At 42.1% G+C, this 61,242-nt stretch overlaps 2 protein-coding genes and 1 long non-coding RNA gene across 6 annotated transcripts; 1 reads left to right on the top strand and 2 right to left on the bottom strand.

Annotated features, from left to right (window-relative positions):
- Positions 1–17,918: 17,918 nt before the first annotated feature.
- cabp4 (calcium binding protein 4) lies at positions 17,919–47,522 on the top strand. Of its 3 annotated transcripts, XM_086295722.1 has the most exons (9): positions 17,919–17,983; positions 22,816–22,872; positions 23,254–23,355; positions 23,711–23,840; positions 32,519–32,549; positions 35,337–35,480; positions 42,125–42,234; positions 44,591–44,738; positions 46,960–47,522. In XM_086295722.1, exons 2-9 carry the CDS (start codon positions 22,817–22,819, stop codon positions 46,986–46,988), a joined length of 750 nt encoding a protein of 249 aa, XP_086151848.1. In that variant the 5' UTR covers positions 17,919–17,983; position 22,816; the 3' UTR covers positions 46,989–47,522. The 3 variants fall into 3 exon arrangements, with proteins under 3 accessions (XP_086151848.1, XP_086151849.1, XP_086151847.1); XM_086295723.1 differs by lacking the exon at positions 23,254–23,355; XM_086295721.1 differs by lacking the exon at positions 46,960–47,522 and having other exon boundaries at positions 44,591–46,953.
- On the bottom strand, positions 27,279–30,083 carry LOC147327836 (uncharacterized). 2 transcript variants are annotated; one of them, XR_015129889.1, is made up of 3 exons: positions 30,041–30,083; positions 27,561–27,746; positions 27,279–27,382 (listed from the first exon to the last, which is right to left on the bottom strand). It is a non-coding gene; the product is annotated as an uncharacterized LOC147327836 (long non-coding RNA). The 2 variants fall into 2 exon arrangements; XR_015129890.1 differs by lacking the exon at positions 30,041–30,083 and adding an exon at positions 29,883–29,961.
- Positions 47,523–48,825: 1,303 nt separating the features above from the next.
- lonrf1 (LON peptidase N-terminal domain and ring finger 1) lies at positions 48,826–59,805 on the bottom strand. Its single transcript, XM_086295720.1, has 12 exons — positions 58,803–59,805; positions 56,532–56,650; positions 55,482–55,604; positions 53,222–53,416; positions 52,884–53,097; positions 52,688–52,790; positions 52,447–52,561; positions 52,223–52,344; positions 51,963–52,121; positions 51,554–51,716; positions 51,291–51,443; positions 48,826–49,503 (listed from the first exon to the last, which is right to left on the bottom strand). Exons 1-12 carry the CDS (start codon positions 59,410–59,412, stop codon positions 49,345–49,347), a joined length of 2,235 nt encoding a protein of 744 aa, XP_086151846.1. The 5' UTR covers positions 59,413–59,805; the 3' UTR covers positions 48,826–49,344.
- Between the last annotated feature and the right edge of the window lie 1,437 nt (positions 59,806–61,242).

Below are 61,242 nucleotides of genomic sequence, written 5' to 3'. Positions count from 1 at the left end.
CTGAAAAATTGCTTTCAGGTGGGAGTGCAGCATTTTGACCCTTGTCTAATAATAACAGTGTGTTTATTCTGGCAACCAAGATGACAAGAGTTGTCTGATAGCAGCTCAGCTATTCTCAGAATTACAGAATTACACCTGTCCTATAATTACTAATATATGTAGTAAATGCTGGTCTGAGCTGCACTCAGTGGGTTGGCGTAAACATTAACAATGTCATTTTGCATTGTTAAAAAGTAACAAATGATCAACATCAAGCATATTCAGTTATGTTAATGGTCGGAGGAGAAGAGGGGTAAATGCATGTGGGTGTGTCAGCTCATCCGTTTATAGGCAGATTTAGTCTGGGCATGTCATCACTATCAGGATTACCACATCAATATTGCGTTAACAAACCATTACACTGTTTATTCATTAATTTGCAAGAAGAACATGTTGGCTAAATGAGTTGAAATGAGATAAATGATTACTCAGTGTACCGGTGCCAAAATGAACTATTTTTAAATAGGTGCTTTCGACATGCGCCACATGCTTCGAGGGGCTTGAAATTGATTCTCCTACAGTAAACATCTGCCTGAGTTCTGGCTACACGGACACAAAGTCTTCATGGTGTTGGTTTCCACACAGCTACTCAGCCGTCTGGTGAAAATGAAGAAGCATAGGTGAGCAATTTCACTCCACCCACAGCGTCAGTTATTAGAGTGCTCATAGCTGACCTCCAAAACTCTCAGACGCTCTTCATGTGTCTGTGCACTGTAGTCCACCAGGAGGGCTCTTGCAGCATGTTCAGGTCATGGATGAACAATGAACCACAGATTTGTGAGGCACTTTTGCTGAGTTAGTTTAGCAAAACAATTGCAAAAAAAAGTTTTCAATTATCTGAGTGGTGTCTGGAACACCAGGGGGGTTTGTTCTTTTTATTTTTTATTTTTTAAGCTGGACGGTATATAGAGGAACAAGGTTATTGGAGAGCTATATTGGTTGGCTTTTGTAGGTAGTGTATTTAGGCTATTTAGTTGTGTGGCTGGGGGAGGCATTATGTCTGATGTGGTGGTTAGTAATACCAAAGCACCACAGGGGCCAGTCCTGTTTCCATTCCTGTTTACTTTGTACACCTCAGATATCGAGTATATCAGTGATTCATGTCACCTGCAGAGGTACACTGATGACATCGCAGTGGTTGGGTGTGTTAGGGGTGGGCACCAGTTGGAGCACAGGGAGCCGGTGAAGAATTTTGTCAGGCAGAAATCACCTGCTCCTGAATGTCAGACATTCAGAGATGGCGGTTGATTCCCGGAGGGGAAAAAACTACAGGTGAGGAGGTCAGGAGGTTAAATCAGTGTTCATTTGAATGACATACTGAACTGGTGGAGCAACCGTGATGATGTGTACAAGAAGGGGATGAGCAACACACCCTACTTTCCGAGGAAGCTCAGGTCCTTCAGTGTGTGCAGAAAGATGCTTGAGATCTTCCACCTGACTGTGGAGGCGATTTTACTGTTGTCTGCTGGGGGGCAGCATCAGTGGGAGAGAGCCGTGCAGGATCAACAAACTAATTCACAAGCCAGGAGTCATCACTGGACACATTCTGGAGGTGTTTGAGTAAGTGAGGACAAGAGGTCACTGAAAAACTGCTCTCCATCATGGATACCTGTCACATCAGCTCCATTCATCACCACACAAGCAGCGGAGCTCATTCTTCCTCAACATTATTCAGTTATTGATGGCATAAAGAATACTTCAGGAAATCATCCATACTGTTATCAACACTGTGTATTAAAGCTTCTTGCTGTTCTATATCTATCTCTCTATACAAAAGGGCTCTAAAGAACCATTTAAATGAAATGTAGGTTACTATATAAGAAAACCTTTATTGAATCATGTCTAAATAACTGAATAATTTTAGGATTTGTGGGGTTTTCTTAAAATCCTGTTCTACACCATTGCAGATGAAGTTTTTTTTCATTTTGTTTGCTCTCCTCAAAGCACTGAAATCATCCATCCAAAACATTAAACAGCCAAAACACAGCCCAGAAACAATGCCTCTGCTACTCTGGATTAATCACAGGCATTGTTTTTCACAGTAACATTTTCCTATGAAAGAAAATGTCCGTGATTTTTACACACTGTATGAGCAAAATGAAGGGAATATAAATGTTTGTGAAACATGAGTACCCTGTATCCAGAATCACTCGATTTGAATGTTATGGCTGTTAAATCTCTGATATCAGCTTTATTTACTTGCATTTCTGTGGCTAGTAGACATCATCAGTGATAAACAGGAAACAACCCAGAATAGGTGTGTGAAGCCTCTGGCTACTTTAATAAGTGCATGCAACATCTCAGGTGAACGTTTCAACCTCACTACTAATTATTTTGATTCCTAAACCAAGCAGCAAGGTAAAATGAAATTTAATAGCTACTAAAAACTGAACCAAGGCAAAAAATTAGTATGACTCAAACACTCTGGATAATAATTGATGGTCTTTAAAAGTGAAATCTCTACCTCACCATTAAGTGAGGTAGACTGTAGAATAGAAGGGCCTCCTTCTTGTGGAAGTTATTTTGGAATAACGTGTGACATTTTTAACTTCTAAAATTAGTTTGAAGATCATTTTATTATACATATATAGGCGGTGGAAGGAATACTTCGAGGACCTCCTTAATCCCACTGACACGTCTTCCGAGGAGGAAGCAGAGTCTGGGGATGAGGGGAATGACCCGCCAGTTTCCGGAGGCGAGGTCACTGAGGCAGTTAAACAACTCCTTGGTGGCAGAGCCCCTGGTGTGGATGAGGTCCGCCCTGAGTTCCTGAAGACTCTGGACGTTGTAGGGCTGTCCTGGTAGACACGCCTCTACAATGTTGCGTGGAAATCAGGGGCAGTACCCCTGGACTGGCAGACCGGGGTGGTGGTCCCCATCTTTAAGAAGGGGGACCGGAGGGTGTGTTCCAACTACAGGGGAATCACACTCCTCAGCCTCCCTGGGAAAGTCTATGCCAGGGTGCTGGAAAGGAGAGTTTGTCCGTTAGTCGAACCTCGGATACAGGAGGAACAATGCGGTTTTCGTCCTGGTCGCGGAACACTGGACCAGCTCTTTATCCTCTCGAGGATACTTGAGGGTGCATGGGAGTTTGCCCAACCAGTCTACATGTGTTTTGTGGACTTGGAGAAGGCATTCGACCGTGTCCCTCGGGGTGTCCTGTGGGAGGTGTTGCGGGAATATGGGGTGTCTGGCCCATTGCTACGGGCCATTCGATCCCTATACAACCGTTGCAAGAGCTTGGTTTGCATTGCCGGCAATAAGTTGGACTCGTTCCCGGTGGGTGATGGGCTCCGCCAGGGCTGCCCTTTGTCTCCGGTTGTGTTCATAATTTTTATGGACAGGATTTCTAGGCGCAGCCAAGTGGCGGAGGGCTTTCACTTTGGTGGCCTCAAAATCTCATCTCTGCTTTTCGCGGATGATGTGGTTCTGTTGGCTTCATCGGGTGAGGGCCTCCAGCACTGGAACGGTTCGCAGCCGAGTGTGAAGCAGCGGGAATGAGGATCAGCACCTCCAAATCTGAGGCCATGGTTCTCAGCCGGAAAAGGGTGGAGTGCCCACTCCGGGTCGGGGATGAGTTCCTGCCCCAAGTGGAGGAGTTCAAGTATCTCGGGTCTTGTTTGCGAGTGATGGGAGAAGGGAGCCGGAGATCGACAGACGGATTGGTGCGGCGGCTGCAGTGATGCGGACGCTGCACCGGTCCGTCGTGGTGAAGAGGGAGCTGAGTGTAAAAGTGAAGCTCTCAATGTACCGGTCGATCTACGTCCCTACCCTCACCTATGGCCACGAGCTGTGGGTAGTGACCGAAAGAACGAGATCGTGGATACAAGCGGCGGAAATGAGCTTCCTCCGAAGGGTGGCTGGCCTCTCCCTTAGAGATAGGGTGAGAAGTTCGGCCATCCAGGAGGGGCTCAGAGTAGAGCAGCTGCTGCTCCACATTGAAAGGAGCCAGCTGAGGTGGTTCGGGTATCTGACAAGGATGCCCCCTGGGCGCCTCCTGGGTGAGGTGTTCCAGGCATGTCCCACCGGGAGGAGACCCCGGGGCAGACCCAGGACACGCTGGAGAGATTATATCTCTCGGCTGGCCTGGGAACGCCTTGGTGTTCCCCCGGATAAGCTGGAGGAGGTGGCTGGGGAGAGGGAGGTCTGGGCCTCTTTGCTTAGGCTGCTGCCCCCGCGACCCGGTCCCGGATAAAATGGATGAAGATGGATGGATGGATATATATATATATATATATATATATATATATATATATATATATATATATATATATATATATATATGAAATGCAGTTAGTCAAGATTTCCTGTATCTTGCTTTTTATTTCCTTCACCAACATGCTCTCGGCCCTCCGTTCACATACAACTCAGTTCTAAAGAGTTTGTTTCTCCACCCGAAGACATTTTAAATCCTGGCCGGCACAGCAGCTCCAAAAAGTCTGGAGGCCACAGATTACAGCTTAAGTCTGTAATAACTGAATTATTTCCATGGTTAAGAAAAATACCATCACAACATCTATCTAGAAAGATGTAAACCACTAGTGTTTATTGATGATTGCTGATTGTGTGACTGCTGTGTGAAAATGTAGTGTACAGGACTCTCTACTCAGCCAAATGCTGCAAAACTGACTGATCAGTGCTTCACGGTGCAAATGGATATAATGACCCAAAGCATCTTGCAAAATAGCCCAAGAGTTTCTCAAAGCAAAAAAAGGGATATTATTACATTTTCAATGGCCAAGTCAGTCACCTGATCATAATCCAAAAGAGCATGCTGTTTAGTTATTAAATACAAAACTGAATAAAAGAAATCCCCGTAAACAAGCAGCAACTGAAGCGAGCTGCCGTAAAGGCCTGACAGAGTATAGCAAGAGAGCAAACACAACATTTGGTGCCGTCCATAGCTTCTAGACTTCAGAGACTCATTTCTTGTAAGCATTAAAAAATAATACTTATATCTAAAATTATGTTAGCTTGTCTGATAACCTTTGAGCCTCTGAAAATGTTGTGGCTGATGGCTGTAATTCAGAAAAAAGTTAATGCAAAATCTTTTTGTTCAAATCCTTTAATTAAAGATGAAACTCCATGCTTCAATTACAGTTTGTAAACTCCTCTGTGGTGGTGTGTTATTGTACAAATAGTTATCGTCCTAATTGGCTACACTGAAACTGTAGGTTTGGCAAAATAGTTTATATAATGACATAAAAGCTCAAAATTTTGAGTTACTTCCATTAAACGAGTTTTTGCCCAATCAATGGCTCAAATTTGGAGTCTACACCTAAAAAATGTATTCAATGCTAGCAGTGAAAACATCATAACTACAGCTCACCAATGAGGGGAGTGAGGTGGTAAATTCAACAGGCACATGCTCGGTTTACGCTGTTCTTCATTCAGGGTGTCATGGATTTGTCTGGTTTAACATGTCCAGGCAAGCTGTGAGGAAGAAATCCAATCAATTGTGCTTGAAGAATGAAGTCTGCTCAGTGGTGTTGAGGTATTGATCTTTCTTAGGGGTAAACATTGCATTGTCCATGAGCTGACAAAAGTGAAGCATGGCGAGCAACATCCAAAGAAAACGAGTGAAGTGAGTTCCAAAAAAAAAAAAAAAAAACGTAAACCCTGACAAAGAATGATGAAAGGAGCTGCATAAACTGAAAATATTAGTCAGTGATATCACCGACTAAAAACCTAAATAAACAGTAAAAAAAATTAGAGAGAAGTAAAGAGGGAAACAATGCTGGAAAACAGAATCTCTGAACAAAGCCGTTCAGCTGCCACACACGCCTCAGCCTCCGTGTCAGCGTGATTAAAGCATCCACATCGCTCATGAGTATAATATGAATAATAAACATCTAGAATAAGTGAGAAAGAGATTGGTGGGAAGGAGGGAGAGGCTGTGAGCAATTTGTGGAGAAGCATTTATCCAGTCCTTCTGCATGGCAAGATAATCTCCTCCCATTACTACAGCACAAAGCAGTGCAGGTTTTCCATTAAGTGTATAACCACAGCCTCCCAAGCCTCTCACCCAGCCATTAGCTCTGAGATTAAGTAACTCTATTTACATACTTCAGCACTAGCATATGGTGAATTTTTTAACATTTGACCACAGCACAGGCTAAGAAACAGCATAAATCTTCTGATAGAGATCAAAAGAACTGCTTACCGTTTCCTACACTTGCCCTTGCAAATGTGTGCAGACAGACTGCCAGACTATATTAAGTTCCCGAGTAACTTTGCTACTTTTTGCAAAAAGCAAAGCCACATTAATGGCATGGCTGCTAAAGTCAAACTAAAATAAAAATTCACCCGTGACACAGCTGTGTTTTAGCGTTTTCTAGCATTTCCTACTTTCAGCTCCAAAAGCCAAAACCATATCGCTCACAGGACTAGAAAAAAAAGAAATTTTGTTTCTTCATTTCATCATAATAAAATGAGTTCAGTTGCTTTGTCTCACTGGGCCTTTAATAGGTAATTGTTGACCTGAAATATAAAAATGCTGTTTCAGTCGTGTTTGTTTGTCACAGGCTGGGTCTCCGACCCAGCACTTTGAGCTTTCTTTGTATTGTTCTCATTTTTTGAGATGTTGTTAGTTTTGTGGTATTTCCTATTTGCCTTTAGTTTAGGCAGTTATTGTTCCTGGGTTTTCTGTTTGAGTTCTTGCATTATTCATCACGTATTTGGTATGTTAAGTTTGTATTGTCATGTCTAGTTTTGGTGTTTCCTGTTTTATTCTGACAGTGTCATGTGTTCTTTGGTCATTGTATTTAGTTTCACTCCTCCTGGTCCTGTCATTAGATTCATGTCAGTCAGCTGTTTCCTCATGTGTCGCCACTTCCCCTGATCACCTCATGTCTGTATTTAAGCCTTTTGTTTTCTTCATGCCATTGTCAGTTCGTCTGTTTATTCTCACCAGAGTCATAGTCATAGCCTGTTTATTTTTCCACCTCGGTCATAGTTATAGTTTTTGGTCTTAGTACCTTTAGTGTTTTGTTTCTTAGTGTTTTGTCAGTTCAGTGTTTTGTTTCTTAGTGTTTTGCCTGTTTGCTTTGGTCTCTTGGTTCATTTCCTGCCGTCATCGCAATAAAGGTTCACTTTTCTGTTAATCATTACTATTCCTCGTCATCATCTGCTTTTGGGTCCTGTTTCCGCACACATCGGCGCACCCCGCCGTGACAGAACGAACTGACCAGTCATGGACCCAGCGGATTCTGCTCTCACCGAGTGTCTGGAGGAGACTGCTCGGATCCAAGCGATCCTCGACCGCTTCTTTACAGCGCCCGATTTGAAGAGCAAGCTAGTAATGATCAACGCTGCTGAAGCTATTATGGAGAGGGATCCCCGCCTTCTCCAGCTCCCGGACTCACCTGCCATCGTTGATGCCTTTACGAGGATAAAGGAGATGCTGCAGGCCCAGGGACTGTCGAGTCAGGAAATGGCTTCCAGCACCCACCAGTCACAACAACCCCACAATCAGTCATCTCCATTGCTGCCTCCGGAACCTGAGTGTGTTCGTGTCGGTTCGCTGAGATTCGCCGCAGCGTCACCACCTCTCAGCTCACCAGTTTCCACGCCCTCATCACAGTCTCGCCATACTCCTGTCACAGTTCATCGCGAGGAAGCGCCGCACACCATAGACTTGGACGACGACGAGCGCCAGTCTATATTCTGCGCTCTCTTGGAGGAGGAGCTCCGGTGGAAGCCGTGGCTCATTCCGGAGCACGAGCACTCTTTCCGGGGAACTCGACTGGCTCTCGGGGGACCTCGGAGTTACCAGGGACTTCCACCCATCGCTCCGCCGTCTTCCACTCCTAAGAAAAAGCGGCGTGCGCGCCACCGACGCTCCGTATCACAAACGCAAGTGAGTGATTACATTTTGGCTCCTCATGTTTTCTCTCAGGAAGTTGTTGAAATTGACACTACTTTTCCGGTTAATGAGCCCGGCTATACAGAGACTGTTTGCCCTGGAAAAGCTAGCCATCAGGCTCAGCTAAGCTGCTGTGGTACTGCTATCCAGGCCGGTCTGGAGCCAGAGACGGAGGTACAGCTGGTGCGGCCAATTTCAGTGTCAGCCGGAGGGCCCGGGGAGCCCGTCCGGCCTCATGTTTCGTCTGCTGGAGGTTCAGAAGAATCCAGCCAGCTTCATGCTTCATTTGCTGGAGGTTCAGGAGAACCCAGCCAGCTTCATGTCTCGTCTGCTGGAGGTTCGGGAGAACCCAGCCAGCTTCATGTCTCGTCTGCTGGAGGTTCGGGAGAACCCAGCCAGCTTAATGTCTCGTCTACTGGAGGTTCGGGAGAACCCAGCCAGCTTAATGTCTCGTCTGCTGGAGGTTCGGGAGAACCCAGCCAGCTTCATGTCTCGTCTGCTGGAGGTTCGGGAGAACCCAGCCAGCTTCATGTTTCGTCTGCTGAAGGTTCAGGAGAACCACATCAGCCTCGCCATGTCCAGCCTCACGCCACGTCTGCTGGCGGGCCCGAGGAGCCCGTCCAGCCTCACGCCACGTCTGCTGGCGGGCCCGAGGAGCCCGTCCAGCCTCACGCCACGTCTGCTGGCGGGCCCGAGGAGCCCGTCCAGCCTCACGCCACGTCTGCTGGCGGGCCCGAGGAGCCCGTTCAGCCTCATGCTTCGTCAGCTGGAGGGCCTGAGGAGCCCGTCTGGCCACCTTCTGCTTCACCACCTGTGGCTGCCTCACTGTCACCTGGTTCTGCCTCTGCTACGCCAGGACCAGCTCCAGCCTGTGCTTCGTCAGCCGCAGCTCCAGCCTGTGCTTCGTCAGCCGCAGCCTCAGAGTCTTCGTCCTCGCCTGGTCCGTCCTCGTCTTCAGCCTCAGAGTCTTCGTCCTCGCCTGGTCCGTCCTCGTCTTCAGCCTCAGTCTTCGTCCTCGCCTGGTCCGTCCTCGTCTTCAGCCTCAGAGTCTTCGTCCTCGCCTGGTCCGTCCTCGTCTTCAGCCTCAGAGTCTTCAGCCTCGCCTGGTCCATCCTCGTCAGAGTCTTCAGCCTCGCCTGGTCCGTCCTCGTCAGAGTCTTCAGCCTCGCCTGGTCCGTCCTCGTCTTCAGCCTCAGAGTCTTCAGCCTCGCCTGGTCCGTCCTCGTCTTCAGCCTCAGAGTCTTCAGCCTCGCCTGGTCCGTCCTCGTCAGAGTCTTCAGCCTCGCCTGGTCCGTCCTCGTCAGAGTCTTCAGCCTCGCCTGGTCCGTCCTCGTCAGAGTCTTCAGCCTCGCCTGGTCCGTCCTCGTCTTCAGCCTCAGAGTCTTCAGCCTCGCCTGGTCCGTCCTCGTCTTCAGCCTCAGAGTCTTCAGCCTCGCCTGGTCCGTCCTCGTCAGAGTCTTCAGCCTCGCCTGGTCCGTCCTCGTCAGAGTCTTCAGCCTCGCCTGGTCCGGCCTCTGCCTGTGCTTCAGCCTCGCCTGGTCCGGCCTCTGCCTGTGCTTCTGCTACGCCTGGTCCGGCCTCTGCCTGTGCTTCTGCTACGCCTGGTCCGGCCTCTGCCTGTGCTTCTGCTACGCCTGGTCCGGCCTCAGCCTCTGCTTTAGCGTCACCTGGTCCTGTGCCCTCCAAGCCTCGGCCGGTACGCCTGACACTTGGGCGCCGCCGCCGCCTTCCGCACGGCCGGCCACCTGAACTGTTTCTACGCCGTTGCCGTCCGCACGGTCGGCCGCCTGAACTGTTTCTACGCCGTTGCCGTCCGCACGGTCGGCCGCCTGAACTGTTTCTACGCCGTTGCCGTCCGCACGGTCGGCCCCCTGAACTGTTTCTACGCCGTTGCCGTCCGCACGGTCGGCCCCCTGAACGGTTTCCATGTTGCCACCATTGCCGTCCGCACGGACGGCCCCCGGAACTGTTCGACCATGGACTTCTGTGCCGTCGGCCTCCGGGCCGGCCCCTGATCACATGAACTATGATTTTCTGGACCGTCACCCTCCGGGTCGGCCCCCTGAGGAGTCATGAACTGTTCCCTGCGCTCCTGTGATTTTGATGGACGTTTTGTTTTTGGTTTTTTTTGGCCTTGTTTCTGGCCCTCCGTCCTGGACCCCCACCGCCCGCCCTTGGTGGGTTGTTTTTGGCCTTGTTTCTGGCCCTCCGTCCTGGACCCCCACCGCCCGCCCTTGGTGGGTTGTTTTTGGTTTTGTTTTTCGAGGTTTTAGGGCGTCTGGAATCCGCCCTTGAGGGGGGGGGGCTCTGTCACAGGCTGGGTCTCCGACCCAGCACTTTGAGCTTTCTTTGTATTGTTCTCATTTTTTGAGATGTTGTTAGTTTTGTGGTATTTCCTATTTGCCTTTAGTTTAGGCAGTTATTGTTCCTGGGTTTTCTGTTTGAGTTCTTGCATTATTCATCACGTATTTGGTATGTTAAGTTTGTATTGTCATGTCTAGTTTTGGTGTTTCCTGTTTTATTCTGACAGTGTCATGTGTTCTTTGGTCATTGTATTTAGTTTCACTCCTCCTGGTCCTGTCATTAGATTCATGTCAGTCAGCTGTTTCCTCATGTGTCGCCACTTCCCCTGATCACCTCATGTCTGTATTTAAGCCTTTTGTTTTCTTCATGCCATTGTCAGTTCGTCTGTTTATTCTCACCAGAGTCATAGTCATAGCCTGTTTATTTTTCCACCTCGGTCATAGTTATAGTTTTTGGTCTTAGTACCTTTAGTGTTTTGTTTCTTAGTGTTTTGTCAGTTCAGTGTTTTGTTTCTTAGTGTTTTGCCTGTTTGCTTTGGTCTCTTGGTTCATTTCCTGCCGTCATCGCAATAAAGGTTCACTTTTCTGTTAATCATTACTATTCCTCGTCATCATCTGCTTTTGGGTCCTGTTTCCGCACACATCGGCGCACCCCGCCGTGACATTGTTTGTTTGAGGGACGTGTCTGCTAATATAACACAAGAATTTCCTTCACCTAAACACACAGTAGGCTATGTTATTTTTCAGGACAAACAAAGTGTTTGTATTTGTGTGTGTGCGAGTGTGTAACCAGTTTTGAAATATGCTTTTAACATGAAAGTCATGGGAGGTTGACTTGCGTTTGGAGCCAGCCTCAAGTGGCCATTGGAGAAACTGCACCTTTCTGCCACTGGGAATAGAAAAGACTGGGAAAAGGAGTAAGGGGACATCAACAGTATCTTATATCAAGCAAAACACTTTATTTTCTTTCTTCGTGTATGCGTTAGCCAAAGACAGTTTTTCCTTCTTTGAAGTGTGGAACAGTGAGGCGCTGTATCAACATCTTATTAAGCAGCCGCCAGAGGATGTTTCCTGATGAGCACATGATGTGCATGATGCAAATTTTCCTCCTGTGAGAAACAGTTTGAGTGGCATTTGAATTCTGCTCAAGAATTGTTAAGAGGCACTCATCGCATTTCAAATCAACGTCAATAACGGGGAACTGAATGAATATAACAGACAGGTTGGCGGCTGCATTTTTTAACAGGTGGCTAGCTGCGGATGTTCCCCCAGGGTGGCAGTTGGTGTCACAGGTGGTGCTCGCGCTCCGCATCACTCCGCTTCGAGGTGGGGGTGGAGTGATCGGTCGCATTGGAAGAGAGCGCTGCTCTGTCAAGGTACATTATTCTTCTCACCACATGCTAAATCCTGCATGCGGAGCTTCTAGTCTCGCACGAGAAGCCGCTCCCCCGTCCTTGTTTTTCAGTCGCTCTCAGCCCTCCCTCCCTTCACTGATATGATCTACTACCAGGCTCAACCTCAACTTCTACGCCTTTCTCCTTCTCCATTTCTCCCTCTGAGGGTTTTTTCTTCTTTTTTGACACAGACAGATTCCATTAACTCTCTCTCTGATTTGTCCTTAACTTTGACAAGCAGGGTCACACACACCCCAAAAAAGAAGAAAAAAAAAAACAGGTGTGGAATTTTTTTCCCGTCTACATTCACGCACAATGTCACCAAGCAAGTTTTCATTTTTCTAATGTTTTGTGACAGGCACAGCCAGCAACGCAAAAGAAAGAATGACCTCTGTCAAATTAAATGACAGACTGACAGAAGGATATTCCCTCAGGCTAAATGTGTTATTTCATTTTTTCCCCCCTTTGTTTATTTTATATGTGTCCCCTTGCTCTTTTGTAGTTTACGTGCACAATGCCCCCCTGTGGCATTTAGCTTCGCTGTTGTTTCACTTTCGATTGACTGTTTTCATATAGCAACTTCCTGTGCAGTGTGGAGCCAGAAACATGCCGCTGGATCTGAGTCAGGTTGCTCAGGAGCTTTGAGGTTTCCTTATTTCTTGTTTTGTCTCTCATGAGATTGAATTACTCTCCTGCTGACGCTGATCTCCAGCCTGCTGTTTCAACTCTGAAGCAAAGCTCAGCACAAACACAGCCACATTATTTGCCACTGACCCAATTAGATCCTGAATAGATACCATGATACACTCTTTCGCTGTCCTTGCCAGCTCCCTGATTTCTTAGTTTTATTCCACTGCTTTTGATGAATGACTTTGCTTTTTAGAAAAAATGACAACTCAGTGATTAATTGCACGTGGTCTTTCTCTCTTACACTGCCCCCCTCCTTTTTCTATTTCAATTTATGTTTCTGGCCCTAAAAAAAAAAGAAATCTATCTTTACCTGGGTTTGCCCCATCAGCATATTCCCATAAATAAAGCAGGGGGAGAGGTTGCGGTGGTTGCAGGGAGCGGTGGAGGGAAGTGTGGCCAAGAGGCAGAGCGGTGGGCATGTGCGAAATAGAGGGTTGAATAGACAGAGAGGGAAGGGGGAGAGACGAGCCAACTGCTTCAGATCAGGAGTGTGAAGGTGACTGCAGTGAAGAAGTCAGAAATGCGTTTTAAAGAGCAGGAAGCAGGGAGAAAAGAAAAGAGGAGGGAATAAACACGAGCTTAAAAAGAGAATGAAACATTTCCACAGCAAAAACAGGAAATCCATGAGCACTTCCAGAACTCCAGGTCCTTTCATAATGGTCTTTTCTATCAAACAACAAACAGAGCGTGACTGCAACCATGAGCATCGGGGCAGCAGATGAAGGGGGAGAATGGGAGCGTATTGAGATCGCAGCGATTGCAGCGAGGTGTGCAGCCAGCGTCCCGTGGCAGGATGTCATGCTATGTTTAATGAGGCAACCGTGCAGGCAATTAGTCCCTGATAGGACATTATCAGTCAACAATAAGTGAATACTTCATTAAACACAAAACCCTCCAATAGCCTCTCTTCTTTAGCGTCTCGCTTTTGCTCATTTGTTAACACACTCAGCTCAGATAACAACAATTTACAGCTGAATTCTTTCTTAATATTATTCTTAGTAATTTGCATCAGAAACGACTAAATTTGGGAATAAAGAGTTAGAGAGGCAAGGTTGAGATGGTTTGGACGTTTGCAGATAGTGGACGTATTGGAGCTGCCGGGCAGGAGGAAAAGAAGACATCAGAGAAGATTTATGGATGCGGTGTAGTCGCTGTGAAAATCCCTAAAGCAAGTGGCAGAAAGAGGAAGAAAATACGATCTCAATAATGTGCCAAGTAAAAAAATAAATAATGGGGGTATTGTTCGGTGAGAAAATATTCAATGTGTTTTTCTTGCAACATCAGCTCCGATCCATACAGCAGTTCGCTCATCTGCATCATTTTGTACCTCGTGGCTGTTAGTTGCAGTGGGAATTGCACCTTCTGATGTATTCTGAGTATCCTTCACTCGCTTCAAAGCTGAGAGAAGTTCTGAGATGGTTGTGTTTGTAGTTTGGAGTTATGGCTGAGCGATGTAGCAGTTTCCCATCATCAGTGGCAGCCTCAAACAACCCGAATCAAATTTATAATATGCAAAGAAGATGACCAAGTTTTGTTTTTTTTAAAGTAATGCTATTCACTGGCTTCTTGATTTGACTTTTTGATCACTATTTTTTTTTCAAAGATCCTACAGTAATAGTGAGAAAACCCCAACAATCAAACGCCCTCCTATAAGCAAACACTTAGTGACAGTGGGAAGGAAAAACTCCCCTTTAACGGGAAGAAAGATAGGCAGAACCCGACTCAGGGAGGGCCGGCCATCTGATGCGACCGGTTGGGGATGAGGGGAGAGCTAGAGATAATAAGTAATGATTAAAAGCAGAGTGTTGAGTGTTGAACAAGGTGAGTGAGGAAGAAATACTCAGAGCATCATGGGAAGCCTACAGCAGCCTAGGACTACTGCAGCATAACTAAGGGAGCGTTTAACTGTCACCGAATCGAACTATAAGCTGTGGACAGTGTCTTAAATCTGAAGCACAATTTTCCTTTTTTGTTACAGTTAATCAACTTAACCTGTTTTAAGGAAGATGGTGAATTTGATTTTTCTACTGATTATGTCAACTGCTATGTCAAAAGCTGGTCGAGTCCTCCAGATCCCTCTAAAAATAACAGCAAAATTAAAACATTTGCAGTGCAGTTGATGAGAGACATTTCTAAAATTTCTTGCACTAAAAGTCGATAACGTGAAAAATGGCCGCATCGGTGTTTCACGCTGCACTAACGGCACCTTTGCCTCCATCCTAACCAAGCTAACAGAAAAAAAAGCCGATTCTACTTAAGTCAACAATTCAAAGGTCCACACTCCATTGGGAGCTGAGTGGACCATGAAATGCACATTATTGTGTTCACTTGTCTGTTTCTGTGAAGGTAAGGGGTAAAATAAGTTTCTACTTCTCCACAAAAAAAAAGCAAAACGCTAAATAAGGGCTTTGGTTGGATGCACTAAGCATATTTGAGCGTGGCGAGGGTTGCACAGGGAATAGGTTCTTCAATAGTTTCCCACTGCTGCGCTGCCTCAACGCACAAAGAACAGGGGAATGAAGGGGGAGAGAGAGGAATGGAGAGAAAGCATAAAAATTAGATTATGCTTTCTCTCCAGCTTTTGTTTTCCTTTGAGCACAACAAAAAGCCTTTTCTCCATTTGCAGGGAACACAAAGCTGCGGGATTAATGAAAAGTTGTTCTACCGGTGGGTTTCGGTAAAATTACAACAAATTTTTCACTGAAGAGGCGAGGCATGGCTGTTTTGCATTTCTGCGCATTTTGAAGTGAGGTGACATTTATGTGAGTCACGGGTCGTGCAGCAGCTTTGTCCTGTGAAGTGAGACAAAGTTCACCAACTGACCGCTCCAGAGCAAAGCTAAATGCCAGGAGAGGAAGAACAGAGTTCATCTGGAAAGTTTACACATCTGATGCCAGAGGCTTGAAATTGTGTCATTTATGTTCCTTTTCTCTTTTTTCCCTCTTTGTGACAGTTAATATCATACACAGAAAGTTAAAGATGGTTCAGGTGAAATTTAAGGTGTACTTTCAGCAAAAACAACCAGTGTGTCTGAGCTACTTTGGCAGTCAATAAACTGCGTAGGGTTTAATAGGAGAGAGCCCCGGGGACCCGAAAGCCCATTAAATTCTGTGCCCGACTAACTAACAGCGCGAAAATCTGTGAAATCAGTTAGTTAGGAAATGAAAGGATGAAAAACAGGACTGTACGTGCCATCCACACACACACACACACACACACACACACACACACACACACACACACACACACACACACACACACACACAGCATATACTCTATACACTGAGCTGCCAATGCAGAGATATCTTCACAGCACTTCAAAAAGTGAATCCATTGTGATTATAGTGGCAGCTTTTAGCATCCCATGCATCGGCGCCTGAGCTCATTACTTAGGGAAATACTTACTTAAATTGATATCTACATTTTCTTCAACTGTCAGTTAATTAACCTCTCAAATCACACATTTTGCCCCCAGTTCTTTCTCTAGCTGCTTAACAGCCTTATTCTTCACATTTACTGCTATATATACACACATACACTATATATATATATATATATATATATATTCTTGATTTAATTCATTAAAAGTAAACAGCAGCAGCAGTATTATGACACTCTGCGTCAAGAGAGTTTCAAAATTTCCACAGATTTTACATGTGCAGCAGCTTGACGAGGTAAACTCTTATGTGCAAAGTTTGAGTTTCACTTGGGTTTTTAGCTCAACCTCTCACCTTTGCTTTGAGGTTATACTCATAACAAATCACGTTAAACATACAAATTTATCCACACACTCGTTTATCTGACTCTGTCTGTGATTAGAGATTTTTCTGGCTGCTTTGCCCTGTCCATCTGCACTGTTTGTGCACTCTCTGTGTTCAGGGTTTGTTTGGCATTTTCTTCTGAGGCTTATTTGTTATTTGCATTATTTGCCCCCAAAGGCAGGCTCAAAACTCAACACATCAAACTAACCTGACAATCCTTTGTAGCAAATAACTGCCTGATATCACAGACATCACTGTGTTTCCTCCCTTCAGATCCTCTTTAAGGCCTTTAATGTTGCTGCCTTCAGTTGTTTCTGGTTTTTACGGCATTCAGTTTTGTATTTAATGACTGAAAAGCATGCTCTGTTGGGCTGAGATCAGGTGAATGGCTTGGTCATCAACCATACCATTTCTTAGCCTTGAGAAACCTCTGGGTTATTATCCCTTGCACTGTGAAGCACGGTCTGATTATCCTGCTACTTCTATCATCAGCAGTCACATAATCAATAAACACTAGTGGCCCAGTTCCACTGATAGCTATACATGCTCATGTTGTAACATGGCCTCCATCAAGTTTAGCACATAACTCTTCCCATCATTTTGGCACAAGTTCATCTTGGTTTCATCTCAACAGGCTGTTTTATCAATTTCTTTTCTAATCTTGGAGCAGCATGTTGATGATGGTTAACACAGCTCACAGCAAGAAGGACCTTGTTTTAAATCCACCATCTGGCCTTTGTGTGGGGGGTTTGCACACAGAACGGTACTCTGGCTTCATCCCACATGCAGTTTGTGGGTTAACCAGTGACTCGAAATTGTCTGTCTCTTTGTGTTGGCTTTGCAACAGGTTGTTGCAGAGTGTATCTGGACAGGTCAACAGTGTACCTACTTACTTCCCTGTAAGACTGAACTAGATAAGCAGCAGGAAATGGATGGATGGATGGAAGTCTAATCTGAACTGACAGGTTTTGACAGTGGGAGGTTGTGTATATTTTCTACCAACTGACCCTTTTTTGACCAATGGCGCAGCAGTGGATCAATTTTTACAAGTTCTCATTAAATGAACCTAACTTTGTTACTGTTTGTGTTAGAGACAAAAATCTAATGATTTTGGAAAGAAGAGGAGACTAGCATTAACACCTCAACCAATTAGAGAGAGAAAATTCAAATTGTTCCTGAAAGATCAGAATTATTTTGTAATTTTACAGCCAAAACGACAAAACAATTCTGCATGTTGCGTGTATTAATAGCCAAATGATGAAAAGTGTTATTGCTGAAAGTCTGCACTTCAATCAAATATTAATTGTTAAATTTGAAAGGAGCTGTAGTGGTGTACAGAACTTAAAACTACATAAACTGTGTCTTTGTCCAGTAAATTATGAACGATTTAGATGTCAAGAATTATTTGATCTATTGTCTTCAAACACTAGCCAGAGCTCTCTGAACGTATCCCTTTTGTTTCATCTGTCAGTCTGTTGATGCCTGTTGTGCAATTCGTGACTTACACCTGCCGATAGAAGCACCGCTTTTCCGTTTCAGTGTGTTGTTATTCAGGCTCAGATTGTTTGTTTCTCCTGGACAGTGATATGGACCCTGTGCATGGATGTGATGCCATGAAATATATATAGAGAGGGACAGAACAGAACAGAATGGTTGATCTTTGCATCTTGAATCTAAAGTTTTTCTCACCAAACTGCACGGAAATGAAATATAAACTGATCAAAACACAGAAAATGGCAAATCTGCAGGAACACAATGTCACTGCCCTTTTTGTTCTTGAGAACAGAGGCGACCGGTTAGATCTATCTACCTAATCCAGACATATTTAGCCAGATAATCACCTTTCATTATATAATCCTCAGGTTAGCTAAGACTGTACACATGCCCTTCATCCACATCTGCTATCCAAGACAAACAAGAAGAACAGTCAGGGTAAGTAGAAGGAAGAAATAATATCATATTCTTTTCTTCTAGCTTCTTTTGCTGTTTTTATATATAATAATAATTTATAGTTAAGTGTTCAATAATTCAGAACGACGACCACTAGCTGTAGTTCATTTGTAGGGAGCAGGCATTGCATGGAGAACGTCTGAGGCAGCCTGCTCACACTGGCTAATGAAACTGACAAACATTTCCTCTCTGCTTTGTAATATTTGATTATATGGATCCTGAGCTTTGCTGTACAAGCCAGCAGATGGCCAGACCTCTGTTTTCATTTGTTTTGGTTCACCATTTGTGCCCCTGTTGCTTGCTACAATGCAATTGCATCAGCTGACTTATTCAGAGCAGCTCGCTGTGTGATTATCAGGCTGGCCTCCAGAAAAACAGGCAGCGAGAGCTTGTAATTAGACTCGAATTATATACAAAGCAATGGGGAGAAATTCCCCAAATGACAGGGAAAACATGAAAACGTATCTCTTTCTCACCCTCTGTTATCCTGTCTGCACAGAGACCAAAGGCGACAGTCTCATTTTAGAGCCGTGACATGAAATCAGTGCTGGATAGGGGAGGAGGGATGTGAGGATGAGAAAGTGGTGGTGAAGTGTTAAGATGGGTGAAGATAAGATGGAGTGCCAGGCCTGATTGCATTTCTATCGGTTGTTTATGGATCAGACACGGACTGGTTTGGCTCCTCTGGGACCGACTTTCTTCCGACTGGACAGCAGGCGAACGGAAAGATAATGCGAAAAATAAAAGAAAACAAGGAGAGTACACAGGAAGGTGAAGCCACGCCTGAACTCACAATCAATGTGTGTTTTTTGTGACTCTGATACTTTCTGTTATGCATGCCAGAAAGGTTCATTTTTGTTTCAATTTTCTTTTTAGTTAAGAAATACCTTGAAAACCACTCAAACAATTTCCCTAACTGTAGGCATAAATTTGGTTTTAATTTAATGTTCTTTAATAGTATTTTATGGGGAAATTTTAAGTTCTTGTATAAAGCGCCCTGTGGCACACTAGCATCCTTGCTTGTACTTTGCTTCCTGCCCGATGTCACAACCTTAACCTCAGCATGACCCAGGATAGCTGGCTAAGAAATCCTCGTCCAAACAGTTCAGTCTTCAGTCTGGGTGTAAAGACTTCAATTTTTACAAAGGATATAAAAGAAGTGAGTGTAGCAGAGTTTCTTTAACTCTTCATCTTTGCTTCAAGCTGTTAGTTTAAGGCTACGTTAGCCACTAGCAGTACCCTAAGAGAAAACTTTATCTTTGATTCTGCTGCTCTGCTTTTGATCCTTTAAGAAAAATAATACAATGTTTAAGCGGTGTGGTGGTCTGCTTTTCCCAAATCAAAGGCTTTGGGAACTTTTAACTTCTCATAGTCTTTGTAGCCTAGATTGTGTCAGATGTTAACAAGAATTCAACACGCTTCAAATATTTCCCCCAAATAAGAATATCTGCTACACTCATAAAAGAGAGAAATAGCCAATACGACACCACTATATTTCTGAAGTCTGGAGTTGAGCATAAAGGCCACTGCAGTTTTTCAGACGCAGAAGTAGCCATAAGTGCTAAATTGCTAGCTAAGGTGTCTAGACTTTATTTACTATAATCCACGGACAGGGATATTTAGTGCTAACATATTGATATAAATTAATAATAGATAATGGATGGTGAAAATGGTTTACTCACCCAAGACTAAAGAACAAATGTCTTGAATGGCTGTATGGCAACAGTAGAGGCAGTACCTAGCAGACAGGCAGCAGCACCCATGAACACTTACTAAGTGAGGTCTGCAGCTCTTTAGACGTTGTTCTGGGTTCTTTTGTGATCTCTTGGATGAATCATCAGTGGCTTTAGAAAGGGCTTTGGAACCTTTCCAGGCTGATAGATGTCACTGACGTTGTTTTGCCTGTGTTCTTGAGTTTCTTTAAATCGTGGCATGATGTGTTGCTTTTTGAGATATTTCAGCCGGCATCACTCTGTCAGTCAGGTTCTGTTTAACTGATTTTTTGATTCAGCAGAGTTGGCAATAATCAGGCCTGAGTGTCACTAGTAAAACTAAACTCAGCTTTCTAAAAAAAAAAAAAGTGGTTAATGCCAGCTAGTTAATGTTGTAACAATGGCAATTGGATAGCTTTTCTCCCCGAATAAGTGAAATCATCATTTAAAAACTGCATTTTATATCTAATCGGTTATCTTTCTCAAATGTCAGAACTTGTTTGATGATCTGAATCATCTTGGGCTACGTTCACACTGCAGGTGTTAATGCTCAATTCCTATTTTTTGATCAAATCCAATTTTTTTGACTGCTTGTTCACACTACAAATAAAATGCGACAGCAAACGCACTCTAGTGTGAACGCTGAAAGCGGCCCGCATGCGCAAAAGAAGACGTCACACACAACGCGCTCTGTTTAGACCCAGAGCAAACAGTATTGTTTGACTGATGGCCCTTAATATAAAGACTTCAAACTTTACGTTTCCCAATTTTTGCTTTAAGTTATTTTGTTATTTACATAATAATGTAGATAACCTAATAATTATCCTTATTGCTGTTTTAGAGGAGTGGTGCTTCAAAGGATAGTTGCAGATTTCTGTCAGAATCTGTACAAATAACATGCTCACGTTTCTCCAACGTTGTCTTCCCAACAGTTTCACTGACATCTACGCTGGATAGCCAGGAAGCGTTCGCGATGTCTTCTCGGGCGCTTCTCCGCCGCTGATAATTGCCGTCTGTCTTGTGTCAGTGACGTAAAAGACGGATTTAATGTGACATGACCGTTCAAACAGCAGTCGCTTTCTAAAACATCGGATATGTATCGGATTCAGTACCACATACGAAAGTGACCCAGATCGGATTTGAAAATATCGGATTTGTGCCGTTCACACTGTCATAGCATGATAGGATATGGGTCGCATAGGGTCAAAAAAATCGGATTTGATACACTTTTGCCTGCAGCGTGAACATAGCCTAAGTGGCATTAATAAGCAAAAAAACTAAGAAATCAGGAAGGGGGCAAATACTTTGTCCTAGCACTGTGTGTAGGTTTCACAGGAGCGCCTAGAGTTCTCTGAAAACCTTCCTTTTCAGTATGTATGCACTCAATGTGGGTCACGTTTGCATGACATATACAATGTGTCTCAGCGTCCTTCACTCCAGTGGCTCTTGTGGAGTATATTTAGAATCCCTATTTAGTGTTTAACTCCCAACACCCCAGGCTGGCCCATTCGTCGTCTTCCACATCATTGCAGAACTCAAGTGCAGCTTGCTTTCCATCGTCAGCTGTGTTTGTTGTGTTGGTTTCGTCTAGTCCACCTGGCCCTCCATTTCATTACTTCAATTAGAATGATTAGGATCTAAAATTGCTTGTGTCGGCTCAGTGATTGACAGCAATTGGCCACTTAGGGAGGAGTGTTGCAGACACAAAGCGCTGCTCAACGGCTTGTGTAGTGAAACGGGTACAGGGTGTGGGCATGCGAGTGTGGCTGTGTTTGTTTACTCTGATGGGAGTTGTGCTCACTGAAGACGAGAGCAATTCTTTAGGCAAACAATGCGAGGCCATTACTATAGAAAGTCCAGATATCCTGCTTTCCCCACAAGTGCAGCGTGAATGTTTGGGAAAGCGGCAGAGACGCTGTGTATATGTGTGTGCTTGCATTATTGCAAGGTTTTGCAAACACTGCAAACTTTTTTCAGTATGCATGTAAATAAATAAATAAATAAATCAGTGTATAGATAAAATAACTTCTGACCACTTCAATTCCAAAACTGTAATTGTGGGTGGACATTAAAAATTCCCCTCTCCATTCGTACAGTTTAATATGCTTCAAGCGTGTTGCAATCAGGACGTATCGTAAGCACACTGATTGTGCGAAAGCATGACAGACAGGCAATCACTAGCTGGGAATGTGGCTTGTTTTTTGCCGAGGTGCATTAAACGGTCCAACATAATTTAGACGACTGGCTGGTCTTCGTGTCTCTTCTCATTACAGCCCTCGTGGTCCGGGGCCGCCTTAAGTAGTGACTGTTGGAGCAGATCTTGAGGGTCTGTCTTTGCAGCAGCTTCGTGGCGTGCGTGCTGGTGGTGTGAGGCGTTGGGTTTACAGCGCATCAGTGTCAAGTACGGCCGTTCATCATCAGGCGCTGATACTCAGAACTGCCGAGGCTCGTGACAGAACATTAATCTGTCTCTCAAATTGAAAGCCATAAGTTTCTCCTCCTCCTCCCTCATGAGTTCTGCACATGCGACTGTCATACACTCCCTTTCCTTTCATTTTTCTGTTCGCCATCTTCTTCTGTTGCTGTACTGACATTTCCATCCACACTGTCCTGTGGTCCATGTTTTTTGTTCTGCTGTTTGGGTATATACGCTGTGATTGCATTCAAACTCAAACTGGTCCCTACCTATTTCAGCTGAGCCCCCACCCCTGCAAGTTTTGCTATTACTAACGTTTAAAACTGGGTTTGAGTGACTCCTCTTCCCTCTGGCTCAATAGTTGAATTAAATAGATTTCTATAAATGTGATTAATGCTGTGATGCGGTGTGTAATATCTAGCCCTGTGCTCATTTTTGTTACTGGAACTTTAGCAGCTAAGACAGCCCTTTTAGCTTGTCTCTACCTTGCATTTGAAAAAGCCAGTTCATGAAGACTTTAATGTTTAATATCAGGTTTTGTTTGGTTGTTTGTTGCTTTGTGTGAGCCCAACAAGCCTTTTCTTCATTATTTTTGAAAGCTCTTTTGGAGCCTTTGCCTTTACATTATGATATTTGTGTCTTTTCCCTCTCTTCCCTTTTGACATTTTCTTTTATCTTCTGGCCAGGATGTCCGTGAAAGGTGCAAAGGGAGGACCAGAAAGTAGACCATCCTCTGCCGCCAGGTCAGTGAAGAAAAAAGTCAAAATTAACAATTCAAGCTCAGTGTGAACCCTAAACCTCTCATTTGGAGCATTTCAGTGGTGCATTTCCGTTGTGTTTGTCTGTTATGTAACAGTACATAAGCAAATTCAGTAGGAAAAGTAATTCTTGAGAGATTGTCTAGCTGATTTTAAACGGTCTTAATAGCTTTTCAAGACATTTTTGGGGGGGGGGGGCGCTTTTAGAAATCCAAAGAGCTGTCATCAGTATCCTCCCATCGTAGCCAGCTTTTTTAATGGGAGAAAGAACTGGCTGTTAGACTCTATCAAAGTCAGTATTTATGTTTCTTTTTCTTTAAATAAATAATGGGACTCTAAGTTGATTAAGGCCTCTCTCTTTCCTAGCACATCTCCACGAGTGGGGAGGGCTGCAGCAGCTGGAAGATCACCCGTTGCAGGCAGATTTAAAAACAAGGCCCTTCAGCTCAGCCTCTCCAAGAAATTCTGGTTATTATCGTTCTCTGTTTCTAATCAACATTGATTAGGACAAGGGGAGTGGGACGTGTAGAGTTGTGCACCCAATTATGTGATACATCACCTGAAAAATAAACTTGTAGAGTTTCCAGGTTTCCAAGTTGCCCTCCTGGGAAACACTGCCTTTCTTCCTTTTTTTCTGGTGATTGATGTTACCACTGATGTCACCTGACTAGGCCCAAGCAGCTGATGCTGCACGAACAAGGGATGGAAAATATTACCTCAAAGGCACTTAAGTGTATTTGGTAAACTGCTGGAGGGGAAATTATAGACTTGGCTTTTATGATGATAGCTCTCAACAATTGGCGTGCAAATGCACTCTTCACAGCTCAAAGTCCCCCACACCCCAGGGGAAGGGCCCTGAGGAGCAGGATAGTCGGCGTGGTAAAAGGAGCCTCAGCAACAGCTCAACAGTGGCCGCTGCCTACGTCGCCTACCTTAATAAACTTTTTGGACAGGTCAGTTCATGCATATACACATTAATTTAAACAGAACCTGACACTCAATAGTGATAAATAACAAGGTTTCATTCTGGAGTATGTTTACATTCAGGGGTAACAGCACATTTATAAAGGGCAAATATAAAAAAAACTGAGCAGGTGGTGTGGATTATTAAAAAAATAATGTACACAGTCCATATCAGCATCTCCTGATGATGCTTTTATAGTAAAAATGCCTCTTAATTTAACAGTAACTGCACCTGAATACTGTATGTTTGTGTTTGAAGGGGAATCTTGTGGTGCAGACAGGAATCAAAGAGCAGGCACAGAGATGGAGACACAAAAGATCAAAATGGTTAGGACCCCATCACTCAGTGCTTGGCGAGTGATTACTGGAAGTTGCTGCCAGTCGCTTGTGAAATTAGTTGCAAAAGAGGGTGCTGCACCAAAGACCTTATGATTGTTTTGATCACCAACTTTTCAAGTAGAGAAACTTGAAAATGTGTGACTCAAACTGGAACTGTTCTCCTTCACTGTAGTGAAGTTGTGTCCGGCCACTGAAATCATGGTCAGACACAACATGTTTCAAGAGATGCAACTTTTACTTTGAAAGTGAGTCGTTTGAGTTGCGTGGCACTCTTCACATTTTCACAACTATGTAGGGAACAGTTGGTGAGTGTCTGCATGTTGGTGTCTTCCATGCAAATTACAGGTGGCTCAGCAACTAAACCAATCTCAAAGAGCTTGTAGGTCCAGCATGGTAAACCTCACTGTAACTGGTGTTGCCCTTGGGATCACTCACCAGTCTCTAGATGTAGTGGTCTGTTGTTCAGCAATACATTTCTCACTGGCTATTAGCAACCGGTGTTAGGGTGTTTTATCCAGTTTTTCTGTGCTGTGGATTTTACACAGTACGAAGTGAAGAGCACCAGAACCCAGCTGCATGACTATCAAGTTAGCCTTTATCTCTACATGGGACAGACAGGACAGGTGGACAGATCATAAGTTGTTCAAGTCATGGTTGAATCAAAGCCTAACTTTATTTATGAATTTACTTTATATATACTGAATTATTTACACTTCATTGATTAAAAATAGATACATTTTCTGAAAAGCTGTGAAGTGGTTGTAAGTAATCCAGAAAAGTTGGAACACCTGCAGGAATTAGTAGCAACAGCTTTCAAGGCTTGATCAACCTGCACTGACGCAGAACAGCTTTAAATTGTTAAGCCATTTTGTCCTCACTTAAAAAAAAGACCTTTTTGTATAATTCTGAAATGTACATTATTTTTTCAGTTTTTGGTAACTTTACCTTTATATCAATTCAAGCTATTCATTGGACTTGAACAACTTGAACTGCAATAAATAATTGGAAAAACTAGGGTGTTCTAAAAGTTTTAACTGGTAGTATCTGTTGAAAACATGCAGTCATACTGTATGTGCATGTGTATCTCATTTATTCCATGTTTGCTGTCATCATACTTGTCTTTATCTTACTTTAGCAAGGCTAAATCTATTTTGGCATACGCTTAAATGACCTCTGACTGAATTTGTCATTTGTGGTGCTGATCAAACGCTGTAATTGATTAATGTTATATTCTGCAACCTGAAATACATCGAAAGCAAAACTGAGTTTGATTTTAGACACAAATGATGATAATCAGCCCGTAAGAGTTAATATTTTCTTCCACAATCTCCTCCTTTGTCACAGTAACTGCTCAACGTGTACAAGGTGCACCTGCTCCTTTCACTTCAATTGATATGTCCTTGCCTCATCTCCATCAGCCCAGCAGGTCTCAACTTCACAGTCTGAAAACCCCTGGAAACATCCAAAATCTTAAATAGTGGTTGTTTCCTAGCCCTCTAAAAGAGAAAAAATAGCCTTACTAGCATTTATTTATTTTAATAACAATTATGCAATACAAGCATGTGCAGCAAAAATGCAAATGTGTCTCCTTTATGCTACACAAAACACAAACACAGAACCGTGATAAAGTGGAGGTTTGCACAGTGAGTCACAGCTGAATAAAAAAACATTACATTTAAAGTTATGCAGCCGAGCAGGAAAATTGCCCTATTTATTTAGCTGATTGTGAGCACTAACAATCAGCTGTATGTATAAACACTGCTTGTGGCTGTTTGCAGTGATCCATAGCGATCCAAAAGCAAATGCTCTGTTTGTAAACCGGTAATTGTTAATGTGGAATAGGTCACATAACCATGGAAATCAGTATCATTACCAACTGTTATTAATTCAAATATGAAATTGAGACTGTGGCCTGTAATCCATGTCCTTTATGCCTTGGAAAAGAAAAAGGGGGGGGAAGCACTCCAATAATTTCACAAATGATTTAATGCCTGGACTCTGTGTCATCTTCCAGTAATGCTCTGCTTGGCTCGGGTTAAGAATTGGCTCTTTTCACGGCTGATACCATGATCCCAGGTCCCTGCAGGATGTTACAGAATATTTCAAAAAATTACAAATGGACATGAGCCAAGAAACGATGCACAAGCATCCTGATTTTTGTTGGAAATATTAGCTGATTTACACATGAAGCACTTAAAATCATAACATACAATGATTTAATTTGACATATGCCATGTTCAACGCTCCTGAACAAATAGTAAAGTTCTTCTCATGTATTATATGAGGAAAAAGGCAGGATTTATTTTATATAACTGAATCACTAAAACCTGATAAGCAGAGAGTCTATTATAATGTTGTTTTTACACAAGATTAGGACTAATCAGATGTAACAATACTCAGCTATAGTCATTTTGGAGACACATGGTGGAATTAAAGACCACAATATACAGCCAATTCAACCCTTTGAAGATTCGATTTGAGTACAATTCTCAGTCATTTCAGGTATGTACAGAGTAATGATGGGAAGAGTCGGTTCATAATGGTCATGAATATAACAGTGGACATTACTAATCAGTCTTCCTAATGAGCCAATATCCATGAAGCATGAATAGATGACATTAGTGATTTGCCCAGGAGAGGATATCTAATTGTTCTGAGAAAAGTAAACGTTCCCTCGGCAGGATTATAGGCTGCATTAAATTTGTCGTGCAGCTGGTAGATTAGATGGGGAATGCTGGTGTTGCACATGTTTTCAAGTGTGAGAACAAAGTTGTCCTTTTCATTAAAAACTGTAACAGAGATGATCCTCCCACAACTGAAACCATAGTCACAGTGAAAATTTGCCACGTCTTGATTTGTTGTATTTTTTGCATATTTGTCACACTTACATGTTTCAGATCATCAAAAACTTTTAATATTAGACAAAGATAAACCAACTAAATACAAAATGCAGTTTTTGTATGATGACACATTATATAATACAAGAAACTCAAAAGTCATTGAGATCTGTCAGTGAAGGAAAGGGTTACAAAGTTATTTCTAGTGTATCCCGGTGAGAGCAACAAAAGGAGAAAATTTAAAACAGCTTACCGAAATTACTCCAGGAACACATCCACGACTCATCCAAGAAGTCACAGAAGAACCCAGAACAACATCTGAAGAACTGCAGACCACACGTCCAAGAAGAAGACCACTGTTGACCAAAAACAACACAGAGACTCACCTCTGCCCTAAAACAGCTTTATGATCTCCAAGACTTCTCGGAAAATATTTTGTGGACCCACAAAACACAAGTAGAACTTTTTCAAAGGTTTTCATCCCATTACACGTGCATAAAACTAAAACAGCATTTGATAAGAAGAACATCACACCAACAGTCAATCATGGTGGCAGTAGTGTGATGGTCTGGGGCCGCGTTGCTGCTTCAGGACCTGGACGTCTTGTTGTAACTGATGGAACCATGAATTCTGCCCTCTACCAGAAAGTCCTGAAGGAGACCCATCAGTTCCTGCTCTGAAGATTATGCAACAGGACAATGATCGAAAGCAAGTCCACATCTGAGAAAACAAAAGTAGCCTAGTCAAAGTCTGGACTTAGATCATATTGAGATGCTTTAGCATGACCTGAAACAAGCTGTACAATACTGCAGTGTGACTGAAAGAAAACAATTCTGTAAAGAAAAGTGACCCAAACAGTGATGTTAAAGACTCATGGTCGCATTTCATAAATGTCTGATTGCAGTTCTTGATGCCAAGGGTGGCAAAGCCAGTTATTATGTGTTGGAGGCAAATACATATTCACACGGGATAGTTGCCTTTTTCTAGTAGATGAAATCATCATTTAAAAACTTGTATTTACTCTGGTTATCTTTGTCTAATATTACAATTTCTTGGGTGATCTGAAACATTTAATTGTGACAAATTATGTGACAAATGTGTTTCAGTAAGTGCCCCAAAATTGCACCATGGACGGCTGGTTTCTGGGTTTAAAGGTTGGAGTAAATTGCTCTCCGCTGGAGCCTAAACCAAAAAAACAAAGTCATAGGTTTTCCTCTGTGTTATTTTCCCCCCATCTCCCCAACTGTGTGTCATCACCTCTCCCATAAAAAGCAAATCTCACTTTTCTACACTGCTAGAAAGCTAGTTTTCTTTTTTTTTAAGTTGGAAGAATAAAAAACAAAACAAAACCTTGTTTGCAGCTCAGTCCCGACTGTCTGCTGTTTTACAGACTTCCATTTTATAGTCATGGTCAATGGAAAAACTGCTTTTTGTGCCACAGGAGACTCATTTGTGGCAATGCTGAGAGTGGCCACTGAGAAAAATGTTGTGCTAGAGCCGAGCACCAGTTTTTCTCTTTCGCAGTCATAATATTCACTGACTCTGCAGAGGAAAGAGGGCAGAAAGTAAATGCTACAAAATGTACTTTTACTTTACTTATTTTTTGTGAAGCTGGCCTCTGTCACAAGTAATCATATTAAGTTAAAAGGTCATTTAACTGCAAACCACATTGTTTCTCTAACTGCTAGATTAATCTTTAAACACACACATGAGAAGGATTTCCTGAAATTTCCTGAAATGAAACCCACCCCAAGAGGAGCTGTGCGCCTATGAACATTTACAGATGTTGCATAACTTGATCTCCTAATAACTAACGACTGTTTCAGAGTTGCAGCCCATTTATTGGAAAAGGAAGAACATCTCACCATGACCTTGGGCTACCGCGGACAATTTTACACTCCTCTCCGACTCACTACGTCACCTGCCATGACTGATCTAGCTTGTTTTACCGTGGCGGTCTAATGTTTGAATTTACAAGTGATGCTTGGACACTGAGGTAGAGAGACCATATCCTGCAGCCTTCCTAATCTCAACACAAGTAGCAAGATTCCCTGTCAGCCTTCATCAGATCTAATCGAACAAGCGGCTGGCAGAGAGAAGAAGAAAGACAACTGATACATGTGCACATCAGACAGAAGCACAGTTGAATGCAAAGCAAATCGCACTGTACTCTGTACTGTACACTGTAATGTCACTGCTTTGTGGGTTTTTGAGAGCCTTTTCACTTCAATGCTGATGCATGCTAATGTGAAACTTCTTCTCACATGTGTACACGCGTCATACTTACAAAGCAGTGTGCTGCTCAGTGGGCCACATGAAGGCAGACAAAATGAAATGAACCATTAATGGGCTTGTTCTGACGGATGAATTCAGAGCCTGAGTTGCATGCGAACTAATCATTTCTGGATGAAAAAAAATCTAATTAATATGTTGACCTTGCTATGTGAACATGCCTTTTTGTGGTTGCAGGATCCTGTGCATGGTAAACAGTGGTGCAGCTCTGCTGGCGCTATTGAGTTTTTGTTTTTTATGCAATGACTATTTTACAACTTAAAAGCCTTGTATAAATTACTAGTGCCTTAATGTTTTAAGTAGCGCCCACATTTAGTAATATAACTGGTGCAATTGCATCTTGACGTTGCATTTATGTTACAAATCTTGCTGGCAGTTTTACACAGTGAATAATCATTTGAACGCCCGCCATGCGGCGCAGCTTCCAAATAAATGACAGGCGCCTTTTCCTGATGCTATTGTGCACTTGAACGGGATGACCTTGTGTGATTTATGAATTAGACAGGCTGAGTGCCAACATGCATTAGGAAGAAAAATATTGCACTTCTCTTTGCATTTCATTACCCGTGCTGCTCAGATTTCCCTTTTTATCTCTCACTTTTCGAGCATTTAAAAAAATGAACAACTCGAGGTTGAAGAACGGTTTGCCTTCATAAAAGTAGCAGTAGAGTAATGAAAACAGACACTTGGTTAAAAGCAAGGGTGAAACAGTAATAGCTCACAAGCAAGGGTGGCATGGGTTCTGGGGTGAAGTATTTTTTATACTTGTAGGTAGGGCTGTTCGATATAACGATATATATCGGATGACGATATGGTTTCATTTTACGCTATCGTTTGTTTCGTGGTGTCGCAAAATAAACTGTTTACGGCAATATTTTTTTCATCGTTTTGATGGTCACTGTAGTGGCTATATTAATTTCTTAAAGTTCTCTCTTTCTCTTATATTTTATATAACCACACTACACCTGTTTTTATGTGTTGTGGTTAGCAACAATAACGGTAACAGCATCGCGTGTCCGCTTGTTTATGTTCCACATAAACCTTTCACAATAAAGCTCAATATCCTGTTGAGACTTTTCAAAATAAACTGAATCACGTGAAAGAGCAGATTATTTACGGATGAGAATTAAAAAAGAGCCGCCAGGTGCTAAAAAATAAACCTTAGTTTATTTTTAGAACAGGCTTTTCCCCGCAGCACGCTGTGTAAAGAAAACTGCAGCCGTTACAACTTATGTCTAAAAATGTATAGTTTCATGCATCTGTTAAAACACTCGACTCCAGCTACATGACGCGCAGCTGGAAACACTTCCCGCAAGTCGAGATTCACAGAATTTACAGAAAATGTTACATTTTTGTGATTTATATCGTTATCGGATGATAGAATTCTTGTATCGGGATATGAGATTTGGTCATATCGCACAGCCCTACTTGTAGAATATGGAACTAATTAGAAGCAACTGAAATTCAACAGTGTCTCTCTTCTGTATGATACGCAGTATTTTTTCTCTACCCCTTAAAAGCTGATGAGGAGTAATGCTTGAAGCTCTTTTTTTCTGAACTGAGCGGTTTCTGTTATAATTCAGGCCTGCTTATAGAACAAAATGACTGAGTGTGCAGCAGAAATTAGTGAGGGTGGTCTGTCCCTATGTAGCTATGCCTGGAAAGTCTTGAAAAGATAGTGTGTTGTACAGCTCACTCCATGCCCTTTCATTTAATGATGGTTTCTTGAATTTTTTTATGTCTACTTTGACCTTGAGTACTAACAAGGAAAGCAAGGATGCTAAGACATCCAGCCCCTTATGCTCCCCAAGCCCCAGTATATTATTGTTTGAAGTGAAGTTTGAAGATGATCCATAAAAAATTGTGGGAGGCAAGAAATATTCAAGTGAATAGATATTTCATCATTTTTGTACTGAGCTTTACCAATCCCAAGTCCAAGTATTGAAACACAAGCCCACAGCAAATCAGCCAACATTTGTTCTGTACGTAATCAAAGTTTGTTGTTTCTTTGAACTTAGAGATATCCTTGGGCTTCTGGTGTCTTTTTGCTAAGCAGCATTTCCATATGTCAGTCTCCATTGCTCTGTAAGATGACTGAGTTAGCATGTTTCTTGCTTTTTCCCCCCGTGGACAATGCTTTTGCAGTAGAGTTGCACACTGTTTGCAAGCCCTCGAGTCAAAACACTGTGCTGCAACCATCTCGCTAAGGACACATCATCTCAGTGCATCTACAGGATGATTAATGACATTTCAGTGTGATCTTTTAATATCTAAGCTCTTTTTTATGCAAATTCAAATCAGCACATGTTTGCAAATGTGCTAATTAGAACACTCTCTCAAGGGCATGTGATATGTGACTATTAAGTTGTTGTTGTTTTTTCAAGGGCTTACATATTGTAGTGTGTGATGGATCCTTGCAAAACTGCCAAACCACAAAGCCCATCCTTTTAAGTCTGCATTTCTTGCCTACGGATATGTATTCCAAGTGATTTCCAAGTTATAATGTCTTTTCATTAAAACTGCCTGTTTGTAGCCAAACATATAACATCATATTACTATTTTAAGCCATCAGCACACCTAAATTTCACTGTCATCTATTATTCTAGGTGGTGACTAGGTGGAGATTTTGTTCCTAGCTTCTAGCTTTGCCTCACTCTGAAAATATGGAAATGTTAGAGGGAAAAAAGGGAGAAAAAGAGATCACCCTGAGCAATTGTCAAAACAAGGCAGAGAATACTGAATGTTTCACACGCGGCTATATGCAAATTATATATCTTGTGTCAAGTGTGTGTGTGTGCACATGTGTATTTTTGCTTAACCGTACCTGTGTTTCTTTGTGACAGTGCAAAGTTTCTGCAGCTCACTGTTATGTTATGGCTGTGCATGGGTGTATATTCACACAATGCTGGGTCTCCCTCAAGACGCCGTGTTTGTGTATGCACGCGCGCGTACACTAGCGTGTCATTTTGCAAATTAGCAAGACATGTCGCTGGGTTAAATCCCATTAGAGTTTACTGTTGGCATGCAGCAACAGTGCTGACATGATATGCATGTTATTCTAATTTAGTAGTCAAAAACAGATGATCACTGGGATGATTCTCAGGAGAATTCACAGTTTTAAAGCCAGCCTGATTTCACATCCCCCATTCTGATACTGTTGTAATCATTTCTACTGTTGTTTTCTTTCCTCTGCTGTGCAGGAGAGGCAGCTGATGCCACTGGAGATAGATGGTAAGATGTTGTTGAAGGTGTAATTGCAACGCAAGCACATGATGAAGTAAAAGATAAATTACTAGTCAATACACACACCACTCAATATTTAACTCTAGGCAAGATGGCAATACTTCTACGAGAGGCACCACCTTACTATACAAAATTCCGTGAATCTTCAAAGCGTTCACATCCCACGGTGTCAAATATTCCCTTTCTAACTGTAGATAATTTATCGGAATTTCAGGAGTGGGACTACATCTCTACCCATGCCCCTTCCGGTTCTCTATCTATATGTGACACCCAAAAATCCCCCAAATATTTTTCTATTAAGGATTTAGACTTAACCTAGCCCACTATTATTCAACGCGTGCATATCTAAACGTCAAAAATTTCTGGCACAAGGATGCCAGTGTCACTGTTTTCTATCTCTTTTCCCAACCATGGCTCAAGTGGTTGGGAAGTGTATCTGTAACCGGAAGGTCGCTGGTTCGATCCCCGGGCTCTCTGTCCTGGTCGTTGTGTCCTTGGGCAAGACACTTCACCTACCGCCTACTGGTGTTGGCCAGAGGGGCCGATGGCGCGATATGGCAGCCTCGCTTCTGTCAGTCTGCCCCAGGGCAGCTGTGGCTACAACTGTAGCTTGCCTCCACCAGTGTGTGAATGAATAGTGGCATTGTAAAGTGCCTTGAAAAGCGCTATATAAATCCAATCCATTATTATTTTTTGCAAAGTGCAGAAGCAAAATTTTGGCCCCCGGGATGTCAGGTTCTTTCTTCTCTATCCCGCCTTCCCAAAATGCAGCAGGAAGCTTTTCCCCCACTGGGATGCCAGTTTTCTTCTCAAATACTGGTCATTTGCAAGCGCAGCAGTAAACATTCCTTACACCAGGATGTCAGTTTCTCGGTTACTGTTTCCTTCTTTGCAGACCTTTCTGGGACCAGGTGCTGTTTTCTCTGCCATCTGTCCATCATTCGCAAAATGCAGAAACAATGAACATTACTGGCACCGGGTTGCCAGTTTCTTGCTCCACTATCTCTCCTTTCCAAAAAACAGTGCAAATAGTGCTGAGATAGCATTCTTTTTACAGCACCGGGATGCCATTTCTACTTCTACATTGTTTCCTCCTTTGCAAAATGGAGCTGCAAACCTCTTGGCACTGGGATGTCAGTTTGTTTCTACACTACCCCTTTTCTGCAAAGTTCAACACCTAACCTTCATAGCATGAGGGTGCCAGGGCAGCTTCCATTAACACGTGACCAGGTTTTACACCTCAAGCCCCTTCTTTACAACCAAATGATGTTCATTCCTCCCTGGACACAGCAATTTTTCCTCCCAATCTACTGGTTCCAAGCATTCCTACCAGTTGTATTTTTGCAACAGCGTTTGACCTTTGTAATGCACAGTCATTTTTGCTTCCGGGGGATGCCTTCTTTGGGGATCTGCCCAGCGTGGGAAGCACCACCAGTCCCCTCTGAGGCCTTCCCCAAACCGCAGCCTCAATTTACATTCAAGCCATCTGCCATTAAATACTAGACATGCTGTCAAACCTAAAATGAGAATGTTATCCCAGCTAGTAAAAAGATACAGTGTCCATGTTATGGTGCTGGGGCTGCTTCAGCTTCAGGCACCGAGTCGACCTCTAAAAAATGCACATTTTCGAGATTGAACTGGTGTTGAAGTGTATCACAATTTTGTCAGGTTTAGCAAAAGATTGTGGTTTGGGTTTAAATATTATTTTTCACAAGATTCATGCTGAAAAATGATGGTTTCTCTGTGCTATAAATCTGATGTCATGTGCTTCCTTTTTAAACATCCATATGTGACAACCTGGGAGTGAGAGATGTGTTTCAATATTGCTTAAATTCTGTGTCACCACGCTGACACCAAAGGGGAAGACTATTATTTAACATGTATTCCAAGTTTGGGCTACACCTCAGAATACATTTATTTATTTATGTTCTAGAATTTTTTACTTCAGATGTGCTGCCCTTTGTTCAGTGATCCTGGTGGAAACAGGCAACAAATGATCAGTTCTTTGTACCAAAGTCATACACATTTAACCTACATTAACTCATTCACTGCAATTGACGTCTATAGCCGTCAATTGCAGTGAATGAGTCAATGGGTTTAACTCATTCACTGCCAATGGCTGGCAGTGAATGAGTTAAGAGCTAGTTTCCCAGACAGTGATCTAGTCAGCAGGCTCTACATTAAACAGTGCGAAACTAGACCTACCTGCATGTTGGAAAAATTAAGCCAGTGTACAAGTGCCTTAAACCTGCATTCTATCTGAAGGCCAGCAGATGCCGATAGCAAGTGGCAAAAAATCCTATAGAAGCCTACAGGAAAATGACTCTCTGTCCTCACCTCTGTAAACACTTTACAGAATAGTTTCAGTCAATAGACTCAGTCACTCATTCTGGGTCGTACTGTCTATTTTGGCTGGAGGATTCTGTGCTATGAAAGCACACACTCCACAGACTCTCTTTCCTTGATGGAAGATCTGTCTGTGGGATTGAGGAGATCCTCAAAATATCTTTTTCACCATTAGTTCATCAGTGTTACATTCCCACCATATTGCCAGAATCTCCTTGAAAGTGCAATAACTTTTGTACAAAATGCAACATTTGTCTCCAGAATCATAGACACGTACCTTTAAACACACACCTATCACACACTAAAGCTCAGACTTCTGCTTGTATCTGCACACTGTGTGTGTGGGTGTGTGCGTGCACGCTTGACTCTTGGGAAAACCCAACTTTACGGTTTGCTGCAGTCGATGGAATTTGTTTATGTGTCTGTCAGAGCTTCAGGAGGCCTTTAAGGAATTTGACTATGATGCGGATGGCTTCATCCATTACAAAGACATCGCAGACTGCATGAGGACCATGGGCTACATGCCTACAGAGATGGAGCTCATTGAGATCATCCAGCAAATCAAGATGAAATGTAAGTATTTATCTGGCAGTGTGCATCTATAAGGACCCATTTCTCCCTAAGAGGCTAAAGCACGCGTGTATAATTGATGGATCTTTCAGTAGAGTGCAGGTGTGAATGTGTGAGTCGTGTGTCTGCACAAACCCACGTGCTTGTGTTCTTTCCTGTGAGTCCTTGAGGACCTCATGTTTGCCTTTGGAGTTGGGGACATTCAAGACGTTTTAGCAAGCTGATTAATGGTCCTCATGCTGCAGGTGCTGGGGGTGTACGAGTGTTAGTCTACATGTAGAAGTGTGTGTTTACACTTAATCTTTCTCCCGCTGCCCTTAATGTTGTTTGCCTCTGCTTTCTTTTCTGAACGATCGAGAAGCAGATATGTGTGTGGTAAGTGTTGAAAGTTTAAGGTGAATCATCTTTGCAGCTAGAATTTTGCCATAGCCTGGAGTGAAGCGAACTGTATCACCTACCCGATGTCAAAACAACTTTGTTCAGAAAATCTAAAGGGTTCTATTAAGACTATACGCAAAATTCAGTGGACGGCCAGGATTTTTCACATAGATCATGCTACTATCTGCAATTATTAGGATTATCATAATATTTACTATTGTATGCTTTGAAGCCCAATATCAGCACACCTGCACATCATGAGAACTCTTATTTTCATGTTTGTGTATGGCATTATTTGAGCAGATTATATTTCTCCATAAATAAGAAGCATCATAATTATTCTCCTATGAATAGAACATCATATTTATATGCAATAACACAACATAATATGTATAACAATTCAATTAAATGCATTCACTTTGATGATGTGTGTTTTTCTTGAATTTTAATTGGCTCCCACTGAATGCATGTGAAAGGCAAGAAAAAAGATGCAGTGAGGAAGGAAACGTTAATCCTCTAAACCATGATCTGAGGTAACATTCATTTCTGATGACAGCAATATAGCTCCACCAGCTGAGTTAGTTTTTAGAGCTGTGGGGTGACTCCTGGTAGAGTATGCTTCATGTTTTATGCACTGTACAATAATGCCAAGCAGCAAACTGATAAAATGCACAAGAACCACTTACTCTGAACAATAACAACCCACATGAAAGTATCCGTCTTATCTTACCTTCACCTTTGCCTGCACAAGTGACCAAACAAACAGTTCAATCTTTACTAGGAAAAGTGAAGTGCTAATGTCAGATCAGCTACAGATCATTAAAGGACACACATTTACCAGCAAATGTCATTTCGGTCCATTAAAATACCACCATGCTCCTTGCTCTTTCTTTCTTTTTCCCCTGTTGATGTTCACAACCGAAGCTCAGCCTTCCAGCAGCCAAAACAATGAGAAAAAAATGCATTACATATTTCCACAGAGACACAGTTTTCTTGCTCTTATTGTAAAAAAAACCCCCATATTATGTAAGTGTTTTTGTTGCAAAATTGGATGACTCAATGTCATTACGGCAGAAAACTTTGATATTTCCTTTCATTATTTGTATGTAGCTGCTTTTCAAAATAGTCTTGCCTCTGGAATTATTTTAAAATACTAGTGTGACTCAGTGCAGAGCAACCAGAAAAATATGAATGAAAGAATGAATGAATGAATGAAAAGATGCACCATATGGACAAAAGTATTAGGCCACACCTCCTAATCTTTGAATTCAGGTGTTTCCAGTCCACGTAGTCTGTCTTTACAAACATTTGTGAAAGAATGGGTTTCTTTTACTGAGCAGTAAAGTAACCGGATGTCATCTCTGTAAGCAGGCATTTAGTGAATTTCCTAAATACCCCACAATCAACTGGAAGTGGAAGCTATTTCAAGACCATGTGGCAGTAGCAGACCATGTAAAGTTACACAGCCAGGTCCTTGGATAGTGTGTAAAAGTCAGCAACGCTCCTCTGTCATTAAGATCAGCACAAAGACTGTGTGCCATGAGCTTCATGACATGGTTTCCATGGCCTAGCAGCTCCTGTAGATGTAATATGTGGGTGGGCCATTACTTTTGTCCTAATAGATAATAAGAATAATACTGAACTGTGAGTCAGTAGCAACTTCACCACACCTGCTCCAATAAAGCTGGGTTTTTTTTTTTCAGCTGTGATCTTTGGGGACCAGAGTGCAGCTGGCTTCCTCTCCTATACCAGATAGTAAATTAGGTTCAGCCGGTGTCCCCAGTGTAAATAATATCCTGATTAGATTCTTAGAATGACACCAACAAGGATATTGTTGTGGCAACGTTAACCTCGCTCTCATGAATATCTCCATCTAATGTGCACCCCTGCAAAAAGTGAACTAAAACTCATGCAGCAAATACAGCTAAACATGTAAAGGGGAAAAAATGCCTCGCGCTTTAATCACTACTGTCACAAGGTGTAAAACTGCAGCCATGAAACGGGTGACTCACACGTGAAGCTTTGCACATCCGTATATAACAAGAACCAGAAAATAGATAAAGTGATGCCTCACACAGTGTAGAGAAACATTTTCCATCTGCAGCTAAAAGGAAAACCTTAAGAGAAATATTGAGCACACCAGGCCTTTAGAGGTTGCAGCTGTGTGTTATATTTCATGCCGTGTCTCATACTCTGTGTTGAGTGTGGCTTTGGTGTGATCACTAAGGTGCTGTCAGCTTTTAGATATTCTAAGCTCGTCCTCTGTAGTGTAATCCCTCTAGATTGATTATGAAATTCATCCACTTTTTTTTTTTTTCGAGAACAACTATTACGCTATCAATTAAAAATAATCTCCTAAGGCTTTTGGTGGAGTTTCCTCAACCCTGTGATCTCACACTGACCCACTTAAGGCTCAGAAATTCTTCAAGGCTGTGTCAGGAATCCCCCAGACAGCTGCTTCACAAGGGTAAAGCCAGTCAGCCAAAAAATATACTTTACCTTGAGGCAAGCATGAAAATCCTTTACCAACCCGAAAATCAGAGAATTAATTGCTAAAAGTAGGTTTTATGTAAAAATCCAGCCCCTGCTATTGTGGTAGGCAGCGGTTTTATCCATTAGCCTCATGATTCAGCATCATTTAGAGCGTTTTCCATCCGGTCAGTTTGTTGTGATTCTCTCTCTCAGCAGACTCAGAGTACTGATTAAATTTTTGAACCACAAAATGACCATGTGGCTTTATTGAAAGAGCCTTTTCCGTCCAACAAGATCCAGATAATGAAAGAAGGCAAAGCCTACTGGTCCACACTATCAAATAAGCCTGTCTCTTGTCGAACTAATAACACGAGCTATCCCACTGTATCAGTCTGTTTTGATATTTACCATGGAGAGCAATCAAACTGGCTGAGGAAGTCAACAGAGTGAGCACACGAGGCTGAACACACAGCAGCATCCATGCACTGAGGATGTTCGTAAAAATTTTCATAACTTAAATTACGTTAGGCCAGCTATACACTTATGTAAATATTGTGGTCTCTGGGAAAAATACATTGGACAGCTACAGCTTTGTATCCAGGTCTCTTAAAACAGTTTTGGATTGGTTGATAGCGTGGGTCTCATTTCTCTAAGCTCAACCAGTCTTGCTTCTTTTATCTAAGAAATACTGAAAAAGGTCAAATAAATACTATTGGCTAATAACTTGGAACTCTTGGTAAATTCTATTAGAAAATTTCCTCCTGTCTCTTTTATTGTAATTCAGTCTTTACCTGCATTGCCAAGTCCTTCTTTGTCTGTCTTCAACTGGTCCAAAATGCAGGAGCAAAGCCCCAAACAAAAACTAGCCAGCACTGATCCCTTTCAGTTCAGTATTTTCAACCCAGAATCCTCGCATACAAGGTCTTGATTAATCAGGCCCCATCTTATCTTAAAGATCTCGTTATATCATATCACCCTAGTGAGCGCTTTGCTTGTGGTTCCTTGGATATTTAAAAGTAGAATGGGAGGCAGACCCCTCAGGCCCGTTTTCTGTGGAACCAGCTCCCAGTTTGGATATGGGAGACAGAAATGCTTCCTATGTTTAAGATTCGATTTAAAACTTTACTTTTTAATAAAGCATATAGTTAGGGGTGGATCAGGTGACCCTGAACCCTTGTTCTTGTGCCCTGTCTTCCTCCCCTCTTGGCTCTGTTGGAGGTTTCTTTCTGTTAAAAGGGAGTTTTTCCTTCCTACTGTTGCCAAAGCGCTTACTCATAGCGGGTTGTTGGTTATTGTTTGTCTCCAATATTGTCGGGTCTTTACTTAACAGTGCAACAGCTTGAGAAGACTGTTGTTGTGATGTGGCGCTTTATGAATAAAACTAAATTGAATTGTGTTCATTTTTAATTTTTATGACATGATTTTCCATATGAAGGGCTCCATGCGCAGGCTCTTGTGTACAAAGCAGACCTGTCCCTGATCGTCTGATCATCTGACTCAGTTCAACGTTCTTATTTTAAATCCAGAGGCGTCCACGCCTTTGAGGTTGCACCACCTAAACTGTAACACATGCTCCCTCAACCTGTCAGGTCAGTTAAATGTTTAATAAAATAAATCTTTTTTCTTTTTCAGACATTTGTGGGAAAACGTTTTTTATAGAACTTATAGCTCTTTTATAGGTTATTTCTCCTCCCATTATTTCTGGCTATAGTTCTTATCTAATGGAAGTGTGGTTGTACAAATGAAGGGAACACTGAGACAATATATACATGCACAGAGGATATTGAGATAACAGGCAACAGATGTGGAGATGGCTGAAAATTAACCACAGACTAATGAGAAACGGGGAGCAAAACTGAACATAACGCACACGAGACACAGGCTACCAAAACAAAACAGGACGTAACAGAACATGGGCTGGACTCTGACACAGACACGTAAACAAATACAGAGAGAACAGCATCAGGGACAGGAGACAGGACTGGCACTGAGACCTGGACAAAGACACGCGAGCTTTTTGCAGACAGAAGACAAAAACCCAGACCTCAGACAGATGGCAAAACTGAGACGAGACTGGAACAGACTGAACAAAAAAGGGAACAAACCAGGAAGCGTGACTAGATAGAGCAGGGGTGTCGAACTCCAGGCCTCGAGGGCCGGTGTCCTGCAGGTTTTAGATAACATCCTGGGTCAACACACCTGAATCAAATGATAAGTTCATTGACAGGCCTCTGGAGAACTTCATCACATGTTGAGGGCGTAATTTAGCCTTTAAATCAGCTGTGTTGGATCAAGGACACATCTAAAACCTGCAGGACACTGGCCCTCGAGGCCTGGAGTTCGACACCTGTGAGATAGACTATATAGTGCCAAATCACAACAACTGCCAACTTAAGGTAAGGGCACTACAATAATGCAGAGAAAAAAAAAAACCAAATTAGATGAACCCCTATGAGCAGGAACTTGGTGATAGTCAGAAGACAGGACACTGAAGCATGCTACTGCTGGTATAGAAGATTAAAATGAGTTTGGCTGAAATGTATGTCTGTAATTGGCTTACAGTGCTAAAGCCAAGTTTCCAGTCTCTCTCCGTGTGGATTTTTTTTATTTTTTGAAACTGCCATACATGGAGAAGTATCCTGTAGGAGCTTTAGCTTTGTTTGAACAAGTTATTTCCCTTTCACTCAACATCAGACTCCAGTCCATAGACCAGCCATAAGTGAAAATTACAGCAAATGTCCACTTTTCACTAGAAACTGGGGGTGAACCTAGCACCAGGTGGTCATCTAATCAGAGCAGGTGATGAGGACTAATGCTGGTTTTAAATGGGACATGCTTTCCAAATGTGCACCATCTTTGGCAGGCTGGTCAGTCAGGTCAGCCTAAAACAGAGCTAAATGAAGACTGATTTTAAGTTAAAGCCACCGAGTCTCTAGCAGCGGGCCTTAAAGCCAAACACATTGCCCAAAAAAATCGACTAAGTATGATATCTAGAAAAAAGTCACCAAAATTCTCACAGGATGTTGATCAATAAATATTTCATGTGCCCGTAACACCTACACTGTTAAAAAAATGAAATGTGCCAAATGGGAGAGGGTCTGGAGAAGCCGGGGAGAACATTATAGTCCCGGTAAAGTTGTTCAGCATGACCAGTTTGGTGGTGGGTCAGTGATGGTCTGGTGACACATATGCATCGAGGGACGCACAGACCTCTACAGGCACCAGCACCCTGACTACCATTAGGTATCAGAATGACATCCTTAGACCAATTTTAGACTGGTGGAGTGGGTCCCATCGTTCCTCCTCCGACAATGCCTGACTTTGTGGCGAGAGTATGCAGGCAGTTCCTGGAGCATGAACGAGTTGATACCATTAACTGGTACCCATATTTGGCTAACCTAAATCCATTTGAATACCCCTGGGACTGCTTCAGTCTGTTTTAGTCCATCCAGCAATGAAATTTGGTCAAAATGGACTAGCTTGCCACGTCATGTTTCTACTTTGATTCTTGGGCTGTCTGGATGTGGGTTGATCATTTTCATTTCCAGCAAACGATGTGGCATCCTTTCATTCCTAACACATCACCCAGTCTGTGTCAGTATAGATATCCAGCATGATTTTCTTCCCCTTTGATCTGATGTATTTTCAAAATGTTCCTTCCTCGTTCCCAGCTTTTTTGAACAGTGTATGTGCACCATAGCCTCACAAGGAAAGCGCACAAAGTAACTCTTGACAGTCTTTCTGTGCATATCTCCGAATGTGTGTGTACACGTGAATGTGTGTGTGTCTTTCTACAGGGGGTGGTCATGTAGACTTTGATGATTTCTGTGAGCTAATGGGGCCGAGGATGGTGGCTGAGACAGCTCATATGGTCGGGCTGAAAGAGCTCCGCTGTGCCTTCAAACAGGTAAAAAGGTCTCCAGCCAGAAAGTGTAAAAAAATATTCCTTTAAGCAAGTAAATTAGACCCAGTACTGACAGTTTTTTGAAGTGTGCGACCTTTCTTTAAAGATTGCCAAGAACTGTGTGACTCTTACCTGTAATAGAGGCCGAGGGAAGAGGGCTTTCTATGTAAGAATACAGAAGAAAAGGGAGAAAGAAAAGTATTTCTATCGATGAGATTTTCAGGCAGTCTGGTTTGCACTGTCCAGAGACCCACAGCTTATACTCTAAATACACTTCTTCATGCCACCTGTAATTGTTCTCAGCGGAGTTGCCTTGAAATGCTGCGGTGCCTCGTTGACATGGGAAATATTTATTGAGTCGTTTCCTTTGACACGAACACAGAAGCAGGTACAACAGCAGCTCAGGGCCCTCGTGTGACGTCGGTTGTGGCCGAGCAAAACAAACGCGATGATGTTGATGATGTTATTTGTAAGCACAGCTTTGCACACCTGGATTCATCCCATTACCACATTACAGAATGATAGGTTTTTAATGGGTACCACAAAACAGACAGCACTGATAATGTGCTCTTAATGATTTCAACTGAGAACACATCAGAGTGTACATCAGGCCACTGAGATTCATTTATCTGTGTTGTAAATTTAGCCTCCTGGTTTGTTTTTTTTCTCACTCTTTTTTCTCTGTTATGAAAAGCAAGAGAGAAATTGGATATGAGCTACATTCAAATGCCAAATAACATATAGTTTGCAGCCAAGCCCATAACATTTTGGACAACGATATAATTCTTGTAGTTTTGCCTCCCAAATCTCTTGAATTTACCAAAAGTATTGTATTAATTCTTTATGAGTTAAAGACATTTTTAGTGATAGTTCCCCCATTTTCATAGGCTTAAAATTTATCGGTCATTTCATGTCATGACAAATTAAGCAGATTAAAGATCTGGAGTTGATTCCAAATGATTCAGTTATGCTGAAAAATACAAATGTTCTGCAGCACTATATACATATGGACAGTATTAACAGAAATAAATGTAAAATGTACAAATATACAATCTGGTGTAAAAAACTAAATATGTAAATAAATAGTGTTACAACAGTTCGGGTTATTGCACAGTGGTGGTTTTTAGAGGGAAAAGGGAAAATGAAGGGGTGGGACTATGTTATCGGTGCACGTATGAGTTAAGGTTGGTTATGGCCTTTGGGAAGAAACTGTTCTTGAGTCTGCGGAAACTGTTGTTGAGAAACTGTGAGAGAGATGAATGAATGTACTGGGCAGTTCAGTTACAACAAAGACCACAGAAAACAATCAAAGTGGATTATCACAGAATTATTTCAATTATTACAAAAAGCATTCATGACATTCAACCAAGTCAAAAACCCTCTGGAGAAGGTGGATGTGAATGTAAATACACAAAGGTAAAACCCACTGACTCAAGAAAAGAAGGCAAGACTGACATTAAATAACCATCGCTTCAATTTATTTTTGTGCTGTGGGACTTTTATGCATCAAACTGTCATTAAAATCCACAAAACTGCACTGTTAGGGTTAAAAACTGGTTTAAAGTTTGAAGTCTGCACTTTGGACACAGGAGACTCAGGGAGGCTGCAAAGTCATCTTAAACTGGTGATTTGGATGGGCCGGTGGGTCTGTTGTCTCCAGAGGGATGATTTCTAAACGGTTATTGTTATGATTTTGTTAAACTCCTGTGGTTAAACCTCAGACAGATTTTGATGTTTGAATTCAAATCCACTGTCGGTGTATGCAGGGAAAACTGCAAAAATACATATCGTTATCCACTCGTGGGCCCTGGTGTATGTTATGAATGACTCCTCTGTTTCGCCTTTGACTCATTACCATTGCTGCCAGAAACCAGAAATTCCAGCTCTGGTGTTTGAATCAATTTGTGGAGAATAGGACATTAGCTCTCACCTTTTCTGAATACAGAGCTTCAAAACTCAGGCTGAACAAATGAGAAATCATTTCAGCTCATTCTAACTTAGAGTCTCGTCAAAAGCCTTTCTCAACTACTAACTTTTCATGAGTCAGCGCTGAACCATCTGCACATTCAAGCTGTTTTCAAACTCCCAGGGAGCTCACGCAGCCAATCTGCATCCACATACTCGATGCAAGACTCAATTTCGACTTTTATTGTTTCTCTTCTGCTTATTATTCCTTGTATTGTTGTTCTGTATCCAGTGCTTGATTTCATCATTATCTAACAAATTTGTAATTTAATTTTTTCTTTTTGTTCTTTGCGTGGCTTTCAGTTCTCGTCACCTATGGTCTAATTATTCGTCTTTCTTCGCTCACTGCATGTTTGTGCTCCGACCCTCTTGCTCTTAACCCTACCCGCTGCAGTTTGACTGTGATGGCGATGGAAAGATCACACTTGATGAGTTGAGGGAGGGCACGAAAACCCTCCTCGGGGAGAAGCTGAAGAAAGGCGAGCTGGAGGAGATCCTCAGTGACATTGACCTCAACAAAGATGGCAACATTGACTTTGATGGTGAGCGGTTGGGGACTTGTGTGGGAGAGGACAGACTTCAGGCAAAAATATGAAAGGGAATCATTATTTTAAAAGAGATAAAGTGAGTGCAGGGGATGGGTGCGCAGTATCATTATTAGCCAGGGGTACTTGTATGACTTCCGTAGTCAGTGGATTTTCAGGCAGGCTAATCACTTTGTCAACTTATATCAGCTGATACTCCTCTACGTATCTTGCTGGAAAATCTTATGCATTTACATTATTTACATTACCTTATTCTGCTCATAATTGCTGCTTCTGCTGCAACCTCCTTTGCAACCCACCTTCATGTCAGTTTTTAAGCTGTGCCAAATTCGGCTTCCCATCAGGGTCTCATCTACACAGTTTTCACAATAAAGTAACATCTACTCCTTAAGGCTCCCAAAAACCTGCTCGAATTGGTGCATCAGCATGTAAAACATCCTTTCCCCGTTGCCACTAGGTTGGCTATTTCTAAACATTTCCTCCATAGTGTAGTCATTTACATGTTTGCTTGGCGAATGAAAGGTCAGCTGTTTAATTCCAGTTGGAGACACAAATCCCCCTTTGCGGTTGTGTCAGGAAGGGCTTCTGTATGAAACTCTGCCAAACATGTCAAGCAGCCAAATTATTTAAGCCATATTCAACAACGTGCGTGTTAATTACAGCAAATTAGAGTGCCATGGCAAAGTTGATTGAAATTCACCATGGCAGCACAGAGTCACTGTTTAAGAAAAACTGGAAAGCTTTGCAATTTAGCGTGGCCAAGGACTCAAAAATATGAGGTTAATCCAATTAAATCCCTGGAAGGAGTTTGTTGAAGTATAGCGTGTATAACTGTAATGTAATTCTGGGTTCGGGTCATAGCGTATAGCTACAAGTTACTGAATACCCCAAGAACATTTTGTAAAGGGATGTTACACATGTGTCCCAGATTTTATCCATGAAGTTCAAACTATGTGACTATGTGAGAGGAAGAACTTCATTTAAATTTTATAGATGGTGCCATGAAGCCATTTTTGCACCACCCAAGACTTATGAAATATGTAAAGTTTTCACCAGACCTGATGTAATGATGTAATTGATATATGGAGGGAATGCTGTCAAACCTGTGGTAAGGAAGGACATGGTGAACCTAGTTGGAATGGGTCAAATTTGAAAGGGACAGAAGAAGAAAAAAATTGTGCGAAATGGGGTACAAAAGGTTGAGACAGGACAGGAGGGCTGGTTAAGTCAAGGTGAGCTGGCTGGAGCGATCCAATGTAATCAGAGCTGCATTAAGCCGATCAATACACATGCCTGGACACCTGTCACATGCCACATGCAAAGAGTAGACACTGCTGGGCAGCTCAAGGACAGCAGAAATCACATTATGCTGCACTCAGATAAACAATTAACTAACACACACATATAAACACGTCCACGTGTGAGCACGTGCAGCACTATCAATACGACGTTTGTGTGAGTGAAATTAGTATGCGGCACACCACAGGCTTAAAGCAAGCTGTGATCCTGTTCGCCTCGTCTCAGGACTCCAATCAATTATGATTGGGGACATATGAACAGGTGTGTCACTCCGTGGATCAATAAGCAGGTGCTCCTCATTATCATCAATTAGCCCCAAGGGCAGCATATTGAGTGTATCTATCCAGTCCTGACACATGTGCAGTATTACTACCAGGCACATGGCCCACAGAGATCTACGGCGCCCATGAGGACAGTGAAAATGATCGTGTTTAGGCTCAAACTGGAGATCTGATTGACTACAACAGAGCTGCTGTTACTAGTAAAAAAACAGTGTTACTAGGTTAATTTGGAATTATGCTTTCCTACCCAGTGATCAATAGTTTCACGCCAATAATAATTGTTTGAAAGCACTTCGGAGGGACAATGGAAACATGGAAGATGTGATCGATCTGCAATCTGCAGCTGGATTTCATTAACAGGAAACGTCAATAGCTGTCTTCATTGACAAGCTAATCCAGATGAATCAATAAGGTCAGCTAAAGAAGTAGTCATAACTCTAAAGTGGGTTTAAAGCAGTTAAAATTCAAAGTACCAAAGCGTACTATCCTGTAAACACTTCAGTGTTTCATAAACCTGGCGAGCACATAAACGTTTTGTGATTACAGTGTCATACGGGCTGAGAACGGCATGACTTTTTGTGATATTAGTGTCATTAGTCCTTATCAGTGGATCTGCTGCTGTCTGTCTCCCCCTGCAGAGTTTGTTATGATGCTTTCTGCACGATGACCTCTGATGGAAGAACACGGAGCATTCAGCACCCAGATTCATCAGCTGCGTGCCATTATTTCTGTCTACTTACTCCTATTGTCCTTTTTCTTTTTTTTGTGGAATATTGAATTTCACATGGCTGGCTGTGAAAGTGTAATCCACTTAGAGATCTCTTTATATTTTCATAATAAAAGTTTGAGGTTGAATAAGTGCAGTGGGCAGAGGGTGAGTTATGAAACCCTTATTGTATTTGTTAATGCTGCACTGTTGCCCTCTGGTGGCAGAGAAAGAGCTGGTATGATTTCTCATTAAACTGTTTTTACTGTATTTCCTATGGAACTGATACATGAATGGATCATAGCAGGTGTAGCTGTGATGGAAACAGGCAATGCTGCATATGATCTTGTACAATTTAGCAATATTTGCTAAATTAGTTACACAAATCTAAATAAATATTCCTGTAAGAGCAGCTTTTATTTAACAATTTGCATTTTTAGTTATGATGTCAATGTTGCAGAAAAATAATGCTCAGCTGTTCTGTGTGGGAAATCCCCCCCCCCCCCCAACAAAAACACCACCACAGCCAATGTTGAAAAAAAAAGTGCATTTATTATTGAAAATTGATAACTTAAAACATCTGAGCCAAAAAAAGCGAGGTCTGTCCAAAAAGCCTTTGTACAAACAGTTTACATACAACTCTACTCGTCCACCCCCTTGGCTTTTCTTAGATATTGTGAACGCCCGGTAGCTCAAATTAATTCTGAAAAAAAAAAAAAAAGATATACAATTAAAAATAGTATTCATGCTGTGACCAAAAAATAGGGAATGGTAACCAATGCCAAAACCACAATGCAAAATGGTGTAAGGCATACGCAGTCCTCTGACTGAAGCACTGCAGGTACCATCCTTCTTCCACGCAGACAGAGAGCAGCTTTTAATAAAGAGTAATGCTAACCCAATAGCTGTAGGCATGCTGATTTTACTGGTTTCAATTTGCCATAATATTGCAAGACCCCCTTAGGATTTCAAACACAACTTATGGACACAATGTACACATATTACTTTACTCATAAATTAATTCAGTTTTAACTTAACTCAATGGGAAGCTGGATTGTTTTTTTGTTTTAAAGAAGACACTAAAAGCACTTCAAGAACCGAACCACTGGATCCTGCAGACACACGCTCTAGAGGAATCTTGTGGTCCATGACAAGTATGTGGAAGAAGGAGATTAGGAATTCAAGTTCACTGTGAGCCAACCAGAAAAGAGAAGCCAGGGCCAAACCTGAGGCTGCCAAAGGAAGAAAACATTAGGAACAAAAAAAAAAAAACTTTTCAAGGTCACGTGCTCCTCTTAAACTCAGGTTAGGAGCAACAAAATGCACGAGAAGCTGGAAGAAACATGTATTCTTTCAACAGGTCCTTTGCCGCTCCCTAGAGGCAGAAATGGAAGTGTAATGTAAGAAAAGTGTAATACTTGTATCTGTGTTTGGTACACGTGCACCAGCTTTTAGTTGCACTTGGTCCGTGCATACATCACTTCACAGTTATTCCTTTAAGTAATCTTGTTTTTACTTTTTTTGGACTTTCAGCATTTAGGATTTTGTTTCACAGAGTCACACCGCCTTTCCTCCAGATAAAAATTTTACAGCTCAGAAACAAATCCAGAGGGAAAAAAAAAGCCTTTCACTGGTCCTATCAGTGTGGAAGCATTTTTGTTGTTGTTTGGGTTTTTTTTTTTTTTTTTTGGGGGGGGGGGGGGGGGGGGTGCAATCTACGAGTCAAAATTGGGGGTCATTATCTCAAAATCTACTTAATAGTCACAAGTTTTAGTCCGTAATTCAAATTTATGAGATACCAGTGGCATAATTAAGCTTCCATACATCAAAGACAAAACAAACATACAAAAAACACTTTTCCCCTCAGTTCACTTGCATTAATCCCAAAAAAAGTGATTATGGGATATCCTACTCTGTCACTCAAGAGCAACAACAAGGAAATATTAACCACGTGCTGCAGTAACTTCTCTTGTTCTTGTTTTTCTGCAATTATTCAGGAAATATTTCTGGAAATTGACAATAAAGCAGATGAGAATAGTTTCTGTCTTATTTTTTTTTTCTAGATCTTTTTTCATAATCACAAACATCAAATGTTTCACTCAAAGTATCCCTGAGGTGGTTTGGCCGTATATGTTAGAGTGAATGACAGCTTTGCACTGATCGAGCCACATACTAGTGGTGGTGGTGGTGGTGATGGGGGGGTCTCTTAGCTGTAACTGATGGGGTGAACTGGCAGTAGGAACGAAAGCAGGTGTTGCTGAAGGGTTCTTCTTTATGTCACTTCAAAGTCCAAAAGCTGTTTGTTTGTAGGGAAGCTCTAGTTGTTGGGGATGCTCTGCAGATATGTGAGGATGTGCTGGATCTTAACCAAACGTTCTTTGAGGGTGGTCATGGACAGGACAGACAGCTGGTATCGAGGGTCGATAGGCAGAACAGCCAGCAGCCACCAGCAGCAGGCTGGACCATTCGGAGTCGCCTGGAAGAAAGGAGGAAGAGTGTAAGCAGCTTTCAAGAAAGCACAAACCTTTGCCGTGAGACAAACTGAGCCCAACTCAGTTGAGGGTCCTGGTACTATGTTTAACATCAATGAACAAGGCAAATGTGATACTCTCATCTGGAGCATGTTGAGAAAATCTCTGAAAACTAGTACTGATAAACAGACAAAACCCAAATTATTACACTCTGAATCTCAAGGATCTGAGCAGAACTGGATGTTGTAGTTTAAATTATAGAAATATTCAGTTTTTTTTTTTATTATTCTGGCTTTGAGAAAAAGCCTTTCCCTTTCTTCCAACCCCAACAGTGCATGCATATTAAATTAAATCCTAATCTTTCATAGAAAGTCTCATAACACAAATGCAGACTATGAGTATTTTGGACTTTTAATGTATTAAGTCAATTATGAGCATGCCAAACCCCCCCAGTAATCAATAACTCCAAAATCTCCTGATCATCTGCCACTTTTATTTATCTATTCGTTTTTTGTTGCTGCAGACATCTCAGAAGTCTAATTAGAAGTGTAATTAAATCCATTCACCCATGAAACTGATTCAAATCAATCTGCTCATAGAGATTTTTAAACTCTGTACCAAGTCAGTGTTTAACTTATTTCTAACTTGGTGCTACATTTATTACTAAACTTCATAGTTTTTCCTTATGTGCAGCTAAATGCAGTACTTAACGTATGACTGTGCCAGAGTCAGGAAGCCTGAGCCAGTTAAAACATTTGCACTTGACACAGTATTAGAAGTGAATGGTCTTTACTATTGTGTGTGCTACAGTTAACTTCAAAGCAAATAATCAGTTTATTTCTCTATAATAATGGAATAAAAGGTCAGTGTCGTGTCTTTGCTAGCATGTGGTAAAGTCTTTTCATGACACTGTTCTGATGCAACAGGGCAGCCAGGATTAGCTATGAAGCACCCTTTAAGCTCTTTAGCCTATATTGTCAATAGACTCCACCCAGTGGGTGTCCAAAGAAGTGAGCTGTAATCTCCTTTAACGCTGCAGGCTGCAAGTAAAAGCTACATCTGAGCGCACACAGCACCTACGTTAAGGTATTAAGATCCCTGACGCAAGCGAGTACGTGGCAATGCGGGTCTCCCAAAAAGGCAAGTGTGTCGAGTTTCAAATGGTCCAGTTTCATATAATAATTTAAAGTCCAAGTGATGCAAGATTTACTGGCCGTGCGCTGTTTCCAAGAAGACGACCGCTGTTGGCAAATTCAGGAGATACAAGTTCTGATAATAATAAATCAACTCTGCTGCCAACTCCCTGCCGTGCAGTATTTTTACAAACTGTTCTGCTGTACAAACAATATAAAGTGACTCACACCATTAATACTTTTCCCCCATATTAACTCCCACTGCAGGGAGGCACACCTCAGCAGAAGTTTAATTATGCAGAAGGTTTCATTTTCCAGCTCACTTATTCTAAATTAACCATGAATTACAAGTCATCCTCTTGTTCATCAAATGCAGTTTTAATTTATAACACACACATGTGCTTGTGTAATCATTGCTGCACTTCAAGACATCAGTGAAGTGCAATATTTTCTGTGTAATATAACAGTAAACACAAAGGACCCACAGAAAGCTTTGCAGTTAAATGCAAACAGCTTACATCCATCTCAATAAGCTCAAGCATTCGATTACCATTTGTTGGTTTATGTGAGATATTTGTAAGTGTGTCAGATACTATTTAATCTGCACAGAGATATTCAGATCTTCACAGATGGAAGTTTGGATATGCTGTGAGACGTACCTGGATGTCAGCTTCTCGTTCTGGCATTGGTCCAAAGTGCTGCAGGATTTGGTTGTGGAAGTGGATCTTGAGGTTCTGGAACCAAACTCGGGCCTGCTCATACACTGCGTCATGCAGCTCTTGTAGTCTTGCTAGTTCTTCACTGTCTTCCACCTGGCAAGCAAAGAATCGTTTGGCCTGGTTAAACTTAAGATACTTGATTTTTCTCCAAGAACAAAAAACAGGATTCCTTCCACCTAAATGACATTCGCTGTGGTTCTTACTCTGCTATCCTCCAAGTGCTCAATATCTGCAGTACTGTAACCGTCTTTCAGTCCTCGGGACAGGACCCGGAAGCGTTTTCCTCCAATAGTGTCCACTACCGAACGCCCATCGGGGAGGAAATGGACACTCCTGATGATCAGCATGCAGCCGTAGTCTGCAAACCTGCAGGAAGGCATATGACTGTTTATTTAGAAAATGTAGCTGAGGTAAATTGTTCTAATGACCCCTGAAGGGCCTTAGGTAATTAATTACATGCAATAACATGTCTACTGACATCTACCAGTCATGAGCAGAAAAATCAATGAAGACTTTGAACAAGTGCTTTCATAACTATCTTCATGTTGCATTAAGACTTTTGTTTAGTGACTTATGCAAACCACAACACAGTGCCTGTGCTTGCATACTTACCCTTTTTCGGGGTCACTGATGCACATCCCAAACTGCTGGGTGCCTGTGTCCATGCAGCGGCGAATCATGAGGCGGTAACGTGGCTCAAACACATGTAGGGGACAAGGCACAGTAGGGTACGCCATGGTACACACAAAGATAGGCACATTCTTTGTCAGGCTGGGGAGAAGGAATTAAAGGGAAACGAGTTTAGGACTTTTCTATGATGTGCATAAAACACTTACTGATAAACATGATGCATGAATGAAAAGGCTGCTCACTCAGAAAGCTCTCTGGTCTCCTCCTGGTGAGTTTTAGTCCTCTCTGCATACTCCCGGCTCAAGTACTGTTTGATCAGCATGTCCAGGAGTATGGTCTCCTTAAATTTCCTAGATGCCAGATACTGAAGCGAGCGGGAGAATGGGTTAATAAAAACAGGAAGCACAGAGCACCTTAAAAAATTAGCAGAACACCAGCACAATTTTGGTAAATTTGTGTCTCTCACCTCTTTGAGACTCTCTTTACAGAGCGGGCACTGGGGCATGTGATCCAAGCAGCGTTCCAGGCAGTTTTTACAGAAGGTGTGGCCGCATGGTGTGCTTACAGGCTCATAAAACAATCTGCATTGGTCACAAAAATCCAACAATCAGCTTGTTGTTCTAGATGTAAGCAGCCAGGCTGTTGAGTCATATCCATGAGCGCTGATGTAAGCCAGCAGTAAATGTGGCGCACAAGGCAGTGCTTACCTCATGCATAGAGAACACTCCAGGTCATTGGAGTCCAGCAGATCCTTGGGAATAATTCTCATTTTAGGTTTGGTGGGGGGGGTTTTGGAGCCTTTTGCCACACCTTAAGACAAGAAGAGGTATTTTAATAAAATTTAATTGAATTCAATTTGGGTTAGAAATTAAAAACAAAACAGCAGAAAGCTGTTCAATGCACCTTGCTTTTTATGCTTGCTACTTCTGCTGTCCACTACACAGGGCTCTATGTCTGACACTGACAACTTCCTCTTCAGGAGGCTTCCTTTGTCCTGGTCCCCCAGTTGAGGAGCAGAGCAAACTCTCTTTAGACCCTCCTCACTACAATTAGAGCTATGCGATCGTAGCGAATGAGCTCGGCTCAAACCAGGTCGCTCCACACTTTCCCAGCGTTTCTACACAATGACACAGGACAGAGGTTAAGAAGATGATGGTGGTTCTTTCACTGGTGTGGCTACAACTGCCATTATTAACAAATTCATTATTAAACTCTGCGATTGAGCTCCATTGTGTTAGTACCTCCTGGTTTTCCAGATGGTGCGCAGAGGCAGCACGGACTTGGTGGAGGTGTTGCCTTTGAACTGGTCTCTGTGGTTGGGCTTGGGTATCTGCCACAAGGGTTTTACTGCGTAAGTGAGTCAGTGTGTTCTGTGTTGTTTCCCTCAGGCCAACCTTCACATTCTCATCACCGGGGGAGAGCAGATCACACAAGATCTGTGAAAGAAATCAGCGTGTTATTGGAATGTCACCTAAAATCATCAATGCCATCCTGGGAAGCTTAGAAAACCTGAAGAAGAAACACTTCTGGGTACTAGAGGACTCAGATAGTGTTAGAGCCGGTGTCCCATATTTGTAAGATTTGCTCATTCAAATTCAAATGAATCATCAAACACTGGCTTTAAACTACATATCGTGCCACACAGGTTGAAGGAATACAGTTAGGTCCATACATTTTTGGATACCGACACACGTAACACGGGCCTAAAGAGCAGACTCTAAGCTTTATTTCAAAGGGTTCAACAAAATACTGTCGTCACCACCAAAGAATTACAGCCACTTTTATACACTGTGAATTTTCTTCTCAGGTTCATGCAATACTCTTTTTTTCACACAGTAATAATATAACAGTTTAATTTTCAGGCCTCAAACATATAGTGTGCAGCGAGGGAAGCATAGACTTATTTGTCCTCTCTGCACAACGGGCTTAATGAGAAAAGAATAAACTACACACTACCATTTGTTCCTTCATTGAAGTGATTTATGTTATGTTCAAAATAAATAATTAATTCCCAGATGTCAGTAAAACAACACTCACAGTTTTAGATTAATCCCAGACTATAAAAACAAAACGTATCAATGAACATCTAAAATTTAAAAGTAGTAGTAGCTTATTGTCTACTACTGACAGAGCCTGAATTATAGATCATTTCACACATGCTTCACTCACTCGTTTTCCTCTACATCGTTTTCTCCAACACTGCATATTTTAAAAAATATTTCATCAGAATATTTCCACAGGAAACTACGTGCAGCAAATAGGGCTTGTGATAAAGCTGGTGAAAGTGATGACCCTGCCAGAAATGTGTATGTATCACAACTTCTGTTCTTCATTTTTACCCTTTCACTCTTATTTTAACAGATGTGTAACCATATGCTGAGCGTCATTTCAGTGTTGTCTGAGCTTAGTCATGAAAACGAGGACAGTGGGTGTCATTTTCATATTCATTAATTAGTTGATTGGTACATTTTGGTACTGAGGAGGCTGGTACAACTCGTACAACCTTGGTTTATTGGCTCATGCTGCCGAGCTTCCACGCTGTAGCAGAAAGATGCCTAGTTCACTTCTAATTTCCAAATCAGAAACATGAGAAATTTAGTTAAGATGCCAACACACCCAGTAACCCAAAATGACCAAACGAATCAATTTTTGAAACGCGATTACAGAAAACGCTTGTGTCGGCAGCTGAACACAGACCAGGTTAGGCACATAATGGCGAACTGTCACGCTATGCAGAGAACGAATGTAGTCCTGCATACATTAGTCAGCTGCATGTCACTTATGTAACTACAATACTGTGCTCTGTCTGATCTTTAAGTGGTACTAACGTCATTAGAAGCACAGTCATAAGATCTGACCCACTAACAACTTTTGCAATTCTAAGATGATCCCAGGGAGATCGAAGGAACCAGCAACGTTCATGGTCATGGAAGTACAAACCAAAAGCAATGTCATTTGTGTGCATCCAATGTCCCTCATACAGTCCACAATCATCACCTTGAGTAAAGCACCAACAGTAAATGCTTCATATTTCCATATTTCCAATAGCTTTAATGTCCCATGGCCTATGTAACTAATTTCTTACTTTCTCTTTTCAATTTAAATATATCAGCATCAATGACCAGAATAATAAAACTGTAAAGGACATTTGACAATATAAATCCTATTAAAAACAAAGCAACGCAACAGCTCCTTCCTTTCAGGATGCTTATAAAACCTAATGTCTCTAACATGCTCCCAGTTAAATGAGTAATTCAGTAGTTAAGATTAAGATGTCATTACAAAAGGCGATTACATTAGGGTTGTAATATAATAGCAGATGCTAAATAAACAGACAAATGGCTCTAAAGTAAATAATAAATGAATAAGGAGAAGGAGAGCTTTGTGTTCCCAGCTTAGACACTCGTGCCCTGGACCTAAACTACTTAAAATAGTTAAAACGGTATGAATTCCACTTCATCCCTGGCAGCAGACTCACAGCAGACACCGTAATCCTCTCACCTTTTCCACTTGTCTTTTAGCACAGGGAAAGTCCTCATCAACAGCCAGGCAGTGGAGGAAGACTTGGAGAGACTCGTCCACTTGGCCCATCTCATGCAGCACCAAAGCTTTCCTAAATAAAGCCTGAAAGAAGACGTGCAAATGTGACTCTCAGATAAGCTTCAAAAACACAAGCTAAAGGTGTAGCTTTTTTATATATATATATATATATATATATATATATATATATATATATATATATATATATATATATATATATATATATATATATATATATATATATATACACACACACAATGCTTTCAATGCCTGTCAATATGACTATGCATGACATAGATAAAATCACAAAACATGTCGTAGGCATTCGACACAGACGTTTGGTGTCGTGCTTGTGATGTAATAGTCATTAATGTCTGTGACCTTAATCGCTGCATTCTCAGTTGCCATCGAGAAAACCTTGACTGGTCATGACACTCTTTTGTAACATATTTACCCAAAGAGAAGCTCCTTTATGTAACAGTAAAAATAGCAGCCCGCTGTTAAAAGTACGGCCTATAAGCAAACAGTGAGATCGGCAAAAAGTATAATTCACTGGTCACTAATCCAACATAAACCTTGAAAGGTGTTCTATATCAATGTGGATGAATGAATAAACCTTGCTGCTGTAAACTGGTCTGCAATTTACAGGTCATTAGCATATAACGACACTAATGACACAGTTAATGAGGCCGCTCTCTCTCCATCTGTGGGGCTGTGACGGCAGCAGTCTTAAAATACACCTTTTCTAAGTAAAGGCTGGCTGACCGATATATCACAACAGGTGAATGCACACTAGACTCGACTATGCAAAAGGTAGTTGTGTGAGTTCGTCCACTATCCTTAGGGAGTTCTATGCTAACTTACCCAACACCAGTCATTCAACCACATAAATCCCTCAGACTTTTACAAATTTTACAAAGTCATTCTGTTTCTTTATTATTTATTAGTCATGCTTCATTTCTATTTTTAAAGCAGACTACCATATTCCTGCAGTATCACTGAGTGACCTACTTCAGCAGAACAGCTGGATCGGGGACAAACGTTAGTGTCTTCCAAAGCCTGGCGGTACTGTTTCAGACCCATGTACGCCTCCGCTCGAGACAGTCGCGCCACCACCGTCATGTCTGGATCTGCAGAGGACAGGATGAAAAGGAGAGGGGAAAGAAAAACGTTTAATGGCCGGAGGAAATTGCTTAAACCTCAACACTTGCACAAATACAAACCATTCAGTTGCTGCATGATTTGACATGTATGTGACATGCAACGCAGGTTAAACCTCAAGTAATAGCACACACATTATGCAATTAATCAGGACCCTGCATTACATATTAACTGTGTCAATGAATTCTGGGCAAACAGTGTAAAAGGAAAACAAGCTGCAGGAGCCTGCAAGACCAGAGAGATTGGTTGACTTTATGGTTCTGTCCACTGTGGTAGTTTAAATTAAAAAGAAAAAGCACTACAAAACATGACATATGCTTTAAACACAATGACAGGCTTTTTTGAAAGGCAGACTGCTTTGTTGTTGGTATAACAGCTGCCATTAAGGAGGGCCTAAAACAGCTCTAAATATTTCCACCTGTGACAAAGACTAAACATTAAGATGAAGATATATTCCACTGGCTATGTAATCAGCCTGCCTCAGCCTTTTAAAGCAATCTGTCTGCGTGGCAGATGAAGTTTGTTATTTAACTACTGTGTCATCATAAACCACATTGCATACTGTCAGTGCTAATAATGTATTACGTTTCCCTGAGAGAGATTATCTCATTTCTATGGAGCATTTGAGATACTAATTGGAAGGGTAAGGGTAGTTTGTCTTGTCATCGTTACATCAGCGAAGCACCCACTCTGTGTCTGGAACTTTCTATCCTCCCCTCAGGTTGGATGCAAAACTGTGGGTCTGCACTGTCGTAAGCTGGTGCTACGACTGCAATAGCACCTCAGCGGCATCGGTGTAAAGTCCTCTACCCACTGTTGAGTGACAGAAGGGTAATGCTGCTATTATCTTTATGTAACCTTTAATGTGTACAAATCACTGCTTTTGGGACGACCTGAGAGACAATCCAGGAAGAGGGCAGGCTGTAATTTCATATTTTGTCATTTGTCATCCGGCACACAGCCCTTCCTTTTAAAATAATTGAAGCAGCAAACGAGAAACAAAAAAAGGAACACACAAATATATGATGTTAATTTGAAAGCAGGTAACTCCAAGCGTCTAATGTAGGGGAGGAAGTGCATTTGGGTTGTATTGATTATTTCTTAATTTATCCTCAGCAAGCTCCATGTTACATCCAGAAAAAACAAACCATTTACCATTTTAGGGGGAAGGGGGGGGGGGGGGGGGGGGGGGGTAAAGTTTTGCTTTAAGTTACTCAAACTATCAAGTTTAATGAATAGACTAGATTTCCTTCGTTGTGTGATTGAAAGTAATCAGAAATTTAGTAATCCGGAAATAAAAAAAGAAGGAAAAGAAAGCCTGTTCTTCTTGTAAGACAGCAGCATACCCACAATGCATCACACTGCTTTACTTTCTATTTTTGTTTTCACGAAGGCAGGGTATGCCATCCTCTGCTCTGTCCTCTTTAACCTGGGAACTCAGTGTACATGCGGGCAGTTTACAGTATGACTAGTTTGTTTTTACCGGACAGAGGAGCATTACTCACTTCAATACACCCACATAGGGGTTTCCTATCGATACTTGCATCTGCACCTGCGAAACTCAATGCCAACAAACCTCCCACATCACTAGCAGGCTAACTTCAAATAAATAAACCAGCCTGGTTTAGTTTTTTTCATTGCATAACTTGCTGCCTTTGCTGGGTGTGTATACGGACCCCCGGCACCTTCTAAGACATTTATGAAACCGTGGTTCGCCCAGACATAACAATTACAAAATACAACCGCCCTCCCCCCATAAGAAGTTACAAAACCTGCTCCAATATGTGTCACGACCTGCCTTACGCAACGTGCACAAAGCGCGCATGCCCATCTTGTGCCATTTCGTAAGCTGGGCCCAGCAGATAGGCAGAGCAAGAGGAGACTGGCGTCAGTATAACACATGAAATTAACTAATTACTACTTAAAAAATATGTTGGTCACCATGTTGTCGCCTCTGAACCCATTGAGGGCAGGGGCCATACACGTATCCCGCTCCCGTTACTACTACACAACGCCGCTTAAGTAATAACACATCCGCACTCCAGTCATGCCTGCTCGGTGAGAGTGCGCAGTAGACACACCTCTCCCGAGTGCACGGCTGGCACTGTTAACAACACTGACCTGACTGAATCACGTCGGTTGCTAGGTCCACGGCTTCTTGGTAGCGTTTTCTTCTACAGAGTGCGTCCACTTCCATTACTTTTTTCGATTTTTCCACCTCCTCCGGGAACCATTTACTTAGTAGTCCGCACAAAATCACGTTCACTTTCTCCTCGCCCCTCACGTGTTCAGTACACAGTTTACATTTGTCAAGCAGCCGTCGCTGTAAGCATCGTTTACAGTATGAATGTCCACAGGCTAAGGTCACGGGTTCACCTAGAAAGCAGTGACAGTTAGGACACTCCAGCACGTCCTCCTCCGCGGAGCTCTCCGCCGCATCCCGGCTACTACGGCCCGACAGCGGCTCTGGCCCGGCCGCTTTCCTCTTAAAGTTGCGGAGGATACAGTCCACGAAAGTGCTGAGCTGCTCGGGCTGCACAGGACTGTACCGCATAGCAGCTGAAAACCAATCAATGGCTTCTCTAAGGCAGTTTTCGGACGCTAGAGCGTTAGCTTTCTGAAGTATAAGTTCATGGTGGTTCTCCTCTTCCGAGACGTTGCCCGAGTCAGCACCGATGAAGAAGGCGCTTCTCTCCTCCAGGGCGTCCGCCGCTTGCGGCTGGAGCGACATATTAGCGTCTAAAAAGATGAGCAATAATATGTTATAGAGACTTACTGCTAACGTGTTTATACATTTTACGGCTGCCGTGGTCCTCAGCGGTATATTGAACGCACTTTCCCATAGATACCCGATTGTTACATAAAAAAAAATAATTGTCACGTGAGCAGCAGACTCGTGCCGTGATTGGTCGGGACCTCTCGGTTACAAAACCTGTGCTTGAAAGTTTCATAACTACGGAAGAGACGTAGTAAAGTTGCCAGTGTGCTAAATGTCAACGCTCTAACTGGAACTTCTTAACCCCCCCAAGTCCTTCACAGTCAAATAAAACCAAACAGAAGCCATATTACTGCGAAAGTTTGAGCGGGAGGTTTTGAAACCAGGGGAAATAGGAAACCTACTAAAAGGCATTCATAACTGCTTGTGTAATACGATTTTGTAACACTTTCCCAAGTGTCAGTTTTATGTAATTAATTTCATGCACCTTATGTTTTCCTTGTTCTTTCGACTTTCTCAGTGTAGTTTCATACTTTCATTTGCTGCCGGAAATATTTACTGTTTGGTTTTTTAGAAAGTTTTGCACAGAAAAGCAAAGATCACAACACCCGGTCACTGCTAGGATTACGTCACAGCCATATTATTTATGTAAGGGGAAATTACCTTTCTCCAAAGGTAACAGGGCTTGAGGTCCGGTCTGGGGAGGTGTGTTTTTCTACCCCGGTATGCTTTTACTGCAGTGGCAGTGTGTTTGGGATCATTGTCATACTGATATATGAAGCTGTTGCCAATCAGATGGTTTCCAGATGGTATTGCACAGTGAATCAAAATCTAGCTGAAATACTATTGGTGTTGTTCCAAACTATCTATCTATCTATCTATCTATCTATCTATCTATCTATCTATCTATCTATCTATGTCCGAACATAGTTTGAAGGAAAAAGACGAAGGGCCAGTATTTATTTATTTCCTCTGTTTCTTCTCCTCTCCCTGATCCACAAGAAGTAATCAAAATATTCCAAAGCAAAAAGAAATCATTTTTTTAAATTAAACAAATTGTCTACATCTACACAAAATGAGGTTTTGTTTACAGTTTTTTTTATTGGTTTGGTGCAGTTTTCACAAGCAATTGGTACATTTTCAAAACTCTTAGTACTTATATCACAACAGATCATCAAAAGTGCACCTTTTTCAAACATTTCAGCATATTTTCAATTGTGTTAGTACAATACACATAATGACAAAATATCATTTTCACTACACAAAATAAGTGTTTCATCTAAATAAATGTTTGGTTCACAGTTACTGCCTTTCATAATGTTGTCACTATAAAATTTTTGATTTGCATCTCTTATTATTCAGTTTAATACATTTTTCTGTCATTTAATTCAACCGATCTTAATGTTTAATCAATGAATCATTCATTATGTCCATGGATTTTCAACTTGACTGATTGTTGTCTGGTCATTTGTAAGTTCCTTTTGAGAGGAACAATGTCCAGGTGAAACAACTGCGTTCAGAATATATTCAGGTACAACACTAAACTGGCATGCAATTACCGTAACAGAGGGTGATGGAGCTGGACGCTGCTGTGAATCATCACAAGTATATTTTTGTTGATGAGGGCGCTTTCAATCTAGCAAAAACTAGACACAGAGGACGTAACCTTATTTGGCTACCATCCACGTCCCTGGACAACGTGGGGGGAACATCTCAATGTGTGCAGCTATATCTGAAGATGGTGTGGTAGGCTGTAGACCAGTTCTAGGGTCATACAACACTGAACACCTGATAGTTTTTTTTAAATGAACTGGAGCAGGCCTGTCAGGGAGAAGACATCGTCTA

This window comes from Aulonocara sp. 'chitande type north' Nkhata Bay, linkage group LG6 (assembly GCF_057382095.1).
Source record: "Aulonocara sp. 'chitande type north' Nkhata Bay isolate Kocher_YH1m ecotype deep benthic linkage group LG6, A_spYH_male_GT1.1, whole genome shotgun sequence".
NCBI lineage: Eukaryota > Metazoa > Chordata > Actinopteri > Cichliformes > Cichlidae > Aulonocara > Aulonocara sp. 'chitande type north' Nkhata Bay.
This window is presented reverse-complemented; position numbering and strand designations above follow the sequence as displayed.

Excerpts from the sequence above, each read along its gene's own strand:
- cabp4 (XM_086295721.1), top strand. The coding sequence starts at position 22,817 with ATGTCCGTGAAAGGTGCAAAGGGAGGACCAGAAAGTAGACCATCCTCT. Across the intron at positions 23,356-23,710 it reads AGCCTCTCCAAGAAATTCTG|CTCAAAGTCCCCCACACCCC; the intron begins GTTATTATCGTT and ends CACTCTTCACAG. Across the intron at positions 35,481-42,124 it reads CCAGCAAATCAAGATGAAAT|GGGGTGGTCATGTAGACTTT; the intron begins GTAAGTATTTAT and ends GTCTTTCTACAG.
- lonrf1 (XM_086295720.1), bottom strand. The coding sequence starts at position 59,412 with ATGTCGCTCCAGCCGCAAGCGGCGGACGCCCTGGAGGAGAGAAGCGCC. Across the intron at positions 56,651-58,802 it reads AACCGACGTGATTCAGTCAG|ATCCAGACATGACGGTGGTG; the intron begins GTCAGTGTTGTT and ends TGTCCTCTGCAG. Across the intron at positions 51,444-51,553 it reads AGCACTTGGAGGATAGCAGA|GTGGAAGACAGTGAAGAACT; the intron begins GTAAGAACCACA and ends TTTGCTTGCCAG.